At 40.5% G+C, this 72,089-nt stretch overlaps 4 protein-coding genes and 1 pseudogene across 4 annotated transcripts in view; 2 read left to right on the top strand and 3 right to left on the bottom strand.

Annotated features, from left to right (window-relative positions):
- Positions 1-63, top strand: part of LOC149842740 (early nodulin-like protein 8) — a 712-nt gene extending 649 nt beyond the window's left edge. Inside the window, exon 2 of the mRNA XM_090000728.1 lies at positions 1-63. This exon is cut by the window's left edge and continues 335 nt beyond it. Coding sequence (XP_089856854.1) covers positions 1-63 — 63 coding nt within the window.
- Positions 64-35,449: 35,386 nt separating this feature from the next.
- Positions 35,450-37,305, top strand: LOC149842739 (Pentatricopeptide repeat (PPR) superfamily protein). Its single transcript, XM_090001555.1, has 2 exons — positions 35,450-37,068; positions 37,245-37,305. The coding sequence occupies exon 1, from the start codon at positions 35,450-35,452 to the stop codon at positions 36,968-36,970; it is 1,521 nt and encodes a 506-aa protein (XP_089857681.1). The 3' UTR covers positions 36,971-37,068; positions 37,245-37,305.
- Positions 37,306-39,406: 2,101 nt separating this feature from the next.
- Positions 39,407-47,740, bottom strand: LOC149842738 (RNA-binding protein 1-like). Its single transcript, XM_089999394.1, has 6 exons — positions 47,519-47,740; positions 41,771-41,886; positions 41,420-41,675; positions 41,257-41,318; positions 41,087-41,168; positions 39,407-39,862 (listed from the first exon to the last, which is right to left on the bottom strand). The coding sequence occupies exons 1-6, from the start codon at positions 47,604-47,606 to the stop codon at positions 39,759-39,761; spliced, it is 708 nt and encodes a 235-aa protein (XP_089855520.1). The 5' UTR covers positions 47,607-47,740; the 3' UTR covers positions 39,407-39,758.
- A 2,294-nt stretch (positions 47,741-50,034) lies between these two features.
- On the bottom strand, positions 50,035-62,424 carry LOC149842737 (calcium-transporting ATPase, endoplasmic reticulum-type-like). Its single transcript, XM_090001554.1, has 8 exons — positions 61,027-62,424; positions 60,838-60,943; positions 60,588-60,709; positions 59,578-59,856; positions 52,258-52,641; positions 51,565-51,674; positions 51,279-51,507; positions 50,035-50,837 (listed from the first exon to the last, which is right to left on the bottom strand). Exons 1-8 carry the CDS (start codon positions 62,386-62,388, stop codon positions 50,280-50,282), a joined length of 3,150 nt encoding a protein of 1,049 aa, XP_089857680.1. The 5' UTR covers positions 62,389-62,424; the 3' UTR covers positions 50,035-50,279.
- Positions 62,425-66,138: 3,714 nt separating this feature from the next.
- On the bottom strand, positions 66,139-66,252 carry LOC149842736 (U6 spliceosomal RNA; annotated as a pseudogene).
- Between the last annotated feature and the right edge of the window lie 5,837 nt (positions 66,253-72,089).

Genomic DNA, 72,089 nt, shown 5'->3' with positions numbered 1-72,089 from the left:
ACTATGGCGTCTCTCATCTTCTCTTTTCTGCTCTTTATCATAAGTACAGATCTGAATCCTTAAACTGAGATATAGATCTGTGTGAATTGCAGAATTTGATGGATTTCTAGTAAGTCCCTACTACATTTTGATTCATGAAAGAATCTCCTTTTTTTCTCCTGTAATTGAAGAAGTGGTAGTTGGTATTCTTTGTGGTGTAAGAGAAAAATCTTAATATGGAGAAATGAGATTGGTATAATTCTTTTTTTATTGGGTAAATTTAAGGTTTGGTGCTTTGTGACATTATCTGTGTGTTGTGCATTCATCATTTCCTCTTCTTCGAATGGTTATGGGGGGGAAGGCTTTTGTGCTTTCGATGGCTCTTTTAGAGGGAGAACTGTATCACTTCCCGGATTCTTAAGGACACAGTTCTAAAAGCCATGGATGGCCTTTATTTTTTATTTGCTTTATTTGACCATCCACCGATTTAGGTCATGTCTGCAGAAAGTTTTGTGAGTAGCTCTGTGATTGAGGGAATCTCTCACTCTTTCATATGCACACAAACTCATGACACAGCAGGGAATCTCTCTCTCTCTCTCTCTCTCTCTCTCTCTCTCTCTCTCTCTCTCTCTCTCTCTCTCTACACCACAAAAAAATAAAAATAAAATTTGACTAAAACTGATCCCTGGTGGGGGGTGGGAGGAAATACTGATCCTTTCTACAGCATTAGCTTGCATTCTCATTTCTCACCTGCTTAGTCTTTGAGAGAGAGAGAGCTCCCACCATAAAGATACACAATTTCATGGATGCAAAATATGGGTTGTATGAGGAATTGAGAATAATAATTTGGGAGTGGTTAATTAAAACAATGCAATTATGACTCCTTTACACTGCAGTGAAAGGTTCGTCTCCAACAGCATATGGTAGCAAAAAGTACTAGAGCTATTTCCAAAATATTCAAATAACTTCGAAATGTAGTAACCCATTGAATGAACACCGATCTTGTACATTAATCCACTTCAATTTCTCTGGAATATTGTCATATGATATTTACCTTAACTTTTTCTTTTTCTAAATATCCAACATAAAATAATTTTTTGATAAGCAATTCTAATATATTTATGAAGTAGGAATTTACAATATTAAACTCCAATTAATGTCTATTCCTTTTCTTTTACTTATACTATAATTCGTACTTTTGTACTTTCTATTTTGTTTTTTCAAACTCTCACGGGGCATTTGATTTGAGGACAGCCTTGGACAAGGAAATGGTCCTGTCCTGTCCAGCAGTGTCTTTGTCCAAGGCTATCCGTAGACACTTTTTTGTCCAAAGGTGTCTAGGGGTGTCCTATCCTCCCTTGTTCTAAGGGAAGGGCGGAACACTGCCAAACACCAAAAAGCATCCAAAGGGGATGTGTGGGATTCGGTGTCCCGTGCATCCCGCATGAGCATGGACACATGGGCCCCATGAGATGCGTGGACAGAGGACACCGCTGTCTGCACAATCAAACCCGCCCTCAAGGTCCAGCAATGAATGGTCCACCAAACTAAATGCCCGAAGTCCGAACGCTGCAAAATGAATCAGTTGTTCGTACCATGGACAAATGATTGGACTGTATCATAGACCATATTCCAAAGACAGTATGTGCATTATTTATCAAGAAGTGCATGTGATACGTTCTCCTATAATCTCAGGTTAACTAGTTAAAGCTCTTCTTTCCTTGCAGAAATTTTTAGTATACGATACTCTATTAATACGATCTTATCAGAACACTACGGACCTATGTAAATTAATTTCGAGCTATTGAATTGCTATATATATATATATATATATATATATATATATATATATATATATATATATATATATATATATATATATATATATATATATATATATATGAAGCCAACCATAAAAAAAAAAGTTGCAATTTGCACCATGATAATTACTAATTAATCAAGAATGCTTACCTTAAGGCACCATCTTCAATCTTACCATTGAACACCTACACGAGCTCATATCATTGTGCAATACTTCTCTCTGGGATCAAGATGGGAAACTTACCAAAGGATGTGTAATTGCACAACCATGAATTTATTATGAAACAGCCAAATGGGACAGGTTTAATCATACTTATAGTACAAAAAAGTGAATAGGAAACAACAAAGAGCAAATAGTTGTAATTTGTGATTAGTAGCTCGTTCCAAAAGTGTTTCACAATATATGCAGCGGCGCTGCATAATGCAGCGCAACTGACAGCTACACATCTTGGCATTTCTCGTGATGGGCGTGGTCTCCATCTCTAGAAATGCTAAGATGGGTGGCTGTCCACAGCGCTGCATATGCAGAGAAAATTCCCTCTATCCAAAAAGGCAAACTTGGCAATCCTGGTAAAAACTACAAGCCTACGGCCTCCTCTTCAATAAATGTAAATGAGAAACACAATTCTTTCTTCTCATTAAGGTGGGTTAGGAATGCACACAAGTCCCCCAAACAAATGTGTACAGGCTCGGCTCCAGCACAGCCTGAGCCCGGGCTGAGTTGGGTTTGGCTCGGCTCGAGCTTGTCTTGGGTAAGAGTTTCGTAAGATGGACACGGGTTGAGCTCGAGCTGGGCTTGATACAAAAACAAAAGATGTATAGGCTTGTCTTGAGCCAAGTCGAGTTGAGCTTGTACATGCCCAGTGTTGAAGAAGGTGGTCACGATCAAGGAGTTCAAGATGATCTTCCAACTGATGTGCATGCCAGAAGATTCCCAATGATTCCAAGATCAAGATAGACTTCAAGAAGAACAAGATTATGCCAGATGAGCATAAGTTGATCAACCACAAGAAAGACTCCTTGCAAATTAATCCAAAAAACATATCAAAATAAAGGACTCCAAGAAGCATAATCAAGAAATAGTCCCACGTGTGTGTGGTTTTGAAAATTGTGATTATCAAAATAGAGTCATATTCCCTATTATAACTCAATAAAACTCTAAATAAGAAAAGCCTTTCTTCTCTCAAAATGAACTTTTGAAGAGAGAAAGAGAGAGCGAGTTACCCGTGGAGGTAGGCACACCTAGGCCGAACCATGTAAAAAAACATTGTGTTTGTGCTTTCGTGTGCTTGAGTTTTCATATTCAGTAGATCTGATCCAATATCAGATTAGGCTTTTATCATGGTATCAGAGTTAATGAGTTGCTGATCATCTCGAAGTGCATGAAGACATCAAGTTCTTATTAGTTGTGTGGAAGCTTCTTTAGGCGTAGACTTTGTCAGGTCAGTTTTGTTGCTTTGTTATTTCTTGATCTAAGGATCAAGCAAGTAAGTGTGTGCTATGGGTTCATATGCGTTGAAATATGGGTTCATCTGAGGATGCATCATTGGTCTCCAACCTGGCGATCCAATGGATCGCCTTTTTGAGCCTCATTTCAATTAAACTTGATCGTAATAATTATTTGTTATGGCGATCGCAAAGATTATATTTAGTCAAGATTTGATTAAATTTGTTAATGCGTCATGCCGTTCACCTGAACAATATTTAAGCTCAACTAAGGAAGGTGAAACCTGTTTTAGAAAAGGTCTGATCAACTAGCCCTCAACTAGATCAAGACTGCAGTGATTGACATTGTCCTCAGTCAAATTGTTAGAATTCCTAGTGCCAGGGATGCCTGGGTTGCTCTTGAGAAAGCTTACACTTTACAGTCCAGTTTAAGGATAATGCAAATGAAGGAAGATCTTCAAGGTGCATGTTAGTAAAGGAGAAAAATCTATGACTGAATATTTAAATCGTGTTAGGTTTCTTGCTAATTCTCTAAGCGTTGTAAATAAAACTGTGAGTGATGATGATCTAGTTCACTACACCTTGAATGGACTCTCCCACGAGTATGAGAGTTTTGTTATTATTGTCACCACTTTTAATGAGTTGTCCTCCTTTTTTAAATTACATGATATGTTATTGAATCAAGATAAAAGGATACAATTGATGAGTTAGAGATCCTCTCGAAACTCTACTGCCACTGCCTTCTTTGCACAACAAGGAAGAAGTAGTAGTCAAAAATTCTTTGGGAATACTAAAGGAGAAACACTACAAGAAAACACATTGTTAGCGACGGACGGTAGCGACGGAATATTTCCGTCGCTAGTTAGCGACGGATTAACGAGCGAAAAACATTCGTCGCTATAATCCATGAAGCATACAAAACCAGCGACGAAATATAGTTTGTCGCCCAGTCCGTCGTTATTTAGCGACGGATTTTGCGACATACTATTTTGTCATTACGGTCGCACGATTTACCGACGACTTTTGCGACAAACTCTAGTCTGTCGCTACTTAGCGACGGACTTGGCGACATCGTATAGTCCGTTGCTGATTTCGTAAATTTGATTTACGTGGGCTTAGCGACGGATTTAATTCGTCGCTAAGTTTCAAATAACCCTAATCCCAGTCAACTTTTCCTTTTCTTCTTTCGCTGCTCCCGCCGTTCGTCGCAACCTCCGTTCGCCGGTCCCACCGTCCGTAGGCCCCGCCGCCTGGAGAAAGGTAAAGGATGCCCCCTCCCCCCCCCCCCCCCCCCGCGTTTTCCGGCAGGGGGTCGACCCCCTGTGGGAAACGCAGGGGGTTAACCCCCTTGTCCGAAAACGCGGGGGTTAACCCCCTGCGTTTTCCGGTAGGGGGTTAACCCCCTGTGTTTTCCGGCAGGGGGTTAACCCCCTGTGTTTTCCGACAGGGGGTTAACCCCCTGCCATTTCTGGCAGGGGACCCCTGCCCCCTGCCTTTTCGACAGGGGTTAAATCCTCTGCCAGAACAGCAGGGGGTTAACCCCCTGCCTTTCCGGTAGGGGGTTAACTCCTTGTCAGAATAGGCAGGGGGTTAACCCTGCCTGTTCCGGCAGGGGGTCGACCCCGACAAGGGGTTAACCTCCTGCCTTTCCGGCAGAGGGTTTAACCACCTGCCGAAACAGACAGGGGGTCAACTCTCTGCCTGCTCAGGCAGGGGGGCGACCCCCTGCTGTTCTGGCAAGGGGTTGACTCACTGGCAAAAAGGTTGGGGGTCGACCCCTTGCCCGAACAGAGGGTCAGTTAACTCCCTATGTTTCGTAAGGGGGTTAACCCCCTATGTTCCGTAAGGGGGTCGACCCCCTGCCAGAACAACAGGGGAGTCGACCCCTTGCCAGAATAATTTTTTTTTCGTGGTGACTTTATTTTAAAACAGTGTTTTTTTGTGCAGATTTTTCAACGAAACCAGCTCGTGCTCAACCACTTGTGGTAAGTAAGTGTCAAAAATAATGCAAATCGGGTAAATACCCGTGGTGAGTAAGTGATGCAAGCGTATCACATGTTATTTAATTTATTAGATGTAACACTTTATTGTTCACACACTCACTTAGTTGTTGATATTTAGGGTTGCTTTGTTGGAGTTCGGAGATCATGCTGAGCATGATTTTAATGTATGAATATTGAAGTGTTCTTATTTTTGGAGTACGGAGTCCATGCTAGGCATGATAGTAGTTAGTGAGATATTGAAGTGTGTTTGTTGCAGGTACATGTTTGTCATTTGTTTGATATGAATGATTACGATGTATTGCAATGTTTGATGTAATTGTATTTATGCTTGCATGTAGTTACTTTCAATTTGATTATGACTTCCATGTGAAATTGTATAATGAAAGCATGTTTCAAATGATTGTATCGTGTCATTAATAGTTTGCACATGAAAATATTAAGTTATCAATGCATGCATCAAAATTCTTGTTATTGTATGACATCATATATTGCATGATAAATTTGATATGTTCTTCATCGTAGCATTCTGATTGTTCTCTTTTAATTCGTTAGGCTATTATTCGTAACATCATAAGAAAATGACTGCAAACCGTGAATGGATGTACCGTAGGATAGTGGACAATGAGTTATCGCATGAATATATGGATGATGTTGACAGTTTTATTGAATTTGCAACGGCAAGTGTCAGTACAGTGGATCCCACAGGTCAGATTAGGTGTCCCTGCAAGATTTGTAAGAATAATCGATTTGTAAAACCTCATAGCGTTAGACATCACCTATACATGAAGGGTTTTGTGAATGATTATCAGAACTGGATGTTTCATGGAAAAGAATTTAGAAACGATTTTGATGCACGGGTGAATGTGGTGCACGATAATTCATATACGGATTTGATATTTGATGCCGCAGGAACAGAACTCGGTTCTCTTATGTGTTCTAGTGATGTAAGAACTGCCGTATATGAAAAATCACCAAACGATGCAGCTAGTAGATTTTATGATTTACTTAGAGATGCTGATGAGCCACTTTGGAACGGTTGTGAGAGTCACACTATCTTGTCTGAAGAAGAAGAAGAAAAAAAAAGTCAAACTAGTAACGAGGAAGAATTCTTAAGCTAATGAGCAAAATCTTGTACTACAAACCTCTATTTAAATGCATTGCAGTACTTGATGTGAATGATTTGAATTATTTGAATGTATTGTAATACTTGATGCCAAAGAAGGCGAGAAGGATATTTATAGGCTTGCAAAGATGAGAGATAGAAAATCGAGGGATTTGGGTATGGTTAGATGTATCAAAGATGAAACACAAAGGGTTTTAGTCAAAGATGAGGAGATTAAGGAGAGATGGTAAGATTATTATGATAAGCTATTTAATGATAGTCATGCTCAAGATCTTGGAGACTTCTCCATTCCTTTTCATGAGATAAATCGTGACTTCATGCGCAAGATTCAAAAGAAAGAAATTGCAGAGGCTTTGAAGAAAATGAAATAAAAAAGGGTAGTTGGCCCAGATGGTATACCTATCGAGGCTTGGAAATGCTTGAGAGAGAAAGGTTTAGAATGGTTGACAAATCTTTTCAACTTGATTTGGCGAACAAATAAGATGCCTAATGAGTGGAGGAAGAGTACTTTGGTGCCTTTATATAAGAATAAGGGTGATATACAAGATTGCACAAACTATCGTGGTATAAAACTCATGAGTCATACTATGAAACTTTGGGAGAGGGTGATTGAGTCTAGGTTGAGGAAGGTTGTCATGATATCGGATAATCAATTTGGTTTTATGCCTGGAAGATCAACTATGGAAGCTATACATCTTCTTAGACAACTTATTGAAAGATATAGAGAGAGGAACAAAGATTTGCATATGGTTTTTATTGATTTAGAGAAGGCATACGATAGAGTACCTAGGGACGTTCTCTGGTGGACAATGATGAAGAAAGGTGTTTCTCTCAAGTACATTAGTATAATTAAAGATATGTATGAAGGAGTAGTAACCAATGTCAGCACTTGTGGAGGGGTGACAACCGATTTTCCGATAACGGTTGGGTTACATCAAGGATCTGCTTTAAGCCCTTTTCTATTTGCGATAGTGATGGATGAGCTTACGAGATCAATTCAAGAAAATGTATCGTGGTGTATGTTGTTTGCTGATGATATTGTTTTGATTGATGAGTCTAGAGCTGGGGTTAATGCTAAGTTAGAATTATGGAGACAGACATTGGAAGCTAGAGGTTTTAAGTTGAGTAAGAGTAAGACTGAATATATGGAATGTTGGTTTAGTAAGCAACGAAGTAGTGATGGGAGTGTAGTGAAGCTTGGTGAGCAAGAAATACCGGTGAATGATTATTTCAAATATTTGGGATCCATCATTCAAAAGTATGGAGAAATTGATGGAGATGTAAATCATAGGATAAAGGTTGGGTGGGTGAAATGAAAAAGTGCAACTGGAGTGCTGTGCGATCGTAGAATGCCATTGCGGTTGAAGGGAAAGTTTTATAGGATTACTATTAGGCCCGCTATACTATATGGTACGGAATGTTGGGCTGCCAAGAGACATCATATTTAAAAAATGAGTGTAGCTGAGATGCGGATGCTTAGATGGATGTGTGGAAATACAATAAAAGATAAGATTCAGAACGAGGAGATACGTAAGAAGGTAGGTGTTGCACCCATTGAAAATAAGATGCGAGAGAATCGTTTACGGTGGTTTGGACATATTCGGCGAAGGCCTAATGATGCTCCAATTAGAAGGTTGGAGAAATGGGAAAATATATTAGTTAAAAGAGGTCGGGGTAGGCCTAGGAAGACTTGGATGGAGATGATAGGAAAGGATATGAATGCTTTGAACCTCACCGAGGACATGGCATTGGATAGAAATGATTGGAGGAAAATGATTCATGTGGAAGACCCAAAATGAATTTATTTTTTTGGTTCATATCGCTGACCCCAATTGTTTTGGGATGAAGGCGTAGTTGTTGTTGTTGTTGTTGTTGTTGTTGTTGTTGTTGTTGTTGTTGTTGTTGTTGTTGTTGTTGTTGTTGTTGTTGATTGTAATACTAGATGCAAATGAATGAGTTGTATTGCAATACTTGGTGTGAATGATTAAAAATTTTATTTGAATGTATTGTAATACTCGATACGAATGATTCGAATGTATTGCAATACTTGATATGAATGATTTGAATTATTTGAATGTATTGTAATACTTGATGTGAATGCATGAGTTGTATTGCAACACTTGATGAGAATGATTAAAAATTTTATTTGAATGTATTGTAATACTTGATACGAATTATTTGAATGCATTGTAATACTTGATGTGAATGATTTGAATTATTTGAATGTATTGTAATACTTGATATGAATGATTCGAATGCATTGCAATACTTGATGTGAATGATTTAAATTATTTGAATGTATTATAATTTATGCAATGAATGATTTGAATTATTGCAATACTTGATGTGAATGATTTAAATTATTTGAATGCATTATAATACTTGATGCGAATGATTTGAATGCATTGCAATGCTTGATGTGAATGACTTGAATGCATTGCAGTACCTGATATGAATGATTTGAATTATTGTAATACTTGATACGAATGACTTGAATGTATTGTAATACTTGATGTGAATTATTTGAATATATTGTATGACATATGTTATTTGTTAGAATATGGTTCGTGGAGGTTACAGTGGTCGCTCATCCAGTAGTAGCCAGGCCCAACCTTCATCTTCACGGGCTCCTGTGATAGGTATATCATTTAACTAATTGGATGCTTGATTAGTTCAAATGCGCATTCTGAGAATTTCTAACGTATTTTTTTACAGATGATGTTTCGCTTATACATGACTCACCTACACCAGTTGATCACACAAGTCAGGAGCCAACACAGGAAGCAGAGTCATATCAGTCTGGCACAAGAAGACTCATTCGAATAGTGTATATCAATAATCTACCGTAAGTATTTTGTTTTCAATTATTGCATATCTTATAAATATTTTAGATTGATATTTACTGTGTAACAATTCATGTGCAGCACGAGGTTTGAGCCACAAGAAGTAGTACGGGAGATTAGGAATTCACTTCTTCAACATCTATCAGGACCGGTATACAGATTGTGGTCCTCATTCACGGTATACAGTTGTTCCTTATAGTTAATGTGTTTCATATTTATTTTTTTTAAGTAATGTCTACTAACTTTCTGAAAATATTTGTAGGCTTCGAATCGCTTCGCAACTACGATGGAAGAAAATGATGCAAGGAAGGTGTGGCAGAAGGTGGCTGCCAATCGATTTGCAGACATGTTGCACACTATGAAGACTGCAGCAAAAAAAGCATTTGGCGTAGTAGATGATCGACTACAGTGGAAGGGCCATGACCCTATTACTATCAGGAGAGATTACTAGGATGAAATGTGCGATAAGTGGGCGAGAGATGCATTTCGAAATCGCTCTGCGAAGGCTGCACAAAATCGAGTGAAAATGCCTGAAGCCCATCTACACACAAGTGGATCTAAGACATTTGGGAGTCACCTGAAGAAAATGGTAACTCATTAATATATAATATTAATTTTATAAGTATTGTTGCAAACTTGTGTACTAAATCTTTTATCCTTTAACTTCGCAGAAAGCAGAAAACGGAGGCATTGTACCATATAAGGATGTGTTTGTTGAAACACATAAACGAAAGACCACGGGAGTCTTCGTATCAGAGAAGGCGAGAACGACAACGGTATGTATTTATTCTATTAATAATAATTGCAATATGTAAGTTATCATAATGTTATCATTAATTATTAATGCATACTTTAAACATTATTTTGTAGGAGGCATATGAGCAACAGATGGTAGAGCGATATGGCGATGACGGTACTCAGCATCCATCATTTGATCCTGCAGCATGGGTGACTGCAACAGGTGAACCCAAAAAAGGTCGCGTGTTTGGGTTTGGGAGTAATCTGAACACTTCACCAGTTATTGCTTTTTCTAGTTATGGCTTAGAGACTGCTTTTGCCGACATAAGCTCCAAGCAGCAGCCTATTCTTTCCAGTGATGATGTACGCCAGATCATTAATGACACAATGACTACTTCCATGACATTGTTGCCCCCTTTCTTCGAGATGAGATCACCATTATTGTGATGAATAGAGGATCTTCGATTGCAGGTTCCTCTCAGGTATAATCACATATTCAGTTTTTTGACTGCCTTAGCACACATATGAGCATGATAGAATCACATATATAACTTTTTGCCTGCCTTAGAGCACATATGAGCATGATAGAATCACATATAGAGTTTTTTTATTGCCTTAGAGTACATATGAGCATGCTATAATCATATATAAAGTTTTTTGTCTGCCTTAGAGCACATATGGGCATGATAGAATCACATATAAAGTTTTTTTGACTGCCTTAGAACACATATGAGCATGCTATAATCACATATTCAATTTTTTGACTGTCTAAGAACACATATGAGCATGTTATAATCACATATTCAGTTTTTTGACTATCTTAAAACACATATGAGCATGCCAAAATCACATATAGAGTTTTTTTACTGCCTTAGAATATATATCATTTATAATAGAATCACATATAATTTTTTTTGCTTTGCCCGCCTTAGAGCACATATGAGCATGCTATAATCACATATTCAATTTTTTGACTGCCTTAGCACACATACGAGCATGATCGAATCACATATATAGCTTTTTGCCTGCCTTAAAGCACATCTGAGCATGGTAGAATCACATATAGAGTTTTTCTAACTGCCTTAGAACACATATGAGCATGCTATAATCACATATTCAATTTTTTGACTGCCTTAGCACACATATGAGCATGATAGAATCACATATATAACTTTTTGCCTGCCTTAGAGCACATATGAGCATGATAGAATCACATATAGAGTTTTTTTATTGCCTTAGAACACACATGAGCACATGATAGAATCACATATAGTGTGTAATTTATTTCATTATATTTTGTTTATCAATACTGACTGTTCTTTTCTTGTGTAGGTTGCTAGCGATAATCTGTGTAGCAGAGCTGAAGGGACAGTAAAGGCAATGAGCAAGAAGATGCACAAAATCTTGGCGATGATTAGAGAACTGTGTTGAAGAAGTTCTATTTTTTTATGTTTCCTAATTGTAATTGTTGAATTGTAAATAATTAAACTTGTTAATTTTAAGGTGGAACGATTAATTGTTGTAGATTCCTTTTATATAGAATTTTTTAGTGTAGTTTGTTTTTTATTTACAGAAAATATAAATTGTACCATTCTCGGTATTTAATTTTCAAATAATTTTTTTTTCGTGTTTGCGACGGATTAGCGACGGAAACATCCGTCGGTATGCATATAAATCTAGCGACGGATGTAAATCCGTCGCCAAGCCGAGGTCGTCATTTAGTACCGGCGAATTGGCGACGGAATACAGCGCTTGTTAGTCTGTCGCAATTAGCGACGGATCGGGCGACGAATTTATTACGTCGCCAGTTAGCGTCAAAAAATTTGCGACGTAAGCATACTGTCGCCTCGTCATCGCTAATCCATCGCTACGCCTGTTAGAGACAAAATGTGGTCGTCGCTAATCTACTGCTTTGTTGTGGTGAAAGAAGTGGAAAGGGGTAAATTTTTTGAAAATTCTGGTTGTGGCAGAGGTTCTTGTAGCAAAAAGGATACAATCAATAAGAGATAATTGATTACTTTGAAACATTTAGTACAGTTGTTAAACCTACTACTGCGAGAAATGTTTTGTCCCTTGTTATGAGTTTTGATTTGGTCATACACCAGTTAGATGTAAATAATGCCTTCTTTCATAGATATCTTAAGGAAGAAGTATACATGGCTCAACCACAACGATTTGAAAGTAACAACCTTGTATAGTTTGTATGGTTTAAAAAAGCACCCAGAGCCTGGTTTGAACACATGCATGCCTATCTTATTCACTTAGGCTTTGTTAAATCCAAAGCTGATATGTGTTTATTCATTAAAAGAAGTAGAGAACTCACATTGTTTGTTCTTGTGTATGTTGATGACATAATTGTGATAGAGAACTCCCATGCAAAAGTTTAAAATTTAATTGACATCTTTGGAAAAGAGTTCTCTATTAAAGATTTGAAAACACTGCATTATTTTCTAGGAGTTGAGGTCATTCCTACATCAAATGAATTAATTTTGTCTCAGAAGAAATGCATTTTAAATGTGCATAATAAAGTTATATGTTGGAGGCCAAACCCTTGAAAACACCAGCTACAGTTAATATTACTTTGTCTAAATATTAATGGGAACCATTTGAAGACACTACACATTATCCAAGCATTGTTGGATCACTTCAATATATTACTTTCACACACCCATATATAGCATGTACAACTAATAAGACATGTCAGTTTATGCATGCACTGTCTCAAGATCATTGGAATTATGTTAAACGAATCTTACATTATCTTAAATGAACAATCACTCATGGTCTTCGTGTTCACAAAAGCTAGTCTGCCCAACTTGTTGGCTATGTAGACGCATACTGGGTAGGGTGCTCAGATGATAGACGTTTTAGAGGGGGTTATCTCACTTTTCTTGGCACAAATCTTCTGTGTTGGAATTCTTCCAAGGAACAAATTGTTGCAAAATCTAGTACAGAATCTAAATACAAAGCCTTTGGAGGAGTAGTGCTTGAACTCACAAGGCTCAGGAGTCTTTTGTGTGAATTATATGTTGAGCAAAAAGAGACACCTATCATATGGTGCGACAATCTAAAGGCTACCTACTTGGCTACTAATCCAGTTTTTTATGCTGGGACAAAGCACATTGAAATAGACTTTCATTTTGTTCGAGAAAAGGTGAAGAATAAGGAACTTGAAGTCAGATTTATCGCATTGGATGATTAGCTAGCTGATATTTTGAGAAAACTGCTGCCCACTAGGCAATTTGAGATTATTAGATCTACGGTTCATCTCACCCCTGACGAGATGAGCTTGGAGTTCAAGATTAGCATGATCAAGGAGTTCAAGTTTATCGTCCAACTAATATACATGACCTCCAGAAGATTTCCAACGATTCCAAGATCAAGATAGACTTTAAGAAGAACAAGATTCTTCCAGATGAGTCTAAGCTAATCGACCACAAGGGCTCCTTGCAAATTAAGCAAAAACACGTCAAAATAAAGGACTTCAAGAAGCATAAGCAAAAAAGAGTCCTATGTGTGTGTGGTTGTGAAAATTGTGATTATCGAAATAGAGTCTTATTCCCTATTGTAACGTAATATAACTCTAAATAAAAAAAGCCTTTACTCTCAAAATGAGCAGTAGAGAAAGAGAGAGTGAGTTACCTATGGACATAGGCACTCCTAGGTTGAACCACTTAAAAACATTGTGTGCTTGATTTTTCGTATTTAGTACATCTGATCAAATATCAGATCATGTTTTTATCACTGAGCCAGGGTCAGTGTTTCACACTGAGCACAACAAACCGAGCTAGCTCGTGCTCGGTCCGTGACTCGATTAGAGCTCAACATGCAGAGAGAGAGTGTACCCACCGTCTTTCTTTCTTCTTCCCTCCTTTCTTTTCCATGTTCTTCATCCTCCTTCTCGAGCAAGAGCGAGAGAGAGGAAAGGGGAAGAGAGAGAGAAAGCGAGAAAGGGGTAGGTTAGGTAAGCGAGATGGGTTGGGGAAAGTTCAAAATGCCTAAAAAGGCTTAATCAAGCCTACCAAGCCTTATCGAGCTCAATAGGCCAATCAAGTTGGGCTCATTTTCTAAGTCTGAGTCTCAGAGCTAGTACAAGCTCGACTCATTTATGACATGAGTTGAACAGGATTGAGCCAAGCCTGGGTTGGCTCGGTTAGTTATGCACCCTACGTGGGGGGTTGTGCCAGGGCTACCAGTTGTCCCCTCTCCTGTTCAATGTGATGCTAAGGGACTGTCCTCCATGGTCCATAAAGCTTTTGAAACAGATTTCATAAACCTTATAAGCTCCTATGATATAAACTTCTCTTTCCTATCATTTGTTGATAACTTTCTTGTGTTTGGTGAGGCCATAATTAAGCAATCATGTCATTTTACCTGCATGTTGAAGGTCTTTGCTATGGTTTCAGGTTTGCAAATTAATAAAAATGCAAGTTTTTTTATTCAATACGAACTCTCTCACCACTGTTGTAACTTCTATGATTTTTGGATATAGGATTAGCCCTCTGCCTACCACGTATCTTGGCCTCCCCTTACATAATCAAATGATTCGGGCCACTCTATGGCATCTAGTGATCGATAGAATTGACATGAAGTTGCAAGCTTGGAAGACAAAATAGCTTTCGCATGCATGCCAAATTCTTCTCATTAAATCTATTCTTTCCATGCTTCCTTCATATTTTATGACAGTTTATAAAATGAACAAGTTCCTTCCTACTTTATTGTGGGGAGCCTCTTCCAAGCATGGTGGTATTCCCTTGGTTGCTATGCCAACTTGCCGAGGTGGTGCGAGTATTCAATCCATCCTCCTGCACAATGCAACCTTCATGTCTAAATGGTGGTGGGTAGTTTGTGAAGGCAATGATCCTTGGACTTGCTATTTCAGATCTATGTATCGCTTGCTTGGCCATCCTACTGATTGGGTACCCCAAGCTTATCACTGCTTTTCTTCAGTGGTTTGGTTCTATTGGTGCAAGATTTGGATAGAGTTCAAAGAGTGCTTAAGTGCGCCTGTTGATTCCAACTCCAACTGTTTGTGGGCCTGTTCTCGTGCTGGGGTTTTCTCAGTATCTTTGTTATACTTTTCACTCACTAAACTAGAAAATGAACCGACCCAACAAAGTGTATTTGGGGCCTATGCCCCACTCAAGGTTCTTTACATAGATAGTCCTCCTTCATCGTGTTCTTACTGATGACAGTTTATGTGCGTGAGGCTTCCAAGTTATTAGTGTTTGTCACTTGTGTAATGTTGTTGTTGAATCTACCTCACACTTGTTGTGGTTCTACCCTTTTCTTTCGAGGCCGCTTTGGAATCGCAAGGCAGCAAATCAACATCTTTGTGTGGGAGACCTCCTTCACAAGGGATCTCCTCTTGGGTTCCCTATCTTTTTAATGTTGCAAGCATTGGCCTTTTGTTTGTCATTGTTGGCTGCTCATGATATGATGATTCATATGGAATGGAAGAAACAATCAAACTTTTGAGGGTCTATCCATGCAACTTCCTGTAATTCATAAGCACATTCTAGTCCATGTTTTTCTAATCTCTCGATGAAACCCATCTTTCATGTTTGTCATGATTTGTTTTCATCACCCTTACTTTTTTTCTCCCTTTTTATTATAATAAAATGTTTTTTCTTTTCTCTCTCTAAAAAAAGAGACTGTTTTGATAAAGGTTTGATCCAACAGTCAAATTGAGACACTCAGTCCTTTAGAGAGAGGGGGGAGGTATGGGGAACCCTTTTAAATGAGGGGCAAGGTGTGGGTATTAGAGAGCTATGTCAAGATCCAGGTCTAGATCCAGACTTATCTAGTGGACCATCCAGTGGGCCCACCTCATATCAAGGAAAGTTGGCAGAAAAAAAAACTGGTATGAGTCAAGGAAAGAAGAAAAACAAATAAGAAAGAAGGGAGAAAAAGAAACCCAGGAAGGAAAGGAGGCTAGGTTTCCTCCTGAGATTACGACTCTTAACAATATAGGATTTTGTTAGAAAGAGGAAACCAAGGGTGATGTCAAGCCAGCTGGAACCTATCCTACTCATAAGGAAGGTCTCCATCCAGAGAAGGAAACCAGGGGTGATGTGAAATCAAGAGGGGACCCAATGGATCTCTTGAATGGTTAAGACTCCTTATACGTATGTAAGTTTATGAGATAATTATAGAAATTTGTGAATCTCCCAAACTAACTTTGTATAAAATTGTATATATAGTGAAAGGATCCATCACCCAAATCATTGAGTGGAGTTACCCATTGTGATCGTAGGAGCATCTATCATCAAACCATGTTAAATTGTGTGTCCTTATGGTTGCTTATTTTGTTTTCATGGTATCAGAGCCACATGACCTGAGAGAGAAAAATTTTGCATCTACAATGGCTTCTTCATCATCCAGTGAGACCTCTTCTAAAATTCCCTACCCATTCAATCTAAATGTAACAAACTTTGTTACGATCAAGCTCAATCATTTCAACCTTCTACTGTGGAGGATACAACTACTTAGCTTGATTGAAAGTAAAGACATAACGAGTCTCATTCATGGAGAGATCCTTGCACCACCTACTACTGTTAAGGGTCCTAATGGTGATCAACCAAAACTTGAATTCATGGCTTGGTGAAAGTTTGATTGTCTTTTACGAGGATGAATCACTAAAACCATGTTCGAGAAAGTAATGGGGCTTGTGGTCGGCCTCCAGACATCCTCAGAAGTTTGAAACACCCCGATGAAGGCTTTTGCTCACGTATCCAAAGAACATGAGTTTCTTTTCACACAGAAACATTAATACTATGGAAAAAGAAATTAGTCTGTGTCAAACTATGTTCAGGGGTTCAAGAAGATATATGACGAGCTTGCTGCCAAACTATAGTATTTTGGTTGTTAAATGACTTAGGCAATAAATTGGATGCCTTCATCATGACTATGCTCAAATTACTCGTTCCCTCTTACAATGGTATGGTTGGTCTTCTGCAAGGTCGAGAAACCATGTGTTCCATCCATTAGAGGATGGCATGAATAAGAATACTACCTTTGTTGGGTAGAAAGTAAGTAATCAACGATTCTGCGGCAAGCAACAATTTAATTTCAAAGGTCGTGGATTCATGTAGGCTGGCCAAACAGGAAGTTGATCCAACAAAGATGGATCAAAGCCTGGCATTCCGGGCACTAATCAAGAGGCGACCAAGACTAGCCAAGGCAAAGAGAAAGGTGTTTTGTGTCAGATCTATAATAAACTGAATCATAATGCTCTTAATTGTTGGCATCATTTCAACCATGCCTATGAGGATGAAGATGTCCCTTAGGCCCTTGTTGCGATGAAACTTGCAGATAGTTAGGATCAATCATGGTTCTCTGACACAGGAGCTACCACACATATCACTACAGATACAGGTAATCTCAAATCTTATTTCAAATATTGTGGGTCAAAAAAAAAAAATCATTGTAGGTATTAGTGCTAAGCTTGATATTACTCATATTGGGTCAGCTAAGGTTGGCAATGGTAATCACTCATTGAGATTAAATAACGTTCTTGTTATTCTCGAGATAAAAATGAATCTTGTCTCCATGAGTCAGTTAACGTCTAACATGCCCAATATATTTGAATTTTCATCAAGTGGTTTTGTTATTAAGGACAAAGGACCGAACAAAGTGGTGGCAACCAGGAGTAGAGTAGGTGATCTCCATGGCTTCTATGGCTCGTTGAATAATGAGGGACATGTTAATCAAGTTTTCTTCTCGACAAGATTTAAAGATACTAGTTGGGATATGTGGCATTAATGGCTTGGGCATATTCATGCACATGTGGTTAATTTTATATAAAAAAAATAAGTTGATTTTCAAGAAAACAGAATCCTATTAAAACTATCATATGTGCTAGTTGCCAAATGGAAAAGATGTGTTGTATTCCATTAATGTCGGTTGAGGAACACTGTAAAGAGTTATTTGAGAAAGTCCATTGTGATGTTTAGGGGTCTGCGCTTGTAGAATCCCACACATTTTTTTTATGCAGTTTTTGTTTATGAGTTTTCATGATATACTTAGCCGTTTCCCCTAAGGCACAAATCTAAATTATTTTCTAAGTTTATTGAACACTATATTATCCACATACAATTTGGAAAATAAGTAAAAATCTTTCAAATCGATGAGGGCATATAATTTTCAAGCATTGAATTAAATAAATATCTGAAGAATAATGACATTTTTCTTTATAAGAGCTATCCTAAGACTCCCGAACAAAATGGTATGGTTGAATGATGTCATAAATCCATTACTGAGCCAGGGTTGACTATAATGTTCCATGCCTCGACTCCTACTTGGTTTTGGGTTGAGGCCTTCTTGGCTGCCACTTGCTTATTAACATGCTACCAACTTTGTACCTGTCTATGAAATCTCCATATGAGATGTTTAAGAAAATGCCATATTTTACTAGCCTAATATTCTTTGGGAGACATTGTTTTTCATATCTTACATATTATGCCAACCATAAATTTGACCTTAAAACCTTGCCATACGTTTTTATAGGCTATAGTGAACAACAACATAAAGGGTATTACAACTTCTTTCCCCTCACTAGACATGTATACATATCCAGACAAGAAGTGTTTGATGAATCTATCTTCTCATACTCTAAGCCAGGTACTACTCTAAGTCAGGTACTCTGTTTTTCTTAAGTGACCAGTCCAAGGAGATGGTCAATTTTAGAGAGTGGGACGACCAACCATGCAATGGAAGTCATGATGGTTATATTGAGATCCAACCTGGGTCTAATCAAGCAAGTAACCTGAGTGACTGCTTGGTTATCACACACGGACCAAGTCGAACCAGATCAACTGGTCGCATCTTATGGATCCGATCCAGCAAAGTCTGAACCCATTAAGTATACCTTTGTTACAGATCATGTGGATGATCCAGTCTCAGATTCTAATAATGTGGACATGACTACCGAGGAAGTTCAAGTTGACCCTCATCTAGTGGTTACTCATCATATGGTTACCTGAACGAGAGACGAGATTGTTAAATCAAACTCAAAATATTTTGTGGCTCTATCTATTTCTCTTAAGCCCCAAACTCTAAGGGATGCATTAGCTCACAAAGGCTGGCATCATCCTATGCAAGAAGAGATGCAAGTCCTGCATGGTAACCATACCGGGGAACTTATCCCCTGTGAACTAGGTATGCATGTTATCTGCAGTAAATGAGTGTATAAAACAAAGTTGAAGAGTGGTGGTAGTTTGGAAAGACTTAAAGTCAGACTTATGGCCAAGGTGTTTGATCAGCCTCCTAGTGTTGCTTTTATGGAAACATTTTTCTCAGTTATTAAGCGTATTATCCTTGCACTGGATCTCATACATAATTGGAATATCCAATAGTTGGATGTTAAGAATGCATTCTTGGACACTTAATGAAACTATTATTCTAGAATAACCCCTAGGTTTCAAGATGCACATAGACCTGATTTTGTGTGTAAACTTAAGTGGGCTTTATATAGAATTAAACACACCCTGAGCTTGGTGTGGTTGGTTTGATATGTTTTTATTGACTTTGAGATTTTTCACTAGTATAGTGGATTCTTAGTTGTTCATATGATGGGCTGGGCCTATGATTACCATGCTGCTTTTATATGTTTATGATATTTATTTTAACGAGCAATGATCTTAGTGTTTTTGTTAAAAATTTGTTGAGCAAGTGAGTTAAAAATTTACCATGAAGGATCTTGGATTTTTACATTTCTTTTTTGGAATTGAGGTTCTATAGTTTTTAGGACTATTTTTGAATAAAAAAAGATATGCATATGAGATTTTGGATAAAGTTAAAATGCTTGGGGGTGAAGCCAGTGTTCACGCCTATGATCACTAATGGTACCATTTCTAAAGATGGTAATCTGCCTTTCCAAGATTACATAAAAGCCTTGTAGGAGCCTATAGTATCTTACTATAACACATCTAGATATTTCCTTCAGTGTCAATTGCGTGAGTCAATTTATACAAAGTCCCATTAATTACTACTTTCAGATGGTCAAACAGATTCTTTGTTGTGTATGAAGCCCTTAACCATGGGATTCAGATTGTTCCCTTGCGACTTACAGTGTACAGTTGCGCTTAGAGTCTGTTTTGCTTTTGTTGAGTCTGATGTAAGCTGCCCGGTTCAGGTGAATCAATACCCCGAAGGGGCAGCCCGTATACTTGAACTGTAATAGCCTGCGGGCAAAATTGTGAATGAAGTAAATGCGTTGAGCTTTCTTTTGTTCACCCTCGTTGTGATTGCTTCTTGTGATTGCAATTTCTCTCCCTCTATTCTCTCTTGCTCTCTTGCACTCTGATTACAAGCTTCCGCGACCGGCAAGCGAGCTGACGAGTAGGCTTGCGGCGGTAAGGAAGGACCGTCGCGCCGCGCTGGCCCATTGAAGGAAATAGGCCCGTGACAAGTGGTATCAGAGCCCGTTCTCGTGCTGAGGAAGGGACTCCGGAGTCGGTGTCGACAGACACGCCGACAGGCTGCGATTTGTGAGCAAGACATTGTGGCGCCTTATCAACACTTGCGCAACACCAGAGGCAAGGCAGTTGCCGAAGCTGAGGAGATGGGTTCACCTCGGGGCCAAGAAGAGTTGGCTGCAACTGTTAACAAGCTGGTGAAAGATGTGACTTCGCATGATAAAGCGATTTCACGTGCATGTGAATCATTCAATGGATTGAATGATGTGGTGGCGAGCCTGCAAGAGCAGGTGAACTTACTAATGGGGCAGGTCACTTCGTTGACGACTACAGTGGCCGATCTTGAGTTGAGAAACCGTATGTTGCAGCGGACGGTGACCCTGAATGGCGGAAATAGTGAGAGACCGTCAAAGATTGATGTACCTAGACCCGCAAAATTCAATGGTTCTCGCGACAGCAAGGCCATTGAGAACTTCTTGTTCCAAGTAGAAGATTACTTGGATATTCAGAATGTGACCCTCGAAGATCTGAGGATCAAGGTTGCAGCGGCCTTACTTGATGGTGATGCTATCGCTTGCTGGAGGCGGAAGCGCAATGACATGGAGAGGGGTCAATGTGTGATAGACACCTTTGACGACTTCAAAGTAGAGTTGTGCAACTACTTCATGCCAAGAAACGCGCAGAGACAGGCTTACCGAATGGTTCGTGAGCTCAAACATACTGGTTCGTTGCAAGACTATGTCAGAACGTTCCAGAAGCTTATGCTGGAGATACCTAACATGCCAGAAGACGACATGCTCAACTGGTTCATTGTGGGACTTCAACCATGGGCACAGTCTGAAGTAGAAAGGAGCAACCCTCGTATTTTGGAAGATGCCTATGTGGCGGTTGAGCGCTTAGTTGACACTCAGCGCAAGCCTTTCACCCCATCGACCAAAGTTGGGAAGAAGCCTGACCATGGAAGCAAGAAGGATGAGCAGCGTAACGATAAAGGTGAGGCGTTGACAAGCCATCAATCCGAAAAGAAACAGAACTACACAAAGCATAACAACAACAACAAGGGTGCGGTTGTGACATGTTGGTTCTGTGGTGATAGACATATCGCCCGGCAATGCCCAAAGCGCCTTGTAAAGGACGACGGGCAAGCCAATGCTGCACAGGAAGAATGCAGCGATACTGAATGCAGTGACACTGAGACCATGCAACCGAGGATGGGCGTCATGCAATCGATTAATGCAGCCAGAAGTTGTGCAGCTAAAAACATGCAGGTCAGTAAGGAACTCATGTACACTGAAGTTATTATGAATGAAAAGTCTACTTCAGCAATGATAGACTCCGGGGCCACACACAACTTTGTCTCGCGGGAAGAGGCAGAGCGGTTGGGCTTGAAGCATGGGCCAAAGCAGAGGACCATTAAAACGGTAAACTCTTAGACCAAGCCCATCCTTGGTGAAGCAAGGGATGTGGCTATTCAAGTGGGAAGTCGGGTCGGTAAAGCCAACTTCTCTGTGGTGCCTCTGGACGATTTCAAGATGATTTTGGGTATGGAGTTTCTGCTAAGCCAGAATGTTATGATGTTGCCAAAATTCAACACGATGATGATCATGGAGTCAGACTTGTCCTGCACAGTGCAGTGCCTTACGCAGAAAGGCAAGTCTTCAGTGTTGTCGGCAATGCAACTAAAGAAGGGTGTCAAGCATAGGGAGCAGACATTCTTAGTGGCAGTGCGCGCAGAGGAAGGGAAGGTGGAAGCAGCAGTGCCACCGACCCTAGCCCCACTGTTGGAGGAGTTTCGGGGGGTGATGCCCCCGGAATTGCCAAAGTGTCTTCCGCCAAGACGCGAGGTCGACCACAAGATTGAGTTGACCCCGGGAGCGAAGCCTCCTGCAATGGTTCCATATCGTATGGGGCCAGCTGAGCTGAAGGAACTGTGCAGGCAGTTAGACGAGATGTTGGACGCAAGCATTGTTCGTCCATCAAAAGCCCCATTTGGTGCCCCGGTCCTTTTCCAGATGAAACATGATGGCTCTAAACGGTTATGTGTGGATTACCGTGCCTTGAACAAGGTCACGGTGAAGAACAAGTACCCATTGCCATTGATAGCAGACTTGTTCGATCAGCTAGGCAGTGCCCGTATCTTTTGCAAGCTAGATCTGCGATCAGGTTACTGACAGGTGAGGATTGCCGAAGGTGATGAGCCAAAAACAACTTGCGTCACCCGCTATGGTGCTTACGAATTTCTAGTAATGCCATTCGGGTTGACAAATGCTCCAGCCACTTTCACGACTTTAATGAACCAGATCTTCTACCCTTACTTAGACAAGTTTGTGGTAGTCTACCTGGATGATATCGTGATCTACAGCAGCAACATGGAGGAACATGTCGGGCACTTGCGAACAGTGTTTCAGGTGCTGAAGGATAATGACCTCTGTGTCAAACGAGAGAAGTGTCTCTTCGGGCAGGAGGAGATCAGCTTCCTTGGCCACGTTGTGGGGCGTGGTGTGCTGCGTATGGATGGGCAGAAGATAAGGGCCATCCAGGAATGGGTTCCGCTAAGCAAAGTGCCAGAATTGCGGTCATTCCTTGGTTTGGCAAACTATTATCGGCGTTTCATCGAAGGTTATTCCCTCATTGTTGCGCCCCTCACAGACTTGTTAAAGAAAAATCGGGTATGGCTCTAGATAGGAGCGTGCCAAGATGCCTTCGACGGCTTAAAAAAAGCCTTAGTGAGGGAGCCAGTGCTGCGACTGCCTGATTATTCGAGACCCTTCGAAGTCCACACTGATGCCTCAGACTTTGTCATTGGCGGAGTTATTATGCAAGACAGTCATCCGATCGCATATGAGAGTCGTAAGCTGAAGGATGCAGAGAGGCGTTACATAGTGCACGAACGTGAGATGACCGCCATTGTGTATTGCCTCAGGACCTGGCGGCACTACCTTTTGGGTGCCGAGTTCGTCGTCAAGACGGACAATGTAGCCACGAGCTATTTTCAGACACAAAAGAAGTTGACGCCTAAACAAGCTCGATGGCAGATGTTTTTGGCTGAGTTCGACTTTGCCTTGGAGTACAAGGTTGGAAAGACCAATGTTGTGGCGGATGCTCTGAGCCGTAGGGCTGAACTGGCAGCTGCGCGTGCGGAGTCTTCTGAAGTGCATTTGGAGGGTGCATTGTTGAGCCGCATCCGCGAGGGTACGCAGCAGGATCCGACCGCACAACACCTTGTTTCTCTGGCGCAGGCAGGGAAGACTCGGCGATTTTGGCTACAGGATGGCCTCCTCGTAACAAAAGGGGGACACATCTTTGTACCACGGTGGGGAAGCCTTCGCCGAGAGCTACTCCAGGAGTGCCATGATACACTATGGGCCGACCATCCTGGTCAGGAGCGGACCTTAGCACTTCTTGAGCGCGACTACTATTGGCCGCAGATGAGAGACGATGTTGAGGGGTATGTGCGGACATGCCTCATCTGTCAGCAAGATAAGGGGACAAACCAGAAGGCTGCCGGTCTTCTTGAGCCTCTACCAATTCCAAAACGTCCTTGGGATAGCATCTCCATGGACTTTATTGTTAGTCTGCCAAAGGTAGAGGGCCTCAGTTCTATTTTGGTTGTGGTGGATCATTTCTCAAAGTATGCCACCTTCATCCCAGCTTCCAAGGAGTGCCCTGTAGAGAAGACTGCAGAGTTGTTCGTAAAGCATGTGGTGAAGCACTGGGGCATACCAAAAAGCATTGTGAGTGATTGCGATGCTCGCTTCATGGGCAAGTTCTGGCGTGAAGTATTTCGGCTACTTGGCTCTGAGTTGCTGTTTTCAACAAGTTTCCATCCGCAGACAGATGGGCAGACAAAGCGTATCAACGAGATACTGGAGCAGTACCTTAGGCACTTTGTTAGTGCCAATCAGAAAAATTGGGTAAAACTTCTTGATGTGGCTCAGTTTTATTATAATCTGCAGAAGAGCGAGTCTTCAGGCCACAGCCCGTTTGAGATAGCCACGGGGCAGCAGCCACTGACCCCGCACACGCTTGCCGCATAAGTAAAGGGAAGGCCATCCTTCGCCTATCAGTTTGTTCGCGACTGACACGAGCAGAATGAGTTGGCGAAGGCATTCTTACACAAAGCGGCAAAGAGAATGAAGAAGTGGGCGGACAAACACCGTCGGCCCGCAGGGTTCCAAGTTGGGGACCAAGTGTTGGTGAAGTTATATCCTGGTCGCACAGGCATCTTCCGCGGGCGGCACCGCGGACTACTCAGAAAGTATAAGGGACCCTTCACCATCACAAAGAAGGTGGGCAAGCTGGAGTTGCCCCCAGACTTCAAGGTGCACCCGGTGTTTCACGTGTGCAACCTCAAGCAGTTCCATCCAGATGATGGAGACCCGGAACACAGTGTGCCACAACGCGCTCCCATCATGCAGAGGGCCCCGACAACACAACGGGCCGAGAAGCACCTCAGTCGGATCCTTCGCCACAAGGTCAACTACTTGGGACAAGCAAAGAAATACTTGGTGCAGTGGGAGGAAACAGTGGAACCAACGTGGGAGCCTGCATTTCGAATGAACAGCCGCTACCTGGCTGAAGTCAGGGCTTACCACGAAACAGATGGCGCCGAGGACGGCACATGATTTGAAGGGGGGAGCATGTTCCCTTGCGACTTACAGTGTACAGTTGCGCTTAGAGTCTGTTTTGCTTTTGTTGAGTCTGATGTAAGCTGCCCGGTTCAGGTGAATCAATACCCCGAAGGGGCAGCCCGTATACTTAAACTGTAATAGCCTGCGGGCAAAATTGTGAATGAAGTAAATGCGTTGAGCTTTCTTTTGTTCACCCTCGTTGTGATTGCTTCTTGTGATTGCAATTTCTCTCCCTCTATTCTCTCTTGCTCTCTGATTACAAGCTTCCGCGACCGGGAAGCGAGCTGACGAGTAGGCTTGCGGCGGTAAGGAAGGATCGTCGCGTCGCGCTGGCCCATTGAAGGAAATAGGCCCGTGACACAGATAGTCTCCCAATCTTCTCTGTCTTTTTTTGAAGTTGACTGGACAGAGTGTCCTCTCACACGATAATCTACTTCTAGCTTCTGGACTTTTTTTGGGTGCTAACTGCATCTCTTGGAGTGCAAAAAACAACCTACTATAGCTCGATCTAGTTTTGAAGCAGAATATCGTGCCATGGTATCTACTACAGTTGAACTTATGTGACTCATATTTAACTGCGTGATTTGAGAGTCTATCTTCGTCAACCTCTAACACTCTTTTGTGATGATATTTCTACCTTGCAGGCCACTATCAAACCTACTTTTCATTCATGTATGAAGCATGTTAAGATCGACAAACATTTTGTCTAGAAAAAAATAATCGTGTGGACCTCAAGATCAAATTGGGTCTTTTCATTCTTCCCACATTGAGTTTGAGGGTCTATTAAAGAGTCATCTTAAGATCTAGGTCCAAATCCAAACTCATCTATCTAGTAGAAAAAGGAAAAGTAGAAAAAAAAGAAAACCCAAGAATGAGAGGATATTGGGTATCGTCTTGAGATCAAGACTACTGACAATGCAGGCACGCTAAAACCTATCATACTCATAAGAAAAAGGAAACCAGGGGTGGGGTGAAATCAAGAGGGGATCCAATGGATCTCCCAAATTGTTAAGACTCCTCCTTATATGTATTTAAGTTTAGGAGATAATTGTAGAAAGTTGTAAAACTCCCAAACTAACTTCTGTATAAAATTGTATATACAGTGGAACACTCCACCACCCAAATCATTGAATGGAGTTACCCATCGTGGACGTAGGTGCATCCATCACCAAACCACGTAGGTGCATCCATCACCAAACCACGTTAAATCGTATGCCCTGTGGCTGCTTTTTTTTTTTTCAATGGGATGTGGCAGCTTATAATTCGGCCGATCACTGAATCTGCTCCCACTTTGACAGGGAACAGGCGAGCACCAATTTGAGTGAGGCCAGCCATTTGTTAATTCAAGCCTTGAAAAAGATGGCACAACCAAGAGAGAACGATGTCCCAAAGAATCTCTTTATTTTTTGTGCAGACAACGTGGTGGAGGTGGACACATGATAAATAGTGTAAAGATCAAGTACAATCACATTGCACACCAAAAAAAATGTGTGCAGCTGCACCTGACAGACCTACATCTCAATGTTGAGGCTGCGATGTGATTGTAACTGATCTACCCTATGATAAACAAGGGTAGACATTGGGTCAGCCCGGACAAGACCTAGCCTAGACAAAAGCTTGATACAATTCTTGTCAGGCTTAGTTCACTACAAGAAAAATACTACTTAGCAACGAAAATTTACAACGGATTTTTTTCGTCGTAAATTTGCGACGAATTAGTGAAAGAAAACTACCCGTCATTAACATTCGAAATATTTGCGAAAATTAGCGGCAAAAAAAAAAATCATCGCGAATCAGTCGAAACTTCGCAACAGATTCGCGATGGATAAATTCCGTTTAAAATGTCGTCTTAACTTAGCGACCGAAAGAATTTCATCGCGAATCCATCGCTACTTAGCGACGGAATATTTCTGTCCCAAATAGCAATACAAAAAAATGATAATTAGTGACGGATTTACGACCGCAAATATCCGTCGCTAACGTTATCGCAACTTCGAGAGGGATTTGCGACAGAATCTTTTCGTAGCTAAATTTTGATTTATTGGCGGGAACTTTTTCACCCCCCTTCGTGCCCCCTTTCACGGTAGGGTTAGGTCGATGGCGGAGAGGGCGAGGGAAGGGATGGAGGTGACAACATCGTCGTCGACGTTCTCTGCGTCGACGTCGGCGATTGATCGGAGGTATGAAGAGGCGGAGTACCCTTTTCTGCGAGGCTTCGGATTCCTAGGCGTTCGCCTTCTCCCTTCCCTCACGTAGTGTTGGTGGGTTAGGGTTTCTACGATCATTGCGGTCCGTCGGCGGCTTACGTCGCCCTCGTTGTGGGTTTTGTGGTCGTTTCCTGTTTTGGTGTATCACCGGCGGCCGCGGCTGCAGCTGATCTCGACGTTTGCCCGGCCGCCCAATCGCTCGCCAACGCCGTCGTCTTCGCGAGCCAATGCCCCTTTCTTTCCCTTGTGACGCCACTGGAGGTACTGTCTTTCTTTTTTTCTTCCTTCCTTCGTTCTCTCTTCCGCTCTCTCGATTATCTGCATTTGTTTTCAGTTGTGATGCTGTGTGGTTTAGTGTTCTCTCTCTTTATGATCCCGCTTGCTTCTTTCTGATATGCTTATCATACTGTTCTCTTGGATTTTGAGCTTATTTCTGGTTCTTGAGCCTGTGGAGTGGCGGACAGTGGAGAATGAGTAGATTGGAATCTGAATCGTGTTTTCTTTTTGCGATCGCTTGTGATTTCCGAATGTTATTTGGTGTAGTAACTTGAATTTTGTTCATGCCATGGGCTATTTGGATTGCAAAGAGATCAGGAAAATGTTGTAGTAACTTGAATTTTGTTCAAATGGGCCATTTGGATGAGCATCCCTTCTGTGGTTCTGCATCATTAATTTGATCCTGCATAATCTTAAGATGCTTATGCAATCCAATGTTATGTACTTAGATTTGGATCAACCTGGCTCTGACCAGAGTCTGGTTCATGCCATGGACGCACACAGAGTCACAGACACAGATAAAAATTTATGTGCATATGCACGGTTGGGTTATGCTTTTATGCAACATTGCATAAGAACCTTCTAATTTTTGTTCATTATGTTGTGCTCATTACTATTTATGAGAGTATTTCAGTTTTGTTGCTTCTTTCTAATAGTTCACTATTTATGTAATGCCTAAAATTTCCATGTCATATTAGAACTTGCATGCCATAGTCACAGAGAGTCATATGTTGTGGGCCTCTGGTTGCTAAGGCTTAAAAGTTCATGTTACGCTGGTGTTGTATCATGTGGACTAAAATGGAAGCCCTTTAAATGTGAGGATGTATGGTTTTCAGTGCAGCGATCAAAATTTGCTTCAAAAGCCCTCTCTCTTGGCTGTTGTTTCATATGCATTGTTTAGTGTTGTCATGGAATTTAGATTACTTACACTCGCTTGTAGCACTTTAGAAGCATAATCTATTGTCTTGTGCTCTGTTCATTGTTCTGTTGTCACATCCATTTTTTTGCAATCTTTCAAACAACTTGAAACATCCTTTTTTGGGTGTGATAGGATTTTGTAGAAAAGAGAGAATTCTTTGTCCTAACAAAGAAGTGGTTATTCACTTGCAGCCTTATGTTGATTTAGCCAATAGCTACAGCACTGGAAAGATTTCTGAATTGCAGGGCTGTTTCAACTCGAACTTAGAGAAGTATAAGAATGTAAGTATTTCAGTGATGGTACTTTACAGTGTTGTACATCTATACATGGTCTGATCGTATTTGATTTTTGACTCTCATTTTGTTCAGTTCTACATCTTCAGAAAATAAGTTGCCATATATTTTTTGGATGGAAAAGATAGGAAAATTTTAATCTTTCATCATCTTATTCTTATTGCCTTGTCCCATCTACGTGGAGTTGGCTAAAAAGTTAACACTTCTGGTTCAGATCACTTTTTCCTTAGTCTACACAACAAGGTCATATGGATATCATATCTGTACTTTCATCCAGCTAAATTTCAAAGTTGGAAATATTGTTTATTTCTGCAGTGTCATTCTTGTTAAGCTTAACTTATTATTCCATGATATCCTTCATAATTTGAGAAAACATGCATATATGACATTTTCTTTGAATATTGGATAATATTACCGGTTTCTTACAGGACAACAATGTTGGGTTGGTCAAGCAAGTTTTATCATCTCTTTACAAAAGCAACATCCAGAGACTGACTCAAACATACTTGACTTTGTCTCTCCAAGATATAGCAAATACAGTACAACTTGAGACCCCCAAGCAAGCAGAGATGCATGTGCTTCAAATGGTAGTCTAATTAACTAAATTATTTTCTATGTAAATTCTAGATCAGTACTTATTTTCCTTGATATAGTGCCTCTGAATCTTTGATATGGCTTGGCATCTTCTTAGATTCAAGATGGTGAAATCTTTGCTACAATCAATCAGAAGGATGGGATGGTTAGCTTTCATGAGGATCCCGAGCAGTATAAGACCTGTGAGATGATCCAACATCTTGATTCATCCATTGCACGGTATGCATTGTATACCATTTCCATTTCCTTCATCATTTGCTGTCCATGAAAGAAATTTGACTGCTATGTTATTTACATTTATTTGCTGTCCATGGAAGAAACTGACACCAAGATCAACAAGTATTCTGCAGTGTTGATGTTTCTCATGAACTGTCTTAATGTGTCTACTTCGTGTTGATGCCAACACTAATAGACGATCTATCCCCTGGGACAAAACTATCCTCTCTCTCTAGATTGACAAAGTGCTTCTCTTTGATTATTTGCATGTTTTTCTATACTATATTTGTTTTGTTTCCAAGTTATTTTGTGGAGAGCATTGCGTTTGTGTGATCTCTTCATCATTATCCACTGAAACAGTCCAAGAAAGATTTCCTTTTTGTACCATCTATGTGAATCATTAGAGGTGATATGTGAATATGTTTCTATTAAAGGGGAGAATGATACATATGCATTTGGAAGATCCTTTTTCAATTGCTCCTTTGGCGTCTAAGACAATGTTATTGATGCTTAACGTGTTTGTAAATATCATTAACTGAAAATATGTTGATGATTTATTCTGTTAAAGCTAACTATCCTAGATTTTGTACTCTCAATGTCATAAAGAAAAGCATCAGAAGCTGTAACTTTATCACATGGGTAGAGACCTCTGCTCTGTAGTACTGTTTCAGTAAATACATTAACCTGGTGTTCTGGACCTAAAAGTTTCTAATTTCAATAATTTTATAGATTGCCTGCTTATATCCACAGCCGAAAATGCCTATAAAACTATCTTAGAAATGAATCATCCTTTAGCTGTTAGGAGGGGATTTTAACCTTTTCGAGGTACTTTGTTTTTATAAGCAGGTTATATGAATTATTTAACGAGAAATTTTTGTCAAGTTTTATATTTCAAAATAAATTTGTAATTTTTTTTTTTAACATTAGCGACGGATTCGCGAGGGATTATATCCATCGTTAAGCCGTCACCAATTTCAATCAGGCAGCGAACTCTAATCCGTCGCTCACTTGCCGACCAAAAGTTAGCCATGAATTATATCCCAATATAATCCATCGCTAATTAGCGATGGACATAAGCTATCGCTAAGACGTTGCTAATTAGCGACCAATAAAGTCGGTCTTAATTTAGCAATTAGGATTATGCGATAAATGTTTTTCATCGCTAATCTGTCGCTAAACACAAACACAATAAAGCAAACATAATTTTTCTTGTAGTGGTTCTAGATTTGACAGCTCTCATAGTAAGCCAGCAAGCTGGTGACAGGTGATCCTAGGCTCTAGCATGTATTGAGCAAAACAGGCCAAACTTGGTTCCTCTGACCAGTTTACCAGCCGTGCCCTATGACTATGTCCATGTCTAAGGAATATGGTCAGATTATGCAGAAAAGAACGAAATAGGCTAATTACCTCAAAGTCTTACCCTTCAGAGATGACCCAAAATTTAAGGACATTTTTCACATTTAAGGATATCAGTTATTGGCATCTGTTATGGAAAAGATTGAAAACACAAGAGCTGAAACAGTGAGCATGACGAGGGCATGCAGGTCATATTGCATACAACCGATTCGGCGATCGATAATATAATCGATGAATCAGGTATATATAATATGACCTGATGAGTGCGTTTGATTGCGCAGACGAAACTGTCAAATAGTTCTGTTTGAACACCACCGGCGAAGCTCACGACAGGTCGAGTTTTTGTCCCAGGTGTTCTGGACACCACTACCTCAAGGAGAGAGGTGAAACAACGTGAGACACTAAAATGGTGTTCCGCTGTACGGTGGGATACCATGTTACACGTATCCACGGCATTCCAGGCGTCCGATGTTTGCATCGAGCACGTGGGATGAGAACAGCCGTGACCTGCGAACGCTGATGTCTGAGCAATCAAACGCTCAGACAAATACTAGCATCTCTCTCTCTCTCGTCACACGCACACATGATCACACCAGTGCATAATTTTCCATTCATTTCGAACATAAACACTACAATTCAGGGAAGGAATTACACAACTAAAAGCAGCTTCCTATCGGCAGATGGCAGCACCAATTAAAGCAGGAGACCCACGGCAGCAACGAGCTAGAAGAAGAAGAAGAAGAAGACCTCTTAACTCTACTGAGGAGGAGGAGGCGAGGCATGTTTTGACATTGGTGGATAATTTGGTATAGGAGCCGGCGGATTATGGTGGTGATAAGCACGAGGAGAAGAGGGAGGAGAAGGAAGCTGGAGCTTAGGTGGTGATGGGGGATGAAGATGAGGAGGTTGTTTCACAGTTGGTGGAGGACTTCTATAATAGGGAGTTGGGTGATGGGTATTTGATGGTGGTGTGAGGGGAGTAGAGGGAACATGGGGGGTTGATAGTGGAGGAGGGAGAGGAAGAGGGGGAGGAGGAGCAGCAGTGTGTTTGAGGGAGTGTGGTGGTTGTTTGGCATGGTGATAGTGAGGAGGCGAAGGTTTGTGGCCATCGTGTGGCGATGGTGGAGTAATATGACCAAGTGGTGGAGTAATGTGATGGAGCAATGGAGATGGAGGACCTTGAGTTGGTGCTGCTGAATGCTTATAGTGGAGAAGAGAGTAAACCCTGTTGGCGCTTGCTTTTGTTGGAAAAGATGAGATGATGAAAAGCAGAGCAAGCACTCTGAACTTCAGTTTTCTCATCATCTTGCACCTCATCTTCATGAGCTCCGTGGAACACTTCACAGTGAAAAAATGCCACACTTTGTGACCCTTTATAACGATCATCTAACGCAGGTAGAGATTATTATTGGAACGTAAAGACAATAATTTCTTTGCGTACGGATCCGCAGATTCCAATTTTCACAGCAGCTTTTGTCATTTTTTTCTCCTCTTTTTCGATTCTCGATGTGAACGGCTGCACAAGTAACATGGCAAGAATATATAATACTGTATCTCACTCACTCTCAGTGAAAATGAAAAACGAAGGCTCTAATCTAATCAAAAGGATTGCATGTGACCACCCATCACCTGATGCAACCTGATCTTTGAAAGCCGCGTTTTTCTCGATATTATTGACAGCAGGACTGCTGAAGCAATCATGAAACTGTAGACACTGAGTGCAAAAACTGCAACACTCTGCTACCATTCTGTCTTGGGGAGTGTTAGATGCAACAAATTCAAGTAGAGAAGACTGAAAAGTGGTTGGGGGGAAAACCAGGTTCCTTCCCCCTTCATAATGCTGGAGAAACTACGGTAATTTTACCATGTATAAACGAGTACTGGTTGTGCACTTGGAAGTAAAGAAGTAAAAGTGGTGTAACTATCAGTTCATTGCAAATCACGACTATGTTATTGGCTTTTAGAAACTAGAATCAGCGGCGGTTGAGTTTATCCGGCAAAGATGAACATGGTACTCATTATCGAGCCATATTTTGATACAGAGTTTTCTCAAATCTCATAATTAATCTGATAGAGTGGGTTATTCTGGGAAACCGTGGAGTTTCTGATGTACGACAAGTCATGCATATGCATATGATAAGAGTGCGTATCAGGTCACCCGTCAGTGCTTGCTCTGATGCCGTTCACATTTCTTGTCGGAGCCGTTGATGCTCAGGATGAACGGCATCTAAGGTTTTTTAAATGAACGGATGAAAAACTAGTTCCTCCAATGGTATTTGGGATTCTGTTCATTGCATCAGGCAAACACTAACGGGTTACTCTGACCCTATACTTACTCATATAGGGGTGTCAATGGGTCTGGTTTGACGTGAACCCGATCCGTATGGTATCAAACCTTATAGGGTTTAGAATCCAGGTAATTACTAGACCCGGGATAGACCCGATTTCCAATTAAGATCTGCAATTTTTCAATGTAAACATGATAAAAAATATTATTTTACAGGGTATGTCCGGGTCTGGTTTATATAATCCTTATAAGATCTGGGTATAGCTACTTTTATGGTAAGTCCAATTAGACTCAGGTCTGGACCCAGTACCGTCATCTCAAATCATGTTTGAGTCTGATTCCATTTGGGTCTGAACCAAACCCGACCGGTTGATACCACTATACTCATATGATAAGAGCTGCATTCACAATCTTTCTGCACATCTCCTAGACATCATTCAAAAGATTATTTCACCAAGCCAAGTGCTGCATGTCAATGCGCATCCATGGTGCCACAAAAATGTGTAGTAGGGCTGGGAATTGAGATGAGCAGCTCGCCATTAGGCTCAGTTTGGCTCGTGAGAAGCTCAACTCGGCTCAGAAATTGAGCTCGGCGAGCCTAGCTGCGAGCCAGCACATTTAGGTAAATGAGCTGAACAGAACATGACAAGCTCGGTTCGTATAAGCTCATTATATATATAAGCAAACTTTAAAAAAAATAAATAATATTTAAAAAAAAATGAGCCAGCTCATAAAGCTCATCTCGTAACCAGCTCAGCTCATGAAGAGCTCACTAGCCGAGTTCGAGCTGGGGTATACCCTTAACTAGCCGAGCTCAAACAGCCCAAGCTCAGCTCGTTTAGCTCATTTACCAGCCCTATTTTGTAGGTCGACCATAAAAACAAGTTTGGTAATAACGAAATACAATCAAGTAGGTGCACTCTGTTTGATGTTTAGACATATTTCTATAAGAAAGAGAAACCATTGGTATGGTTCGGACCTCTCATTAGAGGGTTCCTGTTTCGGTGTCCACGGTATAAAACTTCATGCGTATTTTCCCCTTGCCCACCAGTAGGGACGTCAATGGATCGGATCTTATCTGACATCAAATTCAATTTCATTTAGTAGGATTTGGTAAGCCAAAACCATATCCGATTATAAGCAGATACAGATATGGTTTTGATATTTTGCTATCGAATCCGATGAATTAAATATCCGAACTTGATGGGGATATCCGAAGCCTTTCACATGTAAAAAAGCAGAATTGGTACGAGCTTTTCATCATCAGAATCCGAATCTGTTGAATCAATGTCTGATAAGTTGGATATGATATTGGAAACATCTGATCCAAATCCTAACTGTTTACATCCATACTCGCTAGAGTAGTTCTCCATTGTCTTTGAGATGTCCAACTTCAAGGCCTTAAGCCAACCCACCTAACCTGTTTGTTTGTTTGTTTTGATATATTTATCAAAGGAAAACCCTCGGTTCAAGTGGTGATGCTTGAGAGAGATTGATACTCTGCCATATAGCTCATCCCCAAGCGGTTAAAACCCTTTGACTGCTGCTTTTACCCACGAGAGAGACTACTGCTTAGGCAATAAGGCAAAGGACGCACACTCTGGGCATCGAACTCACATCCTTCAACTTTTATTTTTTAAAGGCAAGCTAGGGTTAAGTAGACCCCTATCAGTTACACAACTATACCATTGGGTTTTGAACCTGCAACGTCCCAACACAAGGTGACGTGCACTAGCTGCTCCTACCAGACAAGCCAAGAAATACCCCTTAGTAAGTTTTGTTGCCAAGAAGAAAAATATCAATGGATCGTTATATTCAGCACCATCAAGAGGGACTATTAGGTTCTTATCGGATTGATCTTCCTAAAAAGAGAAGCATGGCCAGCAGGGTGGTTATGAGGGTGCTCTTTTTGAGACAGAAAGCTGAGGTTAGGCAGACCCCTACCAGTTATACAACTATAACATAAGGATTCGAACTTGCAACCACCCAACACAAGGTGACGTGCACTAACTGCTCTTGCCACACAAGTTATGAGGTTGTTGCTGGCGCATAGGTGTGCCAGTAGCTTTTCAGAGGTAGGCCACGTAAGGCAGAGTGATCGTGGGGCCCCACCTGGGGTTTTCCTCGTCATCAAACAAAATAAAAAAAGGAAGCCTGAAACGCCAACACCCTAACCGGGACCCACGAACCTAACACGGCCTCATGGAAGCTACATGAGCAACACGTCCACGCGATCACAAGTCTCCGTTTTATAAATCACTTGTGGATGGTCGGAAGTTGGAACAAATCGGAAAATGGTATGAACCGGATCAGAGAAGTTCACGCCTACGCGCTCAGAAACGGCGTCGACCAGACCAAGTTCCTGATCACGAAGCTCCTCCAAATCCCATCCATCGACTACGCTCGAGCCATCTTCGATCGAACCCCAAATCCGGAGCTCTTCCTCTACAACAAACTCATCCAACACTACTCCTCCAATGGCCCCTACGAGCAGTGCCTCTCTCTCTACTCCAAACTGCACCAAAGTGTCTGCCTCCCCAACGAATACACCTTCCCCTTCATGCTCAAAGGCTGCGCCTCTCTTCTGTCTGCCATTGAAGGCCAGAAGCTCCACACCCACATTGTCAAATTGGGGTTTGAACCGGACGTGTTTGTCTCCACTTCCATGATCGATATGTATGCGAAAACCGGGGCTTTAAGTGACGCACACAAAGTGTTTGATGAAATGCCTGATAGAGACTTGCCTGCATGGAACTCGCTCATCGGCGGGTACGCGAGGCTTGGGCTTCTGAGCAGTGCGAAGGAGCTGTTTGATCAGATGGGTAGCAGGAATGTGATCTCGTGGACGTCGATGATTTCGGGGTATGCTCAGAACGGGCGGTTTTGCGAAGCTGTGGAGATGTACGTGAAGATGGTGGAAGAAGGTGTGAAGCCTAATCACGTGACCCTTGCTAGCGTTCTTCCTGCCTGTGCTCACCTTGGTGCACTGGAGATTGGGGAGAAGATCGATGCGTATGCGAGGGAGAGTGGCTATTATCAGAACATATTTGTGAGCAATGCTCTGGTTGAGATGTATGCCAAGTGTGGAACGATCGACACTGCATGGCAGGTGTTTGGCGAGATTGCTGAGAAGAATGTCTGTTCATGGAATTCCATGATCACAGGGTTTGCAGTGCATGGTAGATGGAAAGAAGCTCTTACTTTGTTTGAGGATATGCAAAGTGAAGGTTTCATTCCAGATGATATCACATTTGTTGGTGTTTTATGTGCATGCACCCATGGCGGGTTGGTGGAGCAGGGGTGGCAGTATTTCAATTTCATGAAGAACAGATTTGGCATTCCACCCAAGTTGGAGCACTACAGTTGCATGGTTGATCTTCTCGGTCGAGCCAGCAAGCTGAAAGAAGCTTATGAGATGCTAATGAGTATGCCGATGAAGCCAGACTCGGTCGTGTGGGGAACACTGCTTGGTGCTTGTAGCTTTCATGCCAATGTAGAGATTGGCGAAGCAGCAGCTGAAACACTTTTTGAGTTAGAGCCGTGGAACCCCGGAAACTGCGTAATCATGTCGAACATATATGCCGCTAGAGGCAGATGGGATGGAGTTGCAAAGATGAGGCTTCTGATGAAAGACCGCTCTATGCAGAAAGCTGCAGGCTACAGCTTGATTGAAGTAGGAGAGATTCTCCACAAGTTTATGGTCGAGGACAACTCACACCCTTGCAGCTATGAGATCTACATGTTATTGGATAATCTCACGGAACAGATGAAACTTTCCAGTTACGAGCTGGCTGTGGAAGTCGAGAAATGGGATCAGTGAAACTTTGAAAGGAAGTTGGATGATGGAGAGGTTTCAGATATTGCATAGTATTGCTCTGTCATGCAAGAGGCCTGGAACCAGTAATGGAGGAGGCAAGGGTATGTATCAAATCGTTGGTACCATAGTGCACAAAAGAAAATGATCGCTTGGCAAAACTCAAGCATGGACAAACTGGGTGAAACTGCCAACTTAACCAGTGAAAATTAAACATGATTTTTTTGTATTCTTTTGTCACCATACCTTTAGAATTCATTAAGCAATTTCATCCTCTCAGGACTTGGTGGCATGTCCCTGACTATTTTGTGCGTCAGATGCCTGTTAATGGCTTCTAACATAAATGGACTCCGTTCATAAATACCAAACTCGCAGCATGTAGATCCATGGACATACAAGTAACATCGGTCTCCGTTCATAAATACCAAACTTGCAGCATGCAGATCCATGAACATAAGTAACATTGTAGGAAAACCATGTTTTGTTTAAGGGATTTGAAAATAATGATGCAGGAGTTACGCCCTTCAACAGCCGTTAGAAAGTTGGATCATATCAGGTACCCATCCCTTTGAGTGTGGATCATGCATGCAATACATCCCAATGACAGTGGATTCAGATAAAAAGCTTAATAACTAAGCAGCATGTGTTGTGCTTCCTAATTTTCCTTGTGCGCTCTCTCTCATGGTTGCTAATTAGGCCTGTTAAAGATAAACTGTTATGCATGGTAGGACTATATAGAACATGCTGATTGCCATTCCTTGTGTATCACATTCGAAAATTTGGTAATCATGCATGCGTCATTTCCCCCAAGGATAAATTTCCAACAAATCTAAAATTTTCTGCATGGAATGCGCTTCATTACTACCCAACGCCGCATGAAACATTATCCCCTTTCAGATCACCTGTATATCTTATAGGCACCTTAACTACTACAGTGCAAATTGTAGTTAAACTGTGTTTTCCTGTCCTTGCTCAAGTTTCATGCGACTCTTTTAATTTACTTTTCTGGGTGTCTTCAATAATTGATTATGGGTCATTGCGGACTGTCATTATGATCGTATGAGTCACTGAAGCATAGCGAAGATTGTCACGAATGTCATCAAACATTATCAAATGATTAATGGAGTTAAGAAATCCTATGAACAAGGTCTGAAAAAATTACTGTACCAAGAGAGGTAGGTAGTTGCTGTTCTTATATTCCCCTCTCCACATATCACCATTTCCATATTATGCACATTATGGACAACCCCGAAAGGAAAAAAGGAAAAATGGGAAAAGATAGTTAGCATCAAAGGTAAAACCGTAAAAGTGAAAAAACAAACCACCTATTAGTTATTACACTTCACTTTATAGACTTGAGTTTGTCAACTTTGGCATATCAAATGACTGCAACGGGACAACCCATCTCCTGCAGAGACCATAAATCATCCAAAGATGTGAAATCATCACTTCACATATACAATTGTAGTTGGGAGTGAGGATGGGAATGACATGAGGGCTACAACTGGCCCAGCTAATATCAGAATGAGAAGAAAATTGGTCCTGCTTTCTTATCAGTTTGGTCCTCCAACATGTCACATTCATTAGATGCATGCAAGTTCAAGACCATGGCTACAAGAAATATTGGAGGAAAGAATCACTCTTGCAACAAAAGCCTCCAACTAAAACATTGTATATTCCAACCACCACACAAATGAAAACAAGTGAAAAAGAGCAGGATTCACGAACATGTCTGTAAATACCACCCAAAAAACTGCATTCTACATAAGGTCAATCCATGCACATGAAGTTCGACAAAGACAAAATCTTAGCGTGATATACAAATACGGCCAATGACGTGGGTAGAAGTATGAACGTAATTTCCATGTTGATATGTTAACTGCAACAGGAGTCTCCAAACACATAATTGGGTTGAAACCTATCAATTTTGTGATAACACGATTCAAAATCGAAAAAGGGATTTCCTGTTTTTGAGCACTCTTTGAGCCAAACAAAAACTAGCTGGTGCTACACTGGGTGGGCTGTAAGATATGGTGGTTGGGTTTGAAGTATATAGTTTTTACTTAACCAGCTATTACAATTTTGGGAGGCTTTAAAACATGGTGGTTGTCATAGAAATATATAGTCTTGTTTAAAAAGAAAGAGCTACGAATCTTCACGGAAGTCTAAATACCCCACAAGCAATATTGTATATCTTATCATAGCCACATAAACAAGTGTTACTGGCCAGTGACAAGGCTAGAGCAGAAAACTTTTTCGATCCTTAACAGCATTTTGCCCTAGACTTGCAGCAACAGGAAAGGATAAAATACAAATGATGGTCTAACATTAAGAGAATTCAGGTGAAATGCAATGAAGAAATATAAGCAGAAATTTCCTCCTCGTACCTACTTTCATGCTCACTTGCGCAGCTTTTAAACCAGGTATAAACACCAGAAGATAATAGCACCAAGGAGTCAAGGTAAATTTATAAATAATAACTGCAATTCCAATTCATAACTGCACTACGGATTGGCCGGCAACAACACGTTTCAGATACAACTGAACTTGCACCTGTAAAAAACTGAAGACCATGCCTCACGCATACAGCCAGTCTGTCCTACGAAACAACTAAAAGAGCCTCTAATCCTCACTATCGAAAACCTGGAGACGTCTACGTAGTTACTTCCCTTATTACTTATAAACCCTGCATAATTGTTATATGTTCTATGATTCAGCGCAAATTCTTCTCATTCTGTGATGACAACGATTCACGGTAGGAGCATGTCACTCGCCTTCAACGATATCACATAATTCAACGCCTGCCACGAGGGCCACCCCCCGACCTGGGACCAGGATATCGGGCAAATTGCAGCCTTAAAATGGCCGAATCACGATCATTTTCATCGAAAATATAACCTGCAAAACGGAATTGTGATTTTTCACATTGGCGGGCATACCCATGTACACAACGATTTGATTATACGTCAGACAATTACATATGCAAAGATGGTACTCCTGCGAAGGCATGCCATGCAAGAGGCTGTTCTTTTGAGAGGATACTCCTAAACATGGAATTGAACAGCAAGAAAAGCTGTATTAGGTATGGGAGTTTGAAGATTCTTAGTATCATCATATCAGATTTTTGAGTTTCTAAATGAAGGCCTTTAGTCATCTTGTGGTGAAACCAATGAAATCAAAAGCTAGACTGGAATTTGCAACGAAGAATCTCTAGAGTGAAACCCCCAACATGGAACGGAAGGAACTTTTGTTAATGAACATAGAGCACCTCGTACTGCCTAACCAAAGCTTCACATTGAAAATTAGGAGGAGAAATAAAGGGCACATGATAGGTAGAAAGAACATCAGGAACAGTGAAAATGCATATGGAAGATAATAAATAACAGAAATAATAATAACAGCCCAGAGTAATCAACTAGATGTTAAACGTGTGACCATGAAATACCATGACTTTTGTGTCATTCGAGCAACAGCCAAGTGAATACAGCTATATGAACTTATGTGGTGCAACAATCTGAGCAAGCACATTTGCAGATTTCATGCATGAAATTTTAGGCTCAACCGTATAAAAGAACCCTGACAAAGATTAGATCTATCCCTCATGCATATCGTTTCATAATTCCAAACTAGACATATCTCTAGATATTCTATATTGTACAGGTGAGGAATATGCACCCTTTTGCTTCCCACTGACATGCAATTGCACACGTTTACCACACTAGTGAACTTGTTATGCTTCAATAAGAACCATAGCGTTCATCCAATATAAAACACCGAAGCTCATAAAGAAAAAAAAAGAAAGATGGAATGTCCAAATCTGGTATACCTAGGCTCATAAAGATAAAAAAGATGAATGTGTGAATTTGGTAAGGATGCAAACACAGATATTCACGAAATATACATTTGTAGGATGACAGTATCTCCCACTTTTTTTATACAACCTCCTAGCCTTAATCAACCAGTCAGAAGATACAAGCAGAGAACCACAACTAACATTTCTTCCAATATAAGGTGGGATTGTTGCTAAAAGAAGAAGAATCACAAAGAGCGAAATACAACTAGGAAAAAGACAACTAATCAACGAAAGAGAACCATGTATGCCACGGAAAAATTGGCTATCACCTTGTAAAGCATCCAAGGCAACTATTGCATGGCTAGGGCTTGCAAAATCAACAAAGCAGAGGACAAGTGGTTCACCCCCAGGCTGTAGGAACAAAAACAAAGCAACAGAATGACTAACTACCAAAAGAGCTATTAATCCAGCTAAGCAAGCATAAAAGAGGCCGACTTACAATTCTGGACTCCTTGTTCACCAGCCTCACTACTTTGTAACCTACAAAAGGCCGGAATATATCTGTAGAACAAGTAAAGGATAAATACTGGCATATTGGCAAAAAAACACCACACAAATAAGCGTGAATGCCCTGTAGATGTAGGCACAAATCCAAAGGATACGAGCAACTTCCCTCTGTGTGCAATCAGAGGGGAGGCCTTCAACAAAGAGAGTGCTTGACGCATCAGGTGGAAGAGGCTGTTCAGGTCTTCCCCCTCCATAAGCAATGTTCTGGCCCTTACCAACCATGCCAGTATCCAAGCCCCCTGCACGCATCAGATCATCAATGGGAATGGCACCAAGCCCAGCACTCACAGGTCTACCTAAGACACCTCCACCAAGATTAGCAAGACCTCCAGCTCCATAAGAAGAAATTTGCTGCAATCATGCACACAAAAATGTTAATCATAGAGTTTGAGTATCAGCAGCAATGGAAAAGATGATGTGAGACAACATGCAAACTAAATGATCACCCCATTACGAAGATACTGGTCATAGGATGCTCCAAGAGACTCAGTGTCTCTAATCAACCTCTGACCTGTCCTGTCCTCTTCACGTGACAAATACATACCACCAAGGCCACCAGCATCTACAACATAGGTATAGCATATCTTCAAATTTGAATAACAGGAAAAGAAAAAGGAAAGCAGTATCAATACAAATGAGCTCCTTTCTCAAGCCAATGTTACAGAAAATTGCACATTTTTAACATCAACACTATTCAAATATCAACAATATTCTGAATCATGAAAAATTGAGATCTTCACAGCGTCTTGAAAAAATCAGCATTTTGCAATACCATAAGCATAACCACAAATGATGATATTTATATTTTTAGAATAACTCTTTACAGAAAAAAATCTCCACTAAAATATCAAGACATTTTCAAAGAAAAGCAGAGGCTTCGCCAAATATGAAATATATATCATCAAGATTTTCTTTAATCGATTGATAGATTATAAATGCAGTATGAATCTGTAAGTTGCAATAAAAGGTTCCACAGCATTTTGCAATACCATAGGCATAACCACAAATGATGATATGATATTTATGTTTTTAGAATAACTATTTACAGAAAAAATGTCCACTAAAATATCAACATTTTCAATGAAAAGCAGAGGCTTCTCCAAATATGAAATATATATCATCAAGATTTTCTTTAATCGATTGCAAGATTATAAATGCAGTATGAATCTGTAAGTTGCAATAACAGGTTCCATATCGAACCCCATTGCAAAAAAGTCATTACAATTGATGGTTTGTAGTTCATGCATTCTTAACAAATTCGCAAATAATGGTGGCAACCGATAGAGAAATTCAAACTCACTCAATAAAGCTAGGAATGTAATTTTATAGTATGTGCAATGTCAAAATCAGTCATGGAATTAACAAAATACCGGGGATATTTTTTGTACATATGGTTGGAGTGTGGATTGCCAACTTCTGAAGAGTGAAGACCTTAGTATGCTAGGGTTTCTCATCATTTTGAACTAAAAAGAGTTTGGCTGTGCTAGAACATCATTAGTTTACATCCAAAGTAAAGAACCCGGTAACATCAAAAAGATGACTAGAAATTTTACAAGTGGCAACACCAAAATCATGAAAATCTCTCTCTCTCTCTCTCTCTCTCTCTCTCTCTCTCTCTCTCTCTCTCTCTCTCTCTCTCTCTCTCTCTCTCTCTTTTAATTGACTTCATAACCATTATCAAATAATTTTAGTAAATTTAACGCATCAAAGAAAAGTAAGTGTTGAACTGACAATGTAATGTATGGAAGAATGCAAGTTAAGAGATACTAGTATTTTCTCCCATATATTTTGTCAGATGATGCATGTAAGAGAAAATCAATGTGTCATTCCAAAACTCAAACATCAAGATACTTGTAATTTGAGACAAAATTAACCACTATGCATCAATCTCAAAATAAAAAGGAAACTTTGAAGCTAAAATTACAGATATGTGTCCTTAGATGTTTGAAAACGTCAGAAACCAGTATGTAGAGTCCATACAAGTTAGACACTCCATCAACCAAAAGTGAACTCTCCACATGCATGGATGAAGTGTGGCAGGCATTGAAACAACTGGCCGTTCAGAGCAGTGCTGCTGTATCGTACGATACAGGCTGGTGTGGCGCACTTAAAAGTGCCCGAAACTTACTTTTTAAGTTTTGGGTTTTAAAGGCTTTTTGAGGGGTCGATTTGGGAACCGATTTGTTTGCAAGGGAGATGAATTTTATATTTTTTTCAAGTAAGAGTGCATTTCCACTATTTTTCACTCAAGAAAGTGGGTTAAGGTAAAAAAAAAATCTCTATTCTTTGCTTCTTATTGAGTTTTTTGAGGGAAAGATGGAATCAAAGAATTTGGCATGACATTGGAACACTCAAGTAATAAGTGAAAATCGATTAAAAATCAACTACAACTATTACCAAAATTATTTTTCAGGTGGTATCTCTTGGTTGAATCATCATTTTGCCAGGACACATCATAATGTGTATGCATGCACGTCAAAGAAATTGTTGGATGCCATGAAATGAAAATGTCAACAATTACTTGATGATTTGAGAGAAAAAAGATAAGAAAGAGAGATGAATGAGGCATAAATGGAGAATGTCGATCCTTGGAAGGATGTGTGTTACGAAGATGAGCTCCCTACTTCTGATCCTACAACCCTCAGCATAAGATCAGAAGTAGAAAGTTCTACAACGAAGGAAAAAGGTATGGTTGGTGCTAGTAGTACCGTCGTGATCACAAAAAAAAAAGGAAGAAGAGGGAGTTATTTGAGAGGAGGTAGAGCTAGAAGCCATATTAGGAGCTTTTTCCCTCCTAGGACTACCCCTTGGGCGCAACACGACATTCGTACTGCTATGACTCCTTAATAAATAGTCGAGCAGGTAAATGTTGCAGTTGAGAGATGATTCTATGATGCATGCATTCCTTTTAATGTGGCAAATTCATTTCATTTTCAAGCCATGACAGATGTCATAACCAATATCGGGCTTGGATATAAGATGCTTTGATATTATGGTTTTAGATACTAATATGAAAGAAATGAAGGCATATTGTAATGAGATGAGATAGTTATGGAGAAAGTAGCATCATGGAAGATGGGTGGAGAGACCGAAAGTCAAGGACCATAATAAATTTTCTTGTCTATTGGCCCAAAGAATCTATGTTTTTCAAGTCAATTGATTTGTCTAATATGCTCAAGACAACAAATGTGTTGTTCATAGTTTTTTATCAGGTTGCAGAAGAGGTTCAACCTCAAAATATTGTGTAATTTATTACTGATAATGCAATAAATTATAGAGCAACAGGTAAAGAGTTGGCATAAAATTTATGATTGTATTTTGTACAATTCATCATTATTTCAAGTGATACGAATTTTTTAGATTTTTTACTAATTTTTTTAGATATTTTGAATTTTTTTTATTAAAAATTCATGATACATTTATGATATGATACAGTGGTACTTTGGGCCCGACCGATAGGGGTAACAATATGCTACGTACATCCTTGGTTTGGAGTATCTGGGTAATATAGAATGATGTAACAAAATATCTGCAATTAGAAAAAAGTAAAGGTGCACTACGAATACAAAGAAATGTGTGTCAAGCGGAAAACACCCTTTGAAATATTCTTCAAGTAGAAAATTTATAATGGTAAAATTTGTTGCTCATCCAATGTAGTGATAACTTACAACTCAAGGCATGATGATGGTACTTTGTTCAGTCTCATGTGGCTTATCACATGCTTTCACATCTAGCACCACTATTTTCAATATGGAAATTTTCATACATGAGTTCCTCAACCCTATACCCAGTATTGTGAAAAGCGTTGAGGTGTAGCGAGGCGCTCCACCAAAAACTAAGGCAAGGCATAAGCCTCGAGGCGTAAAGCGTAAGCTTCGAGGCGTAAAGCGTAAGCCTCAAAAAAAAATTAAACTTTAAAAAAAAATTATAAAAAATATCTAAAAATACAAATAAATAAAGAAATGCTTTATTGATGAAATAATAACTAATAAAAAATAGAAAATCTCAAATAAGTACTAAAAACTATGAGATTAACATATAAAACTAACTAAAAACTTATTACATAACTAGAAAATATATGAGATTAACCAAAAAAAGTTAAAATATACTAAGAAACTGATTACATAACTGAAATAACTGAAAATTATATGAAATTAAACTACAAAAGTTAAAATATATGAGATTATTCTAAAAAACATGAGATTAAAATATAAAAAGTAACTAAAAAATGATTACATAACTGGAAAATATATGAGATTAACCAACACAAGTTAATGTATACTAAGAAACTGATTACATAACTAGAAAATATATGAGATTAACCTACAAAAGTTAAAATATATGAGATTATTCTAAAAAATATGAGATTATTCTAAAAAATATGAGATTAACATATAAAAGTAACTAAAACACTGATTACATAACTGAAAAATATATGAGATTAACCAATAAAAGTTAAAATATACTAAGATAACTGAAATAACTGGAAAATATATGAGATTAACCTACAAAAATCTTGTTGATTATGTCTTAAAAATCTTGTTGTACAATTTTTTTTTCGCCTTGAGGCACAGAGGGCCGCGCCTAAAGGCGAGGCACACCTTTTGCACCTCAAGGCACGTTTTTTATAACACTGCATGTACCTATGAATGGAATGAGGTTGCACCTATGACAAGAGAATGCTTCATGAAAAAAAATCTGCTTTCGGCTCATAGGCATGATGCTGCTACTTGGTTCAGTCTCATGTGGCTTATAATAAGCCCATGCCAAATTATTCTGTATGCAAAATACATCAAAGTCCATTGAATAAAAACACTTCGAGGACCATGATCAATTACTTCAATTCCTTGGCAGCGATACTATGAATTTGTCAATTTAAATGTAGTTTGGGCTCAATCTATTCAATAAATCAATGTCTTGAGTCTCTTGACTCGATGATCAGCGTTGGTTCCTTTGAGTATAACATAGGATCATGTGGGTTGACACCTGCTAACTTACCGTGAAGTTGTATCCATGGAAATTAGGGATTTATATCAAGGTAGAAATCAGTTTGCACACACTCCAACAAAGATGGCATTAGATGATCTGGCATGGCAATGAAGCACCCAAATAATGAGTAGAAACAGATTGAAAATCAAGTGCAACTATTGTCATAATATTTTTGTTTATGTAATATGAAAGTATGAGTTTTGTGGCATGTTCTTAATTTAAAGATATTAAATATTTTGCATTGTTCTTGTGAGAAAGTGGATGTTTGAGGATGTCTTATGAATCTTATTCTGGGCCAGAATGATACGGTAACAATACCATACTTACAACAGTGAACATGACTAATATCTTGGTTTACAACAATTTTACGTGCATGGAATGTTTGCATTCCCAATTAACTGTAAATATAACCATCGGCACTTAAAATTTGGGATAATTTTCAAGCATTTCCAGGACAGTTTACTGATGCAAGAAAAACTCACTCTCCGTTTCCAACATAACAGTGACATGGTGATCATCCACGTAGCCCACTAATTGGATCATTAAATGTATTTTAGGCTCTGTTTGGGAGCCAGAGTTGGAAGTCGTGACAGGGATTCACCAAATCCCTGTCGGTCTCCGCCATTTTGTGTCACCGATTTGGGACAAGGAGCGGAGATCGGAGGGGCATTAGCGTCAAAATCTACTGATTTTGACTACGTCCATGCGAGGATGTTGTTGTCGAATTCTCGGATGTCGATGTCCCTCTCGTATTCCTCCCGACACCTGCTCCCAAGCAGAGCCTTAGAATGAAACAAAGTTTCGCAACTAACACACCCCTTGGAAATACAGTTCATGTTCCCCACCAAGAGAGAGAGAGAGAGAGAGAGAGAGAGAGAGAGAGAGAGAGAGAGAGAATTCCGACTTCTCAGTGAATCTCAAACCCTAATCAGAGGAAACACGAAAACATCGCAAGCCTAACCCTGATCCGAGAAATCGCAAGACTTCACATGCCAAACCCTAATCAGAGGGAACACAGAACTTCCCCTTCCAGTCTAATTGGATAAAAACCAAAAACATTTACACACCAAACCCTAATTTTCAGCCACTACGGCTAAGCATTCGCAGATTTAACACCGCCATTCAAATCCTTAACAGAAGGAGCAATCGTCACAAGGAAAGAGCAGAGAACACACAGAAATCACAGAGAGAGAGAGAAGCACAACCGTAGTCGGAGCGAGGTCTTTTTCTGGCGATCGGAGCTGCCATGCCAGCCTGCCGGCCATCGCTGTACCTCCAATAGCCGTCAGCCATTGCGGGAAACTCCTGAAAACGGGAAGAATGCGGCCGGAAAAGAACGGAACACGGCGAGAATAACAAAACCTTAAAGAATTCAGGGCAGTGGGGAGGGGGGGACCGAGTAGACCGACTCCAGCAAACGAATCGGGGGAGGATGGCCAGTGACGACGGACGGAGCGTTATACCTGAGTTCTAGGTTTATTTTTTTATGCTTACGTGTCATGTTCTTATTGGATATCACGTTAGGCCGCTCAATCGGGTCGGATTTGGGTCGGCTTAGAGGTGATTCGCTCCCTCTGTCCCGCATCCATTTCAGATGAGGAGCACTGGGTTGGGTAAGCATAGTTAGCTACATCTGTCCATATCTGATCCATTTATAGTTAGATTTATTTGTTTGCATTTTTGCTAGTCTTATGTCCATAAACACTATGGAATGCAGTTCCAGATCGGATTTGATGACCGTACATATGACCTTTAGCTGTATCCACAAGTAGGGATGTCAACGGGTCGTTCACACTCAGGTGAGTCCATAGCTTACCGAATCGAGCTATGGACCGAGCTCGGGCCAGCTCAGTCCATTGTGCTCAGAACGAGCTTAACGAGCCGAGCTTGGTTCAGCTGATACTCAGCACAAGCCGAGCCTGAACACTAATAGTTCAGACTCGGGCCAAGCCTGTACATATAATTTTGTGGGCAAGCCGAGCTTGTACATGCTAAGCTCGCTCGGCTCAAGCCCAGCTCGTCTGCATCCGCACCTGTTTCGTGCGGTCTTTACCTACTAGGAAGTATATCTAGCTTCGGCCTTGTAGCAAGGGACACACTAGTGGTTTTGAACTCGTGACATCCCTTCAACTTGATGACATTATGGTTTGCCCCTAAGGGTGACCAATTCTTTTTTGTATGTGAGTGGTGGCTGCAACTTAACCTGTATCCAATCTGTTCTCAGATCTATTGGAATGCTTCACATGTAAACAGGGAGATTCAGTTCAAGTCAATAACCTACATGAATCCAACACTGTCATATCTGGATGCAGATCCATATCTTGATTATAATCAAATATTAGGTTTGTGTTTAATAGACCCCTAGCTCAGTGGATCCATTCATTTTTATGGTTGGACTCATTAGTAGTGCTGTGGACATGAGGTCAGCCTGGCCCAGCCCAGACCTAGGCCCATCGAAAGCCTGAACCCATTCTTGTTGGGTTCGGGCCAGGCCCAGGGCTTGTTAGGTTGGGTTTCAGGTGGGACGGGTTGGGCTCTTTAAGCCCGGCTAGTACTGGGCCAGGGCCAGCCTGGCTTCATTGAAATGTTATTTTGCCTTACCTGGACCACGCAGGTCAGGTTGGGCCCAACATATATCGGGCTTTAGGCTGCACTAGGCAGCCAGAACCCAGCCTATCTTGAGTCAGCTACCCAACTATCCATCCAGTGCCCGATGGATGTCAAACCCTACCCACTAGGAGCTTTACCAAATTCGGATAGGAACCAATATGGATGTAAACAGTTTTGACATGGGTCGGATCTAAGGATTACCGAGTCCGACTTAATTAGATCTAGCATAATCGGATCGGGATTCAGTTTTAGAAAACAATCAGTCAAAACCAAATCTGGATCCAACTTGCTTAGAATCCAACATTTACATGTATTTGGATTCAGATTTTACTCGGATTTGGACTTGGATTCAGATGTGAAACTTGATACTGAATCTGGATCAGATTATTAATTGGATCCTATTTTGACTACTGAATCTGACTAAAGAGATTTGGATTCGGTCCTATACCCGACCTGAATCCTAACTATTTACATCCCTAGGAATAGAGGTAGACACTGTCCTGGGCAGCCCGTGGGCCGGCCCAGCTCGGCGCCATGGGCCAGGCTTGAGCCATTAATTTGGACCTTGGCTCAGCCTGAACTGAGCCTATGGCCTGGCCCCCGTCAGTTGATGGGTCGGGCTTTGGCTGGGCCAGCCTGGTCCATTAGCGGAACGGGCTGACCCATTCCCCACCCCTACCTAGAAACCAACTGGGTCACTGAGTAATGCACTCATCAATTGTAAGTAGGGGTGTCAACGGGCTGGGTTTGGTTCGGACCCAGGTGGAATCAGACTTGAATCAGATTTTTGGGTATGGTATCAGGTCCAAAAACCATACCCGGATCTGATAAGAATTACATGAACCAGACCCGGTAAAGTAATATTTTTTTTATCATTTTTACATTGAAAAATTGTGGGTCTTAATCGGAACTCGGGTCGGGTATAAAATTTCACAAACTATACCCGGGTCCATATATTAATTGGACCTTCGGGTCTGGACCTGGGTCCTCTTATTTGTCACCATACCCGGATCCTAAAGGGTTTGGTCTGTGTTGGGTCCAGGTAAACCAGATCCGTTGACACCTAAGTACAGAAATGAAAGCAAAATATATGCACAATCACAATTCTCCATGTAAACTTGTAACTTTCATTGCTTTAAGATACTTGAGTATCAATAGTTCATGACAACCCTCATTACAATGATATCTGCTTCTTCAAAGAAAACTTAGGGTCTAGACAGTTCAATTCCATTGTACATGGACAATGACTGTATGCATCTAGACAGCTAACTATTTACTATCTAAACTTTCTAAAACCCTATGTTTTTTATTTGTATATTCTTCCCATTGTTACTTTATTACATAGAAGAGTTAACATTAGAGGGTCTTGAACTTGGGCCTTTCCACTTGACTTCTGCCTATGAACTTCAGCACTTCATCAATGAGTATGACAGGTAAAGAGACTAGTATAACAACACGCCATTCATTGAAGCTAAGGGGCACTATCCCAAATATGTTAGCTAGGAATGGCACATAGAGGATGAGGAAGTGTAGGGAGAATGACACTGCCATGGCAACCAACAACCATGGATTGATCCATGGGGGTATGGTGATCAAGCTGCTATCTTCCGACAATGCGTTTACTGAGTTGAACATCTCAATGGCCACCAGCACCGAGAGCGAGAGCGTCGCCGCCTTCACTTTCCCAGCACTGAAGTAGTCACAGGGATCTGTGAAGGAGATGATCTTGTTGCCGGCAGTAAACGGTGCTGCTGCAAAGTTTTCCCACTTGGGACATTCTTCCCATGCACGAAGCTGCGCAAAGGTGACCACAGTGTGACCGTCGCGGCCGAGGTCGATGCCGAGGAAGGAGTCATGAGTGTACCACCATGCAAAAATGCCCACAGTAGCAATGCCTACATACAAGCCTATTGTCTAACAAAACCAACTTAGCTGCATTAGTGGAAATGCACACACACACACACACACACATATGTGCAAATTAAACAAGGTGCAGTCTTCTCTGAGTTGAAATAGTTGTTCAAAACTAAGGCTGAAAATGGGTCGGGTCTTACTATGACACTAGGGTCTGGGCGTATTAAGGTAGCCTGATTATCTAAGCCAGGTGTTACTGGACCAGTACATGGAGCTGGTACAACCAACTCAGAGTTGGATCTAGGTCTTGATCCCGTTAAGTCTGATCCATATCCAAGCTGTTGACCATCCTATCACTTATCTGTAACCTGGCCTTGACTAGGCTGAACATGGAAGAAGTCGCACTGGACTAGGGAAGTCTTGGTTGCAAAAAAAAAACAATTCTAGTACTAGACTTGACTCAACTCAGACCAGATCAGTTGAGTCATGGGTGAGATTTACCAGGTATCGGACTAGAACCCACAAGTTGATGAGTGCATCGTCCTTCTTTCGGGGCGGTTTGCACATAATATTGACATCAGGCGGGTTGAAGCCAAGCGCGGTTGCCGGCGGGCCGGCGGTGACGAGGTTCACCCACAGGAGCTGCACCGGGATCAAGCATTCCGGCAAGCCCAGGGCTGCAGTTAGAAATATGGAGGCCACCTCTCCCACATTGGAGGAAATCATGTACCTGCATGCTTGAAAGAGTCAGGGACAAGTATGTCAATAATGCAGATTAGTCATTTACCTGATGAAGGCCTTCATGTTGTTGTAGATGGAGCGGCCTTCCGCAACGGCGGAGATGATCGTACTGAAGTTATCGTCAGCGAGAATCATGTCCGATGCTTCTTTTGCAACCTACGGTGTAGATTGGACAGAAATTTCAGATTTGGGTTCAAATCTCGCTGTACACCATCTGCCTACAATCCTTTTGATGCACTTCACTAGGCTAGGCTTTTGCTCAAACAACCATATATGATTTGTGACATATAACCAGGTTTTTAGAGTCCGGATCGGGTGCAATTACATGGCACAGATTTTGTACATTAAACACCTGATCGCCCTCCATCAGATCTTGGGCCCCACAACTGACAGATATGGAGGGTGATCAGTTGCTTAATGCACAAATAGTTGTGCAATCATATTGAAACTGATCTTTTCAGGGTCTTTTAAGAGCCAGGACTAGGTGCCATCACATAGCATACTTTGAAGTGTGCAGCTGCAACTGATGGAGGGCAGCCAGGTGCAGAGGCAGACTTAAAGTGTGTCATGTGATGGCACCTGATCTATAGCACCTTTTTTTAAGAGCTTAAAAAATCAACTGCTCGTAATGTACTAAAATTTTATGAGTCAGAAAATCATATTTTTTTTTCAGTAAAAAAAAAGACGGTCCAAATTATGATTTCTAACAAACAAACCATGCTAGATAAATTTTTTTTACCTCAGTGCCAGCAATTCCCATGGAGATACCGATGTCGGCGAGCTTCAATGCAGGCGCGTCGTTGACGCCGTCTCCGGTCATGGCCACGATCTCACCCAAGTCTTTAAGCATATGAACGATGTCTTGCTTGTGCCTAGGCTCGGCTCGTGAGAAGACCAGGCCTCCCCCTCTTGAAAGTATCCGGCACTGTTGGTCGCTGGTAAGAGCCATGAACTCCTTGCCAGTGAAGCTCTTCCCTTTGAGATCCTCCACATCACAAAAGACACCAATCTCCCTGCAGATAGCTTCTGCAGTGGACTTGTTATCTCCAGTGATCACCATCACCCTGATCCCTGCATCTTTGCACTCTTCAATGGCCTTTCTAACTTCATCACGTGGAGGGTCCTAGAGAATTTGGTTTAAACAGGAAGAAACAGCAATGTAGTTTAAAGAATAGTACATGGATCAAAAAGTTTTTCTTTTCTTTTTTTTTATAGGGAAACTAGGGTATAACTTTTATGGATTCTAAAAAATTTACATATCTGCCGATAATCAAGGATATCCTTGATTAGACACTTTCACTTTGCAAAGATAAGGACTGTTAAGAGTCCATCGACTTTGCAATAAGGATGGTCAACAGTCCGGTCAAATGAAGAGGCCGTTAGATAAGGATGTCGGTTTATCTTTCTTCGTTGTATTTTTTCTATATATATGCATCGGCTGTGCTCAGTTGTATATCGATTTTTTCAGTGAGGAATAATACATCAGATTTCTATATTTCTTGATCTTGTTTTTATCTTCATGGTATCAGAGCATCCAGGATTTCTACAAGTTTGGGCGACGCTGCAGGTGATTTCAGCTATCGGCTCATGCCCTTCCCTCTTCCACTCCTCCAGTGTGTTAAGCTTCAATGGTGTGCAGCAGTGGCACTACCGGTTCCATACCAGTACATGTTTATTAGCCTGTTGCAACACTTATAGCCGGCTCCTTACAGTTTTCTTTTTGCATGTTGGGCCCTGAAGCTAACATAGGTCGTAGTTTTCGATCAAGCATCATATTCAGCCCCTGCTGCAAGTTTGGATCAAAATTTTTTATCGATTGTGCATTTATTTTCAGGTTTATTTTTTCTCTCTGTGCATAGATGGATAGCGGAATCGAAAGTACGTCAAGCATGAACTCTGAAAAGATGGAGAGCCCATTTTTCCTCCATCATTTAGACAATCCCTGCATGACACTGGTATCACAACCATTGATCGACGATAACTACGTCAGATGGTGCTGCGCAATGACCATGACACTATCTGCGAAAAATAAGTTTGGATTCATAGATGGATCCATAAAAAAATTGAAGTCTCCCACAAAGTCTATTACTGCTTGATAACGATGCAATAACATGGTACTATCATGGCTTCTCAATTCATTGCATTCGAATTTATCATCAAGCATCATCTACGCCGAGACCGCGGCTAAAGTATGAGCCGAACTTCGCAAGCGATTCTCCTAATCAAACGCTCCGCGCATATACCAGATCCAACAAGAGATCATTAATCTCAAATAGATGCAAACTTTTGTGGCAGCCTATTATACAAAGATGAAAGGTCTCTGGGGATGAGATGTCTACATATATGATTGTTCTGTCATGCACATGCGGGAAGGCAAAGGCCACTCATGAATAACAAGATCAGGAAAGGCTAATGCAGATTTTAATGGGGCTAAATAAGATCTATAATGCCATAAGGAGCTAGTGATTCTAATGACACCATTACCAAGTATTTTCAAGGCTTTTGCACTACTCGTGCAAGAGGAAAGGGAACGTGACCTTAGAATCACGTCCATCTAGGAACGAGTTGTGGCAAGTGTAAAAGGTTCCAATGTAGATCCTAACAGAAATCAGCAGAATCGTGTCTGCCCAAAATGTGATCACTGTGAAAAACTCAGTCACGTAAAGGCCAAATGTTTTCATCTTCATGGCTTTTTGAATCGAAGTGGTGCTCCAACCAATGCTCGACAATCGAGTCAGGCCAACGCAACTTCTGTGACTTCTGAAGGCAACAAGCTCATGCTCGTCCAAAATTCTCAACATTTCACCCCAGAGCAACTCGATCAGATATTAGCCGCAATAAATTTAGTTAATACCAAATCAGCACCTGCTGCCAACCTAACAGGTAATCTCGATGTCTCTCTTGCTTGTTCCTTATCACCTGAAAAATAGATCATAGATACGAGCGCTACAAACCATATTACTAATTTCTTATCAAATTTAATGCTTCTTAAACCCATCATCTTTCCTCCTATTGGCTTGCCAAACGGGTCTTTTGCGCAAACAACCCACATTGGCAGTGCTCAACTAGGATCAAACCTCAACCTTTCAAATGTTCTTTTTGTTGCAGATTTTAAGTTTAATCTCATTTTCATGAATAAATTGATCCAAGATCTAAACTGTGATGTTTGCTTTTATCATGATCATTGTGTTTTACAAGACCATCTCTCGAAGCTGATGATTGGAGTGGGTAAGCTGCATGGAGGACTATGTATTTGAGATCTGTGATATTTTTTCATTAAACAGTTCTTCTTTTGATTCCAGCATTTGACACTTAAGACTTGGACACCTTTTAAATACCAGATTACAAATCCTCATTGATAATAATAGACTGCGTGGTTGTGTTCCTCACGATCATTGTGACATTTGCCACATGGCCAAGCAAATTCATTTGCCATTCTCCAACGGATCTGTTTCCTCGTCAAAGCAGTTTCAACTCATACATTGCGATATATAGGGAGGATATCAAACCACCTAATTATCCGAAGCACAATATTTCTTAACCATAGTTGATGATTATTCTAAAACCACATGGGTTCAACTTCTGCGACACAAATTCGAAGCCATTGATCATATCAAGAATTTTTTCTCGCTTGTTGAAAACCAACACAACAGCGAAATTTTAAGCTTCAGATCTGGCAATGAAACTACGTTTTTTTTAAATAATATACATTTTTTTTAAATAAGGGCATTGAACATCAACATAGTTGTGTTGCAACCCCTCAACAAAATGGTGTTATTGAACATAAATATAGAGACCTGCTAAACGTTGCAAGAGCTTTGAGATTTCAAGCTTCTTTACCTATTAAGTTTTGGAGAGAATGCATTCTAATGGCTGCCTATATCATCAACCGCATTTCTTCCAAACCATTAATGTGCAAAACTCCTTACGAGTTACTTCATAAGAAGAACCCAACTTATGGCCATTTTTGGATGTCTATGTTACGCTCACAACATACATCACTCTCATAAATTTGACAATCGTGCACACAAGGGAGTGTTTGTAGGATATCCATATGGTCAAGTAGGATATTGAGTTTATGATCTTGAAACAAACAAGATATTTGTTAGTCGGGACATCAAATTTTATAAAAATATCTTTCCCTTTCAAGATCATAACACTCTGAATGAAGAGGAGGTGCACATCATACCCATTCCCATTTTTGAGCCCCAATCCTATGAAACTCAAGATTCTTCCGCCAACCCAGTCCATGAAGCTCCCACTTTTATTCCTCCAAATCCAAATCCTGAATCCGTTGAGCACGTTTTCGTCTATCTCTGCCGATTCAAAAGAAGTCGACAATCACCGTTGCATCTTAAGGACTACAGTTGTTACACGGTTGCTCCCATACTCCAGTCAACCGAGACAAGAGAGGCGATCCCCACCTCCAATCATGAGCTCTCTCAATTTCTAAGGTATGACCATTTTTCCATGGACCACTATGTCTTCTTAAGTGCCATCTCTCAAACCACAAAACCCAAAACATTTTCCAAAGCCATGCAGTCCCAGGACTGGCGTGAGGCTATGACTGCAGAAATTAGGGCATTGAAAGAAAATCACACTTGGTCGATTGTGGACTTGCCTATGGGAAAATATCCAATTGGTTACAAGTGAGTTTACAAACTCAAATATCTTTCTGATGGTTCCATTGAAAGATACAAAGCCTGACTCATGGCAAAGGGCTACACCTAAATTGAAGGATTGGATTATAATAAAACCTTCACTCATGTCGCCAAGTTAGTTACTATGCAATGTTTGATATATAGCTCTCGCTACAGTAAAAAATGGCATTTATTCCAAGTAGATGTTAATAATGCCTTCCTTCATGGGGATCTCATGGAAGAAGTGTATATGATATTACCACCCAATTTTTCGATTCAGGGGGAGCGTCAGGTTTGCAAACTATACAAGTCATTGTACAACCTTAAGCAATCATCTAGAAACTAGTTTGCCAAGCTCTCATATTATTTGCTTCATGAAGGTTTTACACAATCTAAGGTCAATTACTCTCTTTTCTTCAAAACCACTAATAGGGCACATATATTTGTTCTAGTCTATGTGGATGACATCATCATTGCAGGCAACGACATTCAATACATCAAGCAACTTAAATCTAACATCAATCAGCAATTTTGCTTGAAAGACCTTGGTCGCCTGAAACACTTTCTTGGCATTGAAGTTGCACGGTCCAAAGCTGACATTTTCTTATCCCAACACAAATATTCTCTTGATATTTTGTAGGACATAGGCCTCCTTGGAGCCAAGCCCAGCCAGTTCCACATAGAGCCACACGTCAAACTCAACAATGACGATGGTGTTTTACTCGACGACCTAGGGATGTATAGACGCTTAGTGGGCCGGTTGTTATATCTTACCATAACATGTCCTGACATCGTCTTCGCAGCCAACATTCTAAGTCAGTTTAGTTGTCAGTCGCGACAGCCTTATATGAAGGCTGCCCTTCGAGTACTTCGATATCTCAAAAGCTGTGTAGGACAAGGTATTCTAATGTCCTCTACCAGTCAGCTCCAAGTGATTGGTTATTGTGACTCTGACTGGGCCTCTTGCCCCATCACTCGCTACTCCACATCAGAATATTGCATCATGATCGAAGATGGTTTAGTTTCTCGAAAGACTAAAAAACAATCCACTGTTTCACGATCCTCGACTAAAGCCTAATATCGTTCAATGGCCCTTCACTTGTTGTGAACTCACGTGGATGAAATATTTATTGTTGGATTTTGGCATTACTCGCCTTTAACCAATGATACTTCATTGCGACAATCAAGCTGCCATCTATATTGCCACCAATCCCGTTTATCATGAGCGCACTAAACACATCGAGATAGACTGTCACCTCGTGCGTGAAAAAAATTCAAAGTGGTCTCATTGCAACCCGTTTTACTCCTTACCATTGTCAGCTTGCAGACCTCTTCACTAAAGCGCTCGCTACCAAACATTTCTCTCGTCTCAAGTCCTAGTTGGGTGTTCTCAATCCCCACGCCCCAACTTGAGGGGGAGTAAAAGATTTACATATCTGTCGATAATCAAGGATATGGTTATCAAGGATATCTTTGATTATCGGCAGGGACTCTTTCACTTTGCAAAGATAAGGACTGTTAAGAGTTCACCGACTTTGCAATATGGACTGTCAAGAGTTAGGTCAAATGAAGAGGTCGTTAGATAAGGACGTCGGTTTATCTTTCTTCGTTGTATTTTTTCTATATATATGCATCGATTGTGCTTAGTTGTATATCGATTTTTTCAGTGAGGAATAATACATCAGATTTCTATATTTCTTGATCTCGTTTCTTCCTTCAGGTTCGAACCCGAACCCCTCAATTATGATAATGTGACCTAACCATCCAGCTGTCTCATTCAACTCCACATGAATGAAGCAGTTAGTAGAGATGGTGTATAAGATTAGCATGGATGGCCAAAATGAGCCAATGAAATTGATCCAGTTCTTGTAAGTGGCTAGATAGGCTAGGACTTGGGCTAACTTGGCCTGACCAACCTGGTTCAATATGAGCCTATAACCAGATTGCTTCTGGCATGCCATGAACACAACTTTGGTCGGCGTTGTGGGCACTTTCTAACTCAACTCATACAGCAGGTCCATCTCCCAAAACCAAGTTGAAACTACTGAGGTGGGCAAAATCACAATGAGAAATTTTTTCTCCATGATGTATCCAAACATGCGCTTTAAGAAGTCAAGAAAAAACAATTAGGAAATACCATGTAAAACATCATATAAATTGAGATAATAAAGGTGCATGCGAAAATGTGAAATCATGATGGTCTTACATGGGAAAAGTGAAAATCAGCAAGCCCCACTTCTTTCAAAACTTAAGTGACCATTCATCTTCATAAACAGTAATTGGAATTACAATGGTGGGAAAGCGTTTTGGTATTTTTTAAGAAAGTCAAAAAATTTGCACCCAAAAGGGTTCTTCACATCCGGCTAGGTGGGTCAGCTTAAGGTGTTTAAGTTGAAGGATGCCATGAGTCCGATACTTGGAATATTTATCCTTGCCATCAGGCCGAAGTGATTTGGGGACTTTTTTTTTTTTTTGAAAGGCTAGCTCAGGTTAGGCAGACTCCTACCAGTTATACAACTATACCATTGGGTTTTGAAACTACAACGTCCCAAACACAAGGTGACGTGCACTAGCTGCTCCTACCAGAAAAGCCCAGCCCCCTTTGGTGATAGGGGGAATTTCTTGGTGGGTGGAGAAGTGGCGTCCCGATGAGCTATATATAAAGTACAAGACCAAAATAGGTCCGCCACAATGAATGTGACATTGGTTGGTCATTATCTATCATGTCCAAACCATAGTGGTGGTTTCTCTTTGAAAAATAAAAAGAAAAATTAATCACAGAAGATGAATTCTTGTAGAACAAAGACGAATCAAACAGCGAATATTTGCATTGAAAAAACACAAAAAAGGTAACTCCTTTTGATTCATAAGCAAGCTTTTTGACATCATGGATCATTCAAGTCACCTGAAAACTTCCAAGTTTTTTCTAAAAGTGGAGTCATTTAAAGTCACTTGGGAAGCTTCCAATAAGCTACCAAATAGCCCAAAGTCCTATATCTTCTTCTAGGGCGCATGAGATACTTGATTTTGAGCGCCCAAGTGCTGGAACACTTGACATGGGATGACCACGGTTCAAATCCTACGGGTCATTCCTTGCTGCAAGGTCGAAGCTAGGTCTACTTTTCAGTGACAGAAGAACTGCCAAGGTGTGGTGATGGATGGTTTTCCTTAGCCTAGCAAAAAAAAAAGTGCTGGACCAACCACCATGGGCCATGTGTGCTGGCCTATATTTGCTAGCCACGTGGCATGGGCCCCATTGGACTATAAGCACATGGAGCAGCAAGCTTGGCAGGTGCTGTTCAAGTTCGGCTAAGCACCAGTTGAGCCCTCTCCAAGATTCAAGGGGCAAGAAAGAAAATGCTTGCTTAGTTTTGAAGCAGGAAAAAAAGGAAAAACAGTGAATGAGATTGAAAGCTTACTCTTAATCCCACTACTCCCACAAAGATTAGGTTGCTTTCAATGTCAGAGTAGTTAGAGGGGTCCAACAACTTCTTGTGGGCAGCATGGTCATCTCCATGGTAATCATTGAACTCACCCAACTCATCTTTGTAAGCAAAGCCCAAGCATCTAAGACCCTTTGAGCTCATCTTTTGTAGGCTAAACAACAGTAGCTGTCTGCAAGGCTCATCCAATGGAACAATTGAGCCATCTCCAAGCTGAACATGGGAGCTTCGATCGAGCACGCTCTCCATGGCACCCTAAGAAGAGGTTGAAAGGCAAAACTAAACACTTTAGCTCATGAGAAAAGATTTTGGCTTCAGCAAGATGCTATAGGTCCAACATCATCAGTAAAGAAGAATGTGGAAATAGAATGCTGAATGGCAGTGTGTGTGTGCGCGTGCATGTCAGTGTTTTTGTGCATGGAGAAGCTTACTACAACTGAAACTACCCCCTCTTGAAATTATATGTCAAAGTGAACTATTTAAGAAAATGGAAAAATTTTTATTGTTTCAAAAAAATTGCACAAGAAAATTGCAAAGATTTACATGAACAAGAGAATGAAAAATAACAAAAGAAAATAAAGAAGGTCAATGCTCCAAATTAAATGCAGATCCTGTCTCATGCATGCTTTTTTCCTAATATAAATAGTCAATCCATTTGAAATGTCAGCTTCACTCACCAACAAATTTCACTAAAAGCAGGAGAAATTACCATGGCGAAAGGCAGGGCCTTCTGCTTCCATTTCTAACAATAAGAAAATGTCATGAAAGGCACCAACCTATGAAGACTAAATACTTAAAACTATTACTAAGTGTTCATTCTCTCGTACTATTAACTGAAGGAAATAGTTAATTCAGAACTAAAGTATATAAAATTCTCTTGTCAAACAGAGTTGATTCATCAAGAAGTGCAGAAACATGTTCCAAAGAAGAATGGCATAAAGAAACAGAGCCGGCCAGTTGTTAGGAACTTAGGATAGTGATATCACCTTAACCAAGAGGCGGTTGTGTCCATTTATTTCTCTAATGATGATGCTCATCGACTTTCTAACCCTGTCAAATTCGAGTGTAGCAATTTTCTTTGATCTTTTTGCCCACCAGTCACAACAACCTGAAATATCAAACTGATAAATAAGCTGCAAATAATATGCTAAAAGGTTGCCTTTAGGCAAATCAGTATACGTTTTCAAGTGAAAGAAAGCAAGATTAAGTATGGTGAAAATTTCTGGCATTTCTCACCTAATTTTATAATGGAGTGATCGCTCATGTAATCTGCAGCAATCCTTTCAGCTTGAATCCTTTTGGTCTGGTTGGCATCGGAAACTCCCATCTTCTCAACCATCACCTTTAATCAATTATACACATTGTATCAGTTACTCTTAGCAGCAGTGGCAAGGGACACCAATAAAGAGGAAAATAGATACCAACCTTAAGGGCTGCCTCAGTTGGCATACCGGTAGCTCTAAAATGGTTGCTGCTGCAAGAAATCCCAGCATCATTGCAGACGGCAGAAATTTCAGCTAGAACTTGCAGGCTTGAATCCAAATTACCAAACTCCCAATCTGAAATCTCACCATCCCTTGGATCATAAGTTGTTCCGTCGACCCGAAAGGTTCTAGGAGCAAAGCTACTCTCTCCCAAAGTACAGAACTCAGTCACTGCCATCTGATTCGTTGTAAGAGTTCCAGTTTTATCAGAACAGATCACTGTGGTACATCCCAAAGTCTCCACACTTGGTAGCTTTCGGACGATTGCGTTCTTCTGCGCCATCTTTCTAGTGCCTAATGCTAAACAGGTGGTAATCACAGCAGGAAGGCCTTCTGGTATGGCAGCAACAGCAAGAGCCACAGCTATCTTAAAGTAATAGGTGCACTTACCAAATGAAAATCTAAGATTTCTAGGCCAGCCATCAATCACATCCCATGTTAGAAAATGCTTGACATTAATCAACCATACCAAAGCACACACAAATCCAATCACGAATGTCAGTTTCTCGCCGAATTCATCGAGTTTCTTCTTCAATGGAGTGTCCTGATCCTCCAGTGAAGCTTCATGAATTTGTGTCTGTATTTTCCCAATCTCTGTTTTCATGCCAGTGCTAACCACAACACAGAGACAACTCCCATTAACAACAGTGGTCCCTGAGAAAACCATGCATTCTTTTGCCTGCAATTCACAATCCTCCGTGAAAACGGCATTCACAGTCTTGATCACCGGCATGCTTTCTCCGGTGAGCGAACTCTGTTCCACTCTGAAAGTCGAAGTTTTGAGCTTTGCCACCCTCATATCAGCAGGGGCCTTATCACCGATTCTCAATTCAACTATATCCCCAGGGATTAATTCCCTAGCAGGCAAGTCTGCAACATAAAACCCATTTCTTAAAACCTTTGCAGTCTCACACTGCATCTCCTTTAGTGCTTCAAGAGCCTTCTCAGCATTGGTCTCTTGCCACACTCCTACAACTGCATTGAGGATGAGGATCAGCAGGATCACAAACGGCTCGACGTACTCCGTAAGGGCCCCTTCTCCATTTTCATGGCTATCAAAGTAAGCAAGAATGAAGGAAACAACAGCAGCCATGAGAAGGATCTTCACAAGCGTGTCATCAAACTGTTCCAATACTAATTTCCACAGTGGTTTTCCAGGTGCACTCTCTAGCTCATTCCAACCATACTTGACACGTCTCTTCTCTACCTCAGAAGAGCTGAGGCCCTCCTCCAATCTTACGTTGTATTCTTTGAGGCTTTCTTCTACAGACCAAAACCATGCAGGAAATGGTTTTTCTTCCATTCTTTTTTCACAAGAATTTGCAGTCCGATCCAAGCCTTCTTTAGTTTTAATGATGAGATTGACTCCTTCCCCTGTGTATGTAGGAGAATTAAACGACATGAAAATTACTCCATACAGACAATAGCTCAATGCTATTTCAAAGAGAAAAAAAAAGGTCAATTACAAGGAAAAATTAGTTGTTTTTGAAAATTTGGACACAGATATTTTTGTTGTTTTAATCGATGAAAAACGATTTTGTTGATATTTTAATACATAAAAAGTTCATTTTATTAGGGACACACCACCAAAATGGCTTGTCCTTGTGACATAGGTCTAGCCTTTCAGGTAGAACTTAGCTTTGATGGGCTTATACAGTCCATCCATCCATTTTGCCACCAAGAACCTTCAAGCCCATCTTATACGCTTTCTTTCAGACAGAACCAGCAAGGTAGAATCATATTCTTGGTCTCCCTTAGAAGGACCTTCTCCACATGGGGAGCAGTTGGTCTAAAAATGTTCAGTAATTTAGACTTTCTTTTTTTCTTTTAAATTACATGAAACATGCCTAAGAACAGGGCTCATGGTTCCTCTTTTCAGATAGGAAAGAGAGAGGATCCTGTAAAACAACGCTGATCTCACCCAGCGTTTACAATCCCAAAACCCACCCCTCTGTGGGTCCCACTTGTAAATATAGGGGATATTTTGAATTTATTGAAAAAAGAAGAAGATAAATTCACTAACCGAAAAATATATGAGTTAACTGAGTTGAGCTTGGGCTAGCTCATTTGCAGATGAAATACATTTTTAAAATTAAAAAGAATAAAATTTTGACTCTAAACCCTTTGATTGAAGCTGAGACCGACTCATTTACAAAATAATTGCATTATTTCAAAGCTTTAAGCAACAGGATTTGAATTCTAAGCTTATTGGTTGCAAGCCAAACACTTCAACCATAAAAAATCTATAATATAAAATACATGTAAAATATATTTATTACCATGTAATGAGCTATATGAGCCGAAAGTTGGGTTTAAATTTGAGTCCACTTAGAACCATGTACTTTTCATTAGTAAATAAGGTCATAGAGACCAAATCCAAGTATGGATTACTTAAAAAAAAGGACAAAAAAAATCTATTTGATAAGCAAACGGTTGGGAAACCCGCTCTAGGGGTGGATATGGGGTCCGGACCCGAGATAGGCCAGTTTGGACTGCTTTGATCAGCCTGAAAAGCCCGATAAAAATCGGGCCTAACCCAGTTTGGTTAGCAAACTGGCAAGGTCTTGGATAGGGCTGAAACTGCATGGAGCCCGACCCAGACTGTTTTACTAGTCGGGCTTAAAAAGGCCCAACCTCACATAGCCTGGACCTAGCCTGATAAGTCCAAGCTGAGCCCGAACCCGAACCCGAACCCGACAAGGGCCATACCAGATTTTTGGCAAGCCATGGTTTGTATCGGGCCTATCAGGCTGGACTGATCTCCAACCCTAACCAAATAATAAAAGAGAGGCTCATTTATTTTTATTTAGCATCCATAGTTTAAACGTTAAGGGAAAACCAAAAAGAGATTAGGTGCCCCAACTAACTAATCTAAAGGGTAGGTCGTAAGGGTTCTGTTAACAGCATGCCATATACGCTAGCACAGATCAGGTAAAATAGCGTTTTACAAGATTCTTGTAAAAACAACAACACGAGATGTGGCGCCCGTCTTCCAAAGTAGCTAGTGGGTCCCACTACATAAGAAAGGTGTCTTATTTTGTAATGACATTTTACGTAAAACGTTTTAACTGATTGCTCACATAATCTGAGCAACCTAACCTTGCATGCCATGTATGCTAAGACCAAATTTAGTTTTTTTTTTTTTTTATGACCAAGGAAAACCCTCACGATAAACCGGGTCACTAAATGGGGCTGCCTCCTTGCGAGGTAAAACTCTGGGTTGAGGACACGATGCTCATGTCCAAATGAACATGCATGACTTATGCCAAATATTTGTTTCAAACAATACTTAGAATCATGGGGTGGATCTAGGAATCTAAATTAAGGTGGGCACAAACACATTGTAAAGGATCCATCTTCTGCCTGGTCAAGCGTCGAGAGAGAGAGAGAGAGAGGCCATTAATTGTTAATTAATTAAACAAAAAAAACATTGATATTATAACCAAACCCAAATATTCATTGGGCATGAATTCTTGCTTAATGCTAATTAAAAAAAGAAAACACATAAAAACTTTAAAACCATAACTAAACATTTATGCAAATATAGAAAAACCAAATCAAAATCCTAATTCTTACAAAACATCATAAATTATGTATTTATGCTAATTGATAAAAAAACCTCCTAGTATTCTAAGTAAAACCAAGCATTCATTATTAATGAATTCATGTTTAATAGTAAATAGAAAAAGCACAAAAAAAACCCTAAAACTACATCTCAACATCTATGTTATTAAAAAAAAAGTCATATTTCTAAATCCTAACAAACATCACTCATAGATATACTAATTAAAAAAAATAAAATCCTACAATTCTAACAAAAATCAAGTGCAAATTCATGGAATCGTGTTTAATGTTGATTGAGAAAGAAACATAATAAATACCTAATTAAATATTCATGTCATTTGAAAAATCAAAATAAAAAACTTAAACCCTAACAAAAATCAAAGATTTAGGGGTTTAAGAAGTGATAACTAAAACCAAACATTCACTATTAGAATCATGCTTAATGATAATTTAAAAAATGCACAAAAAACCTTAAAACCTTAATTAAACACTCATGTTATTTGCAAGAATTCAAATCAATACCATAAATCCTAAAAAAATCATACATTTATGCTAATTAAAAATCTCTTAACATTCTAATAAAAATCAAACATTTATTACATGCCTATTGTTAATAAAAAAACACAATAAACCCTAAAAACCTAATTAAGCATTCATGTCGTTTAAAAAATAAACTAAATTAACAACCTAAATCCTAAAAAATGTCATGCATTATGCTAATTAAAAAAACAAATGTAACCCTTAAAATAAAAACAAGCATTTATTTATGATTTAAAAAAAATTGAAAAGAAATAAAGAGGAAGAAGACGACCTATCAGCCTGCATGTAAAAGAGGAGAGAGAAAGAAAAAGTTGTGGGGGGTACCAGAGAGGGCCGATGGGCAATGGAGGGTTGGAGGGCGAGAGAGAGGGTGGAGGCCTCTGTGGGCATGTGCTGTGGGGTCGCAGGAAGGGCCAGAGGGCGAGGGAGGGCTGGAGAGAGAGAGAGAGAAACTTTGTGCCCCCCTTATGGGTTGGGGCCATCCGGAAAGAGTGCCCATCCTCACCCATTGAACACCTTCTCGTATTTTTAAAAAACATGCAAAATTGCTTCCCTCCATCTTAAAGGCTTAGCAGATTAACCCATCTTAAAACTTTTTGAAACATGCATTAAACTTTCCAAATCCTCCCGTACCAGTACTAGTGCCTACACTTGTTGGAGGCAGTTATAAACAACCCTTTTAAAAGCACGCAAAATTATGTCCATCCATCTTAAAGATTAAGGGCATTCAACACATATGGACATATATGATGTGGCCCACCCTAATCACATGCATCAGACTGTCTCAATTCTCAAACTCTAGTTTTTTTTTTTCTTTGAAAGGCAAGCTGGGTTAGGCGGACCCCGGCCGACCAGAACAACAGCCGCCCCATGTGGCAGAGGGATTTGATCCTGGGCCTTCAGCTTGACACACGACCCCACTTACCCTATGGGATACCAACTTGGTGGTAAAAATTTGGACTATTTTTCGATTTGTGCGTGCCATCGATCCTTGCACAGGGGGCCATGCTAATCTTCTTTGTATAGTTCCAATTTTATCTGATGTCTCGGAAGAATTTGTGAAGAGGTTTATATTCTAAGAAACAATATAAAGTAAATATAAAGTCCATTTTAAAGGTCCTGTTTATTTCTTAAAAGTAATTGCCATTTAATAGTAAAACAAGTTAATTAGTTCTGACGTCCTTTTCCAATGTTACCAAGAAAGTATATAAAAATGTACTTTACCTCTTCCGTGTAGGAAAGAATCCCGATTCAAAAAGTGACCAAAAAAGATCTTGACTTACAAGAAACTACAAAAATGTAAACCTCTCTCAGGAATTTATCGGAAGAAAAGTTCAAATCCTTTAGAAATAGGTGCACATAACTCCACAATTATTTATTCTCGATTTGTCCAAGACCAAATAAGTGCAACCAACCGTCCATCTCAAGATGGACGTACATGGTTCGAAGAAAAATACCAAGAGAAAATCTAACTTCATTGATCTAGAGATGAAAGGTCGAATTCATTTTGCAGCATAGATGCACGTGGAATTTAAATTGCAATAATTATTTCATGAATCCTTCAATACTTGAAAGGAAATGCATCATTAAAAAAAAAGGAGAGGGGTGGGGGGAGTTTGGTCATTGAAAATAACGATAAATTGCAAAAATAAAAAACCTACGTAAAACTCAGCAAGTACTGTCCTCAACTCATTAGGGGTAGTTTTCCACTTATCAAGACCCAATCAATAAAAACAAAGTTTTCAAGGAAAAACGACTCCAAATCTAATTCACCAAAACCACCGTTTCAAAGACCAAGCAAGATAAACAAACAATACAAAAAATTTCTCAATTTTCTTTTGTTTTACTTGAACATGGAATTCTTTTTTAAGGAACTTGAACATGAAACCTCAAATACAAGAAGAAAAAACACCCGCCCGCCTCGACCGAGTGGCGGCGAGCCCGAGGAAAAGGTGCTAACCCCTTAGTCTCAGGTTTGGGGGAAATGTGAGTGCCTTTCACTGGTGGGCTCCATAAGGGTTTGAGTGCCGGTGACCCCACCCGGAAAATACTTGGAACTTCCTCATCAAAAAGAAAAAGAAAAAGAATAAAGAAGAAGATGATGATGCACATTTAATTTCATTAGCAAAGTATAGAAATAAAAGAATAACAAGAACACCAACATGCAATTCTGGCGTACCTTAATCAGAGACTTGCAACCCAAGCCATCCGTGGAAAAAGATTGAGGGAGAGAGAATGAAAGGAAGATTGTAAGAGTCTCATTGTTTCAATGGGTGAGGGTGGTTTAGAAAGGAGGGAAAACCCACAATTGGTTTGCACTCTTTCCTGGTAACTTCCTTTTATATTTGAAAATTGGTGTTTGGTTCTTAAGAAAAATAAACATTATTTTTTAGATTAGGTACATAAATTATGTAAGCATATATATATATATATATATATATATATATATATATATATAGAGAGAGAGAGAGAGAGAGAGAGAGAGAGAGAGAGAGAGATAGTATGTTCTTGAGTGCTACACCTGTCCATCCCCAAATAATAAAAACCGTTGCGTGGGGGTTCTCTTTTAAAATTCCACGAACGTACTATTCCCTCTCTAAGTGGCTTCCATGCCAGGCTCAGTTTTTTTTTTTGAAAGGCAAGCTGGGTTTAAGCAGACCCCTACCAGTTTTATAACTATACCAATGCCCGGTTCAGTTTTCATTTTAATAGAACGGCTGGAAGTTGGACCAGGCTGGGTCCAGGGCCTTTGGGCCACACATGACCACATAGCTGGCACGTCGATCGGTCAGGAGGGTTCGGCTGAACTTGGTGTGTTATTAGTCAAAGCATCGTAGTCAACTCAGCCTGAGTCCGGATCCGGTGCAATCACATGTCATAAAATTTGTGCATTAAGCACCTGATTGCCGTAAAAAAGCAGATTTTGTATGAGTTTTTCATGATCCGAGTCCAAATACGTTTATGCAATATCTGATTAGTTGGATTTAGTATTTACCACAACCGAACCTTTTACATCCCCAGTCTATGCTATGTGTATGAGATAGGTTTAAGCACAGTCATAGACATGCCTGGAAAATGGCATGATAAAATAAACTTGATGCACATATTGGTCAAGCATGTAGGAGTCAATTTAGGGCACGAAGAAACCAAACATTGGTCCTATTCAATTTTGTTACACAATTCCAACGTCACAAAACTCGGTATCAGGATTTTCTTGGCATGGGAAAATTTCACGATAAATTTAAAAAGTGAATGCCAGTTTTTTTTTTTTGGATTATTTTTGGCTTTTTAAATTATCATGATATTTTCATAATGTTGTTGATGTTGGGCCTAATACTTTGGTTAGGTCCGTGCACACTCATTCGGGTTCCATGCAGGGCCAAATAGTGAGAGATCTTGACTTGGCAAGGGTCTGAGCTAGGGTGGGCATCTGGCTGGCTCAGCCCGGACCCATTTAATTAAAGCTTGGCTCGTTGGGCTTTAAGTGCAGACTGGTCCAGAGATGGGCCGGCCCGTTTACTAACGGGCCAGGTTTTGACCTGATTCTTAACGGGCTCGGGTTTGAAGAGCAGCCCATGGCCCAGCCAATTAGCCCAATGGGCCAACGTGAAGTAGGTCGGGTTCAGCCCAGTCCAGCCCAGCCCAAATCTATTTTTAAATAGTAATAATTAATAAGTTTTCAATTTTCCATGCACCCAATTAATTATCTTTCTAGTTTTCATAAAATTAATAAAACTAATTAAGTAAATAATAATTATCAATTTACTATACAATAGTTATTTTTTATTTTTTTATTAAAAAATTAATAAATAACTCTAGCCTGCGGGACAGCCCAGACATGACCCACGTGTATAACAGACAGGGTTTCGACCCGGCACCTAAAGGGCCCGAGTCTAAAACCTTGGCCCAAACCTGACCTATGGCGAGCCAGGTCGGCTTGGCCTATCGAGCCGCTCACCCCTAGTCTGAGATGAAGCTCTTCGGCTCCCAATTGGCTCGGCTTGTAGGGCACGCCAAGCAGAATGTGGGGCACCATACGTCACAGGTTTGTGCTCCCGCAGCTAAACATTTTGATTGCCACAAATGGTTAACTGTGTCAACTTTGGGTCCCACGTTGGTACTGACGCCACATCCAAAGAGAGGTCAACTTCTCTCTCTCTCTCTCTATATATATATATATATATATATATTGTGGATCCAAATACATGTAAGGAGACAGTACATAACTCCTGTGCAAGTCTGGGTCCCACATTGGTACTGACGCCACACCAAAGACAGGTCAACTTCTCTCTCTCTCTCTCTCTATATATATATATATATATAAGTTGTGGATCCAAATACATAACTCCTGTCCAAATCTGAGGCAGACCAAGTTGAGGGTATGGAACCGTGGACCCAGTAGAGCAACACCCGGTCAAGTTGTGAGCAACATGCACCAAAGTCATTTAATCCCAAACATGTACATATAATAATGGGACGGATGAAGCTTGGCTTGACTGAACCAAGATGGACCCACAGACAACTAGACCAAGTGGGACCTACTTGGTTCGTTGACCAACAACCAGGTCATTCAATTCTAAGCTTATTTGTTACGTTCTAATCTTCTCTCTAATATAAACAATGCTAAAGATATATATGATAATGCAAATAATTGGTCCTTAATCATTTAAACCGTATAAAAATCATGATGGGATGCTTAAGTCCAAAATATAAACAACTAATTAATAACAAATTCCAATTATTATTTTTTTCACTTTAACAAATGAGAGTTGTTACGTCACACTCACTATATATATATATATATATATATATATATATATATATAACGAAATTGATGATTATATTCCATCGCGATCATACATCTCACTTGATGAAGGTGTGAATGGGCCCCACTCTTGTATATCTCAAAAAGAAATGCATGGTTCCCAAGTTAAATGTGCTGCGAGATTAAATATAACCGACAATCAGTTATATATAATATGACCTTAACTACCCAATGCCAAATAAGATGAAACCTGGATTTGGATTGCATAAAGAGTGCTGGATTGGACTCGGTTAGTACTGGAGCACCAGTTAAAACTAGGTGGCATGCTTGATTATTTCTGGTTATGTCATAATAATAGTGAGATGTACCAAACCCGGAAACCATGGCCCAACAGCTCATGCCCTGGTTGTGTATTCCTCCTTGCCACATGAACTGAACCTGAAAAGGGTAAAATATTGGCTACTAATAAAGGTAAGAAACTAACGAGTAGAATTCACTTTTTTTTTTTCAAAAAAATTCAGTATTTTGTACATCAAATGTTACATATGTGATCTACATGGTTTGTTCAATAGAAAATGTGTTTTGAATCATGTGTTTATAACAAGTAATTAGATTTTTTTTAAGGGGTTCAAAAATCAACGGTTCACAATGTGTCAAAATTTCATAACTCAAAAGATCACATTTTTACATGAGAAAAGCAGGATCCAAGGCTTGATCTTTAGCAAACAAACCTGAACACGTCTATGTGGTTAGATTGAGTCGATACAACTTGCACCTATGATTATGATTTCTAGCCCATTAGTTTCTTTCCTTCATTAGTAGCAAATATTTTCCCACCCAAAGAACATGAGAGAGAGCGAGAGAGAAAGTACCAAACCCTGAAACACTTTGTCGTAACTGTCGATTGCTAGCAAAAAATGAACTTAACCTAAAAAACTTTGTTGTTGGGGTACGCCATTTAGGGCAATGTTGTCAGAATCGGTCTGAATTGGCCTCAATCAGTTGATTCAGATCGAATCGGTCCAAAGACAATTCAAAAAGGGAGTTAAAAGCATATTTTTAGCTTTCTTTAACATTTTTATTTTTAATAACATGTATATCTAATGGTAAACAAGGGTCAATTCAAGATCCATTAGATTTGGTTTTTCATGCTTTTTTAGGAAACTGATTCACCTAAAAAACCCATTTTAACAACATTGATTTAGGGTGTGTTTGAATGCCGTAGATCTCTGAGGAGAACGACGCAGGGATGCAAATGGTTCAGATCAGATTTGGAACAGCTAAATACATAGATATTCGGATTGGAATTGGATCAAAAAATGGCGAAAAATTGCAAAACCTCCTTCCTAGATCCGACTCAATTGCATCCCTAGTACGAGGGCCACATAAAACAAGGCATGGCCCACGCCTTAATACAAACCTCACTCAAACAAGGGATCTCCGATCCTTGGCCCTAGGGATGGCAGTGGGGCGGGGCGGGGCGGGGGACAAGGTTTCCACCCCCGCCCCGCCTCAAAATTTTATCCTCCACCCCCGCCCCGCCTCCGCGGCGGGGATGGATTTTATCCTCCACCCCCGCCTCCATCCCCGTTTCATACCCTTCATCCCTGGTCCAAACGGGGATGAGGCGGGGCGGGGCGGGGATATTGCGGGGAAAAGTGGTCGGGGCGGGGATTAGGCGGGGATCGTGGCGGGGACGGAGCGGGGCGGGGAAAAGTGCACGTCCACCCCCGCCCCGCCTCCGCGGCGGGGATGGATTTTATCCTCCACCCCCGCCTCCATCCCCGTTTCATACCCTTCATCCCTGGTCCAAACGGGGATGAGGCGGGGCGGGGCGGGGATATTGCGGGGAAAAGTGGTCGGGGCGGGGATTAGGCGGGGATCGTGGCGGGGACGGAGCGGGGTGGGGAAAAGTGCACGTCCACCCCCGCCCCGCCTCCGCGGCGGGGATGGATTTTATCCTCCACCCCCGCCTCCATCCCCGTTTCATACCCTTCATCCCTGGTCCAAACGGGGCGAGGCGGGGCGGGGCCCCGCTTTCCCCCGGTCCACTGCCATCCCTACTTGGCCCCAAGATCCCCACCACACGGCTAGAGACAGAGTTTTGAGGATCTCTGGTTAAGATCCTTCAAATT

This window comes from Nuphar pumila, chromosome 3 (genome assembly GCF_984573655.1).
Source record: "Nuphar pumila chromosome 3, dmNupPumi1.hap1.1, whole genome shotgun sequence".
In the NCBI taxonomy this organism is placed as follows: domain Eukaryota; kingdom Viridiplantae; phylum Streptophyta; class Magnoliopsida; order Nymphaeales; family Nymphaeaceae; genus Nuphar; species Nuphar pumila.
The sequence above is the reverse complement of the archived record's forward strand: the minus strand, read 5'-3'. Positions and strand labels throughout refer to the sequence as shown.

What these genes read in the sequence shown, in the direction of transcription:
- LOC149842739 (XM_090001555.1), top strand. Translation starts at nt 35,450, where the DNA reads ATGAACCGGATCAGAGAAGTTCACGCCTACGCGCTCAGAAACGGCGTC.
- LOC149842738 (XM_089999394.1), bottom strand. Translation starts at nt 47,606, where the DNA reads ATGGCTGACGGCTATTGGAGGTACAGCGATGGCCGGCAGGCTGGCATG. An exon ending in AAGACCTCGCTCCGACTACG is followed by an intron (nt 41,887 to 47,518) that starts GTTGTGCTTCTC and finishes CCTATGTTGTAG; the next exon opens with ATGCTGGTGGCCTTGGTGGT. An exon ending in ACCAGTATCTTCGTAATGGG is followed by an intron (nt 41,676 to 41,770) that starts GTGATCATTTAG and finishes GCATGATTGCAG; the next exon opens with CAAATTTCTTCTTATGGAGC.
- LOC149842737 (XM_090001554.1), bottom strand. Translation starts at nt 62,388, where the DNA reads ATGGAAGAAAAACCATTTCCTGCATGGTTTTGGTCTGTAGAAGAAAGC. An exon ending in TGGGAGTAGTGGGATTAAGA is followed by an intron (nt 52,642 to 59,577) that starts GTAAGCTTTCAA and finishes CAAATTCTCTAG; the next exon opens with GACCCTCCACGTGATGAAGT. An exon ending in GGGTTCTAGTCCGATACCTG is followed by an intron (nt 50,838 to 51,278) that starts GTAAATCTCACC and finishes TGGTTTTGTTAG; the next exon opens with ACAATAGGCTTGTATGTAGG.